This window comes from Phoenix dactylifera, chromosome 15 (genome assembly GCF_009389715.1).
Source record: "Phoenix dactylifera cultivar Barhee BC4 chromosome 15, palm_55x_up_171113_PBpolish2nd_filt_p, whole genome shotgun sequence".
Classification (NCBI taxonomy): domain Eukaryota; kingdom Viridiplantae; phylum Streptophyta; class Magnoliopsida; order Arecales; family Arecaceae; genus Phoenix; species Phoenix dactylifera.
The window spans coordinates 1-72,089 of record NC_052406.1 but is presented as its reverse complement, the minus strand read 5'-3'; the positions used below and the strand labels follow the sequence as shown (position 1 = coordinate 72,089).

The window sequence follows — 72,089 nt, the reverse complement described above, 5'->3', positions numbered from 1 at the left end:
ATATTCTCGGTGAGTCCGAGATCGAATCCATAGGAATTTGACAGTGAACAAAAACTAAAGGCTAAATAATATTCAGATTGACAAAAATATAACTAAGGCATCAAGATTCAGCCTAGCATTTCATCATGCTTTTCTTAAAATCACCTATTAATCATAGTAAAATAGATTTAGTTTTATGGGCAGCATTACAGTAATTCAATTTTAAACTACAGGGATTTCTAAGCATCTGTTATACCCGGAGGAAATAACAAATCAAAAAAAATATATAAGTTTGAAATAATTTCTATAAATTTACTGCACCGTAAATCAAATCAAAAACATTAAAATCCCATTGATGATTAAATGAAATACATGAAGAAAATGCTAGGCTTTTCCCTAGCCTTAGCTAGATAAGATTTAGCTACTCATATGAAATAGAAGCATTTTTGTAAAAAGGGATTAGCAAAGAAAAAGAATAAAACATAAACTCTTTCTCCCTTTTTATTTAGAAACAGAGCACTCTGTTTCTTTTCTTTTCCACGCTCCCCATCTCCACCGGATGGCTTCTTTCCTTCGTGGACTCCGTGGGAGATGTAGTCGATTCCCAAAAATGGAAGGCCTCCCCCTGGTTCCTCCTCCTTCTTTGCTCAGTCCTCCCTTCCTGATCCGTCTCCACCGTGGTCTCCTCTCCCTTGCTCCGTGTCCTCCTGTCTCCACCGGATGTAAGATCAATCTCCCCACCTCTTCTTCACCTGGGTCCTTTTATAGGCTGCGGTTGCTTGGGACAGTTTTGAATGCTGATGAGATGCGGCTTGGAGATGGGAAGTTGCTGGGAAACCACGGGTGTTGGGAAGACTCCTCAGATGGCTGGAATTTATTCACTGGGAAGGGAGTGGAGGACTCGGCTGGATGAAACGATCGAATGCCACGACGCTTGGAATGCTCTTCATGGCCGGGACGGTTCTCTGTTGCTTGGAAGCCAAAAGAGCTTGGGGAGTTGCTTCACTGATGAAAGAAAGAGCCGGTTTGGCTTTGGATTTCCCTCACTGCCGTTGGGAATTTGAAGATGAAACGATTGTTGTGACGCTTCTGCTGCTGGAAAAGAAGTGGAGGACTCGGCTTGGGACTCTTCTCCTCCCGATGGCTGCTGGCCTCCTCCTCTTCCGTCGCACGCTCCATGCTTGGATGAGCTGGGAAGAAACAGGGGAGACAGAAGGACGCTGATGAGATGCTGCTTGGAATGACGAGCCGGTTTGGCTTAGGTCCCTTGGGTTTGGTTTAGGTCCCTTGGATGAGATGTCATGATGCTTGGAGAGCCACACGGACGGTTGAAGATGCTAAGAATTTATTGAGCTCGGAACGCCAAGCATTGGGCTCAAACCCAGCGTTATTGGGTCTTTTGAATTACTTGTACTCAGACACAAATAAAACATTAATTAATTAATTTTATTAATAAAGATTAGCTATAATACTAATTAAGATAATACAAAAATTTCACTTTTGTACTCTCATCACACCCCCCAACTAGCTTATTGCTAGTCTCTAGCAATTTAGTGTGAAAATGATAAAATGAGGGTGCAAAAGTATTGTTTATTTTATTAATATATATCAATATGTATGAATTAAAATAAATACTCAGTTTCGTAGAGCATTACGATTGCACTTAGCATGTGCAACAAGCCGTTAAACCCCTAGGTTACCCTAGTGGACGAGTGTTGTCTCGTGAGGGTTTGCAGTGATGTTACCTACAAACATCATTTTTAAGTTAAAAGATACTTTAAATCATAGCAACCCTTAAGGCAAATGTAAATGTGACGTCTCAGAATACCTATAACTCCACCACAATTGGGTACCCCTTGAGTTCTAGGTGCACTACTCAAATTCACAAGTGTTAACTACCATTTGTTAGCTTCCGACCCACTAAATTTTCCGAATATCACATGTTATTTGTCCAGAATGGTTCGCATATAAAAATGAAGCTATCAATCCCAACTAGACATCCCAGGTACACAGAGTTCTAAAACAATGGAGTCAAACCAGTCATCCACATGTCACTTAGTTTAAGTTTAACTAACTCACTCATGTTTAAATTTATTTATTATTATTTTTTTTAATGCACAGTGACTACAACAGTCCAACTCCATTAGGCTCTAGTAAGGTCCATGTAACGAGCTTTGGGTCAATGACTCTTGATCCAGTTGGCTCAAGACATTAGGTGAAACACCCCTCGGACTTAATTACTCGAACCAGACTACGCCACGAGGCCAGACTAGTCACTTATTTCAGTCATTTTCACCTTTTTACGCGAACACTCGCTGCTTTGTATGCAAGAGGCCCGGTTACTCAGTGAAGACAAACTGTATTATTTCTCTCTCTCTTTTTTTTTAAATATATATACATATGTAACGTGACTGTATTGTGACTATAGGTCAACCAAGGTCAGAACATAAAGCACCCAGGTAATCTAGCCGGGAATTTCAAACTCTATCTTTATGTGAAAACCAAATCATGAACTTTAGGACAAGGACACTCGTACTTCTCTTGCTAATAAAGTCAACAAATAAATAGGTAACACAAGTGAACTCCTGAGGCCTTCCTATTGTCATTGAATACTTATGTGGGGATCTAGTAATAGGTCTCTGATAAGTCATAATGCGCTCCTTGCCTTAATAGCTACACATATTTAATTCTTTGAAAAAAATTAAAGTGGTAATTAAATGAAACAAAATATATGTTTGTTATTATTATTACTATTATTATTATATATATATTATTATTATTATTTTTATTTTTATTTTTATTTTATTTTATTTTTTTTTTGAAAGATATGACAATTGGTATGATATATAGAAAAATACAGTAATCTCTCCCCCCCAACTTAATTTCAACATTGTCCCCAATGTTGCAACATGAATGCATAAAATATGGCATTAATGATTGTATGAAGGATAATAAGGCTGAAGGTTAGAATTTACCTGATAGAATGACCGCACACTGTTGTTGCTCACCAATTGTCATATCAATAGAAAATGAAAGAAAGAAAAATTATGTACAAACAGAGAATCTCTAGCAGATATAGAGATCAATCCTGATAAACAGGATCTCCCAGATTAGTCGATTCAACCTCTGGGATAAACTTGTCTAAAAATAACTTCAAATGTTGGCCATTTACTTTAAAAATATTACCGGTGTTTGGATTCTCTATCTCAACAGTTCCATACGGATAAACAGTTTTAACTATAAACGGGCCGGTCCACCTAGATCTCAATTTTTCTGGAAATAAATGAAGTCTTGAATTATACAATAGAACTTTCTGGGAAGGCTCAAATGTTTTTCTTATAATATTTCTATCATGAAAGACTTTCATTTTGTTCTTATAAATTCGAGCATTCTCACATGCTTCATTCCTGATTTCTTCTAGTTCATTAAGTTGAAGTTTGCGTAGTGAACTAGCCTTATCCATATCAAAATTAAATCTTTTAATAGCCCAGTAGGCCCTATGCTCCAATTCCACAGGCAAGTGACAAGGTTTGCCAAAAATAAGACGGTACGGAGACATACCAATCGGGCTTTTAAAAGCAGTACGATAAGCCCAAAGTGCATCAGTTAAACGCAAAGACCAGTCTTTGCGATTTGGGTTAACTGTTTTTTCCAAAATATTCTTAATTGATCGATTGGAGACTTCAACTTGTCCACTTGTTTGTGGATGATAAGGGGTGGCGATTTTATGGGTGATTCCATATTTTCGCATTAAAGCCTCAAAAGGCTTATTACAGAAGTGTGAACCCCCATCACTGATGATGGCTCGAGGCGTTCCAAATCTGGAAAGAATGTTTTCTTTTAAAAATTTTAAAACAGTTTTATGGTCATTATGTTTGCAAGGAATTGTCTCAATCCATTTGGAGACATAATCTACAGCTACTAATATGTACAAATTTCCGAATGAAGGAGGAAATGGACCCATAAAATCTATTCTCCAACAATCAAATATTTCGATAATTAAAATTGGGTTGAGGGGCATCATATTCCTACGAGTTATCCCACCTAACTTTTGACAATGCTCACAAGCTTTGCAAAAGTTATGGGAATCTTTGAACAAGGTGGGCCAATAAAAACCGCACTGTAAAATTTTTGCAGTCGTTTTCTTAGCAGAGAAATGACCACCGCAAGCTTCAGAATGACAAAAGGAAATGACATTAATAAATTCATCATTAGGTACACATCTCCTAATAATTTGGTCTGGGCAGTATTTGAAAAGATAAGGATCATCCCAGAAGAAATTTTTTATTTCGGTCTGAAATTTTCGTTTGTCCTGTTTATTCCAATGAATCGGGAGTTCACCCGTGACAAGAAAATTTGCAATGTCTGCAAACCAGGGTGACGACTGGATCTCAAAGAGTTGCTCATCAGGAAAAGTGTCTCTTATGGGTGAATTGTCTATGGAATCTAGAAGAGTGAGACGGGACAAGTGATCAGCTACTACGTTCTCTACCCCCTTTTTATCTCTTATTTTCAGAAAAAATTCTTGGAGCAGAAGGATCCACCTAAGCAAACGTGCCTTAGCATCCTTTTTTGAAAGAAGGTACTTAAGGGCAGCGTGGTCAGTGTAGATAATGATTTTGGATCCAATCAAGTAAGACCTAAATTTGTCTAGTGCAAATACTATGGCAAGTAGTTCCTTTTCCATAGTGGTGTAATTCTTTTGTGCACTATTTAAAGTCTTACTTGCATAGTAGATAACATAAGGCTTCCTTTCTTTTCTTTGCCCTAGAACTACCCCAACTGCATATTCACTAGCATCACACATAATTTCAAAAGGAAGCGACCAGTCAGGTGGTTGCATGATGGGAGCAGAGGTCAGCAAGCTTTTAAGTTTATCAAAAACTCTTTGACATTCTTCAGACCACACAAATTGGGTTTCCTTTTGAAGGAGATTACATAAGGGTTTAGATATTGAGCTAAAATCTTTTATGAATCTCCTATAAAATCCTGCATGACCCAAAAATGAGCGTATATCTTTGATAGTTTTTGGGTTGGGTAAATTAGCAATTAAGTCAATTTTAGCCTCGTCTACTTTAATTCCTTCAGATGAAATGACATGCCCGAGAACAATTCCCCTAGTTACCATGAAATGGCACTTTTTCCAATTTAAGATTAGATTCTTCTCCTCACATCGAATTAAGACTAGCCTTAAATGGTTCACACAGTTTTCAAAAGAGGAGCCGAAAACCGAAAAATCATCCATGAAGACTTCCAAAAAATGCTCAACCATGTCAGAGAAAATACTGAGCATGCATCTTTGGAAGGTTGCAGGAGCATTACATAATCCAAAAGGCATTCTCTTGTAAGCAAATGTGCCGAAAGGACATGTAAAAGTGGTCTTTTCCTGATCTTCAGGATCAATTGCAATTTGGTTGTAACCTGAATAGCCATCTAGGAAGCAATAAAATTTGTGGCCTGCCAACCTTTCTAAGATTTGATCAATAAAAGGTAAAGGAAAGTGATCCTTCCTAGTGACAGAATTAAGTTTTCTATAGTCAATGCATACACGCCAACTAGTGGGGACCCTAGTTGGAACTAATTCATTGTTGGCATTTTTGACTACAGTAACACCAGATTTTTTAGGGACCACCTGGGTTGGACTTACCCATTTACTATCTGAAATTGGGTAGATCATACCCGCATCCAGAAGTTTCAGAACTTCTGTCCTAACTACATCCTTCATATTTGGGTTCAATCGACGTTGAGGTTGACAAGAAGGTTTGGCATCAGCTTCTAAGTGGATTCTATGAGTGCAAATTGAGGGACTAATTCCCTTGATATCAGCAATTGTCCACCCTATTGCTCCCTTATGCTCTTTGAGAATTTCTAATAATTTTAGTTCTTGACTTTGCTCGAGTTGGGATGATATGATCACAGGAAAAGTCTCTTCTTGACCAAGGTATGCGTACTTGAGCTCAGATGGCAAAGGCTTTAACTCAAGTTTAGGGGCTTGAACACTAGATGGTAAAGGACTATTGTTGCGTGTGGGCAATTCTTCAAAACGAGATTTCTACCTATCCGTATCCAATAAAGGAGCTGAATCTAATATAGCACTGATTTCTCTAAAGTTTTGGTTGATATCTGTATTTCCGAAATGAGTTAGGCATGTTTCTAAAGGATCAGAAGAAAGAGATGGGACAAGAGCATCTTCTACAATGGAGTCGATCAGATTAACTCCATGAATCTCATCATTTTCGTTGTCATTATCGGGTTGTTTGCAAATGTTAAATATATTAAAATCTATAGTCATATTCCCGAATGACATTTTTATTATTCCATTTCGACAGTTGATCAAAGCATTGGAAGTAGCTAGAAATGGGCGGCCTAAGATAACAGGTATTGGAGTGGTACAATTTATGACAGGCTGGGTATCTAATACTAACCATACAGGATGGGGTACTGGTCCTAGTGGGTTGCAGATAATCACGAAGCGTTCTAATAGGTAAGTCATCTTGAAATTCATTGTCTCCTTGATTACTACCATTATCTTCCATTTGATTATTTGAATTTTGAACAATTAAATTTTTATCTCTTGATTCAACTCGAAATAATCTATTCGTTTTATCTCTCTCCCACAACAGCATATACTGAAATTTTATTTTATTTTATATATTTTATTATTTATTTATTTATTCATTATTATTATTTTTTTATTTTTTTGGATTGGTACAAGTACCACCTAAAGAGATCTAAACAAACACACGAACAAAAAGTTAAAAAAAAATATGCATTAAAACATCACCCAACAATTTCTAATATTTTTCTAAAAATTCTAGACAGCTCCTAACTGGTTTGAAGAGGACACCTAAGCCTCCAATCCGGTCTAGTAACCTTAGTCGACCAGGTAAGCTCCCAGGTAAGTGGAGGGTTCACGATGCGTATAGCAAAAGTCCCACTTAAAACCCACTTTCCTCGAACAGAAACTGTCTCCCTTCAATCACTTAGAGGGACAAAGCTTGCCTAAACATCGACCGAGCCACAGAGCGAAATTGGTGCAACTTTCAGTGGTCTTCGTCCTATTGAGCTCGAATATCCTTAGGGGCCAACGTCTAGTTGATTTTAATTAGGCTTAGGATATTTATGCACTGAGATGATTTTTGGGCTAAGGACGAGTGATGAAATTCCGACCTTATCTTTTTAATGGGTTCAGCCCTTAGATTATTTTATGCAAATACTTTATACTATATGCAACAATCAAGAAGATTTTTAACATTTTATGTCATGACATTAAATTGCAATTGAATAGTTGATCAAGCAAACTAGCTAAATTTTTTTTCTTTTTATTTATTTATTATTTTATTATTTTAATTAATATTTTTTTTAATATTTTTTTTTAAACAAGAGTAAAATTCTAATGTAGGAAAAATAGGACTAGTATGAACAAAACAGGAAAATTAATTTAAATACTCACGGCCCGAGTTCGTTCACTCCGGGAATCCAAAAATTTGATCTTGATCTTCCTCGTTACTGGTCCCGCTTTTTGTCGTCCTTGAATCTGTAAAGATTTGAAATTTCGGCTGTGTTAAAAATAAAAAAAAATTGAAGAAACAGAAAGTAAAAATTGAAATTTGCAGCCTTGTTCTCGTTCGCACGTTGCAAATCCCCGGCAATGGCGCCAAAAACTTGGTACGATTTTAATCTTGCTCTTTTAAAAAGGGAAATTAAATGTAGAATACCCCAAGTATAGGGTGTAGCAAAGTAATATTCTCGGTGAGTCCGAGATCGAATCCACAGGGATTTGACAGTGAACAAAAACTAAAGGCTAAATAATATTCAGATTGACAAAAATATAACTAAGGCATCAAGATTCAGCCTAGCATTTCATCATGCTTTTCTTAAAATCACCTATTAATCATAGTAAAATAGATTTAGTTTTATGGGCAGCATTACAGTAATTCAATTTTAAACTACAGGGATTTCTAAGCATCTGTTATATCCGGGGGAAATAACAAATCAAAGAAAATATATAAGTTTGAAATAATTTCTATAAATTTACTGCACCGTAAATCAAATCAAAAATATTAAAATCCCATTGATGATTAAATGAAATACATGAAGAAAATGCTAGGCTTTTTCCTAGCCTTAGCTAGATAAGATTTAGCTACTCATATGAAATAGAAGCATTTTTGTAAAAAGGGATTAGCAAAGAAAAAAATAAAACATAAACTCTTTCTCCCTTTTTATTTAGAAACAGAGCACTCTGTTTCTTTTCTTTTCCACGCTCCCCATCTCCACCGGATGGCTTCTTTCCATCGTGGACTCCGTGGGAGATGTAGTCGGTTCCCAAAAATGGAAGGCCTCCCCCTGGTTCCTCCTCCTTCTTTGCTCCGTCCTCCCTTCCTGATCCGTCTCCACCGTGGTCTCCTCTCCCTTGCTCCGTGTCCTCCTGTCTCCACCGGATGTAAGATCAATCTCCCCACCTCTTCTTCACCTGGGTCCTTTTATAGGCTGCGGTTGCTTGGGACGGTTTTGAACGCTGATGAGATGCGGCTTGGAGATGGGAAGTTGCTGGGAAACCACGGGTGTTGGGAAGACTCCTCAGATGGCTGGAATTTATTCGCTGGGAAGGGAGTGGAGGACTCGGCTGGATGAAACGATCGAATGCCACGACGCTTGGGATGCTCTTCATGGCTGGGACGATTCTCTGTTGCTTGGAAGCCAAAAGAGCTTGGGGAGTTGCTTCACGGATGAAAGAAAGAGCCGGTTTGGCTTTGGATTTCCCTCGCTGCCGTTGGGAATTTGAAGATGAAACGATTGTTGTGACGCTTCTGCTGCTGGAAAAGAAGTGGAGGACTCGGCTTGGGACTCTTCTCCTCCCGATGGCTGCTGGCCTCCTCCTCTTCCGTCGCACGCTCCACGCTTGGATGAGCTGGGAAGAAACAGGGGAGACGGAAGACGCTGATGAGATGCCGCTTGGAATGACGAGCCGGTTTGGCTTAGGTCCCTTGGGTTTGGTTTAGGTCCCTTGGATGAGATGTCATGATGCTTGGAGAGCCACACGGACGGTTGAAGATGCTAAGAATTTATTGAGCTCGGAACGCCAAGCATTGGGCTCAAACCCAGCGTTATTGGGTCTTTTGAATTACTTGTACTCAGACACAAATAAAATATTAATTAATTAATTTTATTAATAAAGATTAGCTATAATACTAATTAAGATAATACAAAAATTTCACTTTTGTACTCTCATCAATCAAGGCACAAGTGTTAGCAGATTTCTTGGTGTAATGCACCATTGCTGATAAAGATCCTGTTAAGCTCCCCAAAAAGAGGACCACAAAGCAGCCATAGATCCTGCACGTAGATGGGTCGTCAGGCCTAGGGGCAATGGGGCTGGACTCATACTCACCAGATGGAGTAATCACGGAGTATGCTATGCGATTCAAATTCTCGACCTCATATAATAAGGCTGAACATGAGCGCTCACCATCGGGCTCAAGCTTTCCAAGGAGCTCATGATCCAATAGCTGAAGGTCTATAGCAACTCATAACCAGTCGTTGGCCAGGTTCAAGAAGAGTTCGAGGCTCGAAGGCCATCGATGGTCAAATATCTAGAAAAGGTAAAGGACATCACCTCAATCTTTCATAGCTTCGACATACAACAGATCCTTCGAATTGAGAACGCAAAAGCAACCTGCTATCAAAGTTGGCCACCTTGAAAATTGCCGACCTAACCAAAGCTACATATCTCAAGTCCTAAAAATGCCAAGCATCGATGAGCTTGAGGTTGTGATGAATGATGCTATCGAGCCAAGCTGGATAAACCCTCTCGTTGACTTCTTTAAAGATGGAAGATTGCTCGTAGATCGAGCTAGGGCCCGCCGAATAAACCAACAAGCCTTCCACTACATCCTCCTCGATGACAAGTTATATCGGAGGTCATTTTTGTTGCATCTCCTCAGGTGCCTCCATCCAACCGAGGCAGATTATGCACTTCGAAAGATACATGAGGGCATCTGTGGTAATCTCCTTGGGGGCAGATCTTTAGCTTACAAGGTCCTACTATAGGGATGCTACTGGCCGACCTTGCAAAAGGATGCAACTAACCTTGTCAAGAAGTGCGACCAATGTCAACAATATACAACCATCCAACGATGACCGGTTATGCTATTGACACCGATCAGCGCCTCTTGGCCATTTGCATAGTGGAAAATCAACATCCTTAAACCTTTTCTACTGACAGCGGGGCAGTGCAAGTTCCTCTTTATGGTAGTGGACTACTTTACCAGGTGGGCAGAAGCCGAGCTAGTGGCCCAAATTATCGAGGTGAAAGCTTGAGACTATGTTTGGAAGGCCACAGTTGTTACGTCTTTAATTTTGCTCTTTTAAAAGAGAAATTAAATGTAGAATACCCCAAGTATAGGGTGTAGCAAAGTAATATTCTCGGTGAGTCCGAGATCAAATTCACAGAAATTTGACAGTGAACAAAAACTAAACGCTAAATAATATTCGGATTGATAAAAATATAACTAAGGCATCAGGATTCAGCCTAGCATTTCATCATGCTTTTCTTATAATCATCTATTATCTCAGTTAGATCTGAGCGAAGACCTAACCGGAAAGTGGAGGGGTGAAAATACCAATTAATCGTAATAAAATAGATTTAGTTCTATGGGCAGCACTGCAGTAATTATATTTTAAACTACAGAGATTTCTAAGTATCTGTTATACCTAGAGAAAATAACAAATCAAAAAATATATATAAGTTTGAAATAATTTCTATAAATCTACTGCACCATAAATCAAATCACTAACATTGAAATCCCATTGATGATTAAAGAAAATACATAGAGAAGATGCTTGGCTTTTCCCTAGCCTTAGCTAAAAGAGGTTTAGCTACTCATATGAGATGGAAGCATTTTTATAAAAAGGATTAGCAAAGAATAACTAAAATAAAACATAAATCCTTTTTCTTTCTTCCTATTCAGAAGACAGAGTGCTATGTTTTCTTTCCGAATGGCTTCCTCTCTTTCCTCCACCGCTGCTCTTCCTCCCCCGGATCCTCTACCGGATGGATGATGAATCGTGGCTCCTTCCTTCGTCGCCTCTCCCCCTTGCTTCGTGTCCTCCTTCCTCCCCCATATCCTCCCTCCTCCTTTTGCCCCAGTCCCTTTTATAGACACCTTCAGCGTGTTGAAGGTGTGGCTGGGAAGACGGAAGGACGCTGGTAGATCGCGGATGATTCAGTTGCTTAAGACGTGGGATGAATGAAGCCTGGATGCCACGAATCGTTTGGGACTCTTCGGCTGCTGGGATGCTTCCGCTGGAACGCGTGGATGCATGGAATACGCGGGGGCGACGTGGATGAGCTGGGATCCCCATGATGCGGGCACTTGTGCTGGCTGAAATAGGGACGGCCGAGATGAGAAGTCGTTGGGATGCTTTGGATCTGCGGACATTACAGAAGATGAGATTGGAGGGAGTTGGATCGGCTGAATGGGAAGAAAACGTGAACCGTTGGGAAATCACAAACGAAATGCTGCCGTTGGGAATTCGTTTTGATGTTGAGAAGACTCCTCAGATGGATGACGGGGAGACTGGAACGCGGCTTGGGGATGATCCGATTGGGAAGCTGATGATTGGAAGATGCTGGGAAGAAACGCTCGGAGATGATGAATGCTGGGAAGCTCCTCACGGACGCGTGCTCTGTTTATTGGGGGGTTGCTTCACGGATGAAAGAAAGAGCCGGTTTGGGAGACAGGAAGCCAAACGGCTGTTGGGGAGCTTCGGAAAACCCGGACGCGTTGGGAAATCACTTGCTTCAGCCCGTTGACATGGATGCGTGGGAATTTTAGGTTAGGAACCGTTGGATCGCCTCATCACGGATGCTGGGGAATTTGTTGAGCTTGGGCTGCCGGTCATTGGGCTCAAACCCAAAGTTATTGGGTCTCTTGGATTACTTGCACTTAAACACAAATAAAACATTAATTAATAAATTTTATCAATAATGATTAGCTATAATATTAATTAAGATGGTATGAAGATTGTACTTTTGTGCTCTCATCACACACCCCCCACTAGCTTATTGCTAGTCTTTAGAAATTTAGTATGAAAATGATAAAATGAGGGTGCAAAAGTATTATTTATTTTTATTAATATATCAATATGCATGAATTAAAATAAATACTCACTTTCGTAGAGCATTACGACTGCATTTATCTTATGCAATAAGGCTTTAAACCCCTAGGTGGCCCTAGTGGACAAGTTTTGTCTCGTGAGGATTTCCGACGCAGATACCCACAAACTGCTGCCTCTACCCAAAGAATTCTTTTTTTTTCCTTTATTATTATTATTCTTATTATTATTATTATTTTTCATAAAATCTAATTTCAAATGCATAAGTGTCAAGAATTTCAAAAATACAAAGTTTTAATTACTAAGTCAGCCCAAATTCTAAGTCAATATGCAATTTAAGTTGCAGTCATTAAGTTTCCGTTAGAGAGTTGTAAAGCTTATTTATACTTGAGTGCTCAGTGAAATCTGGACCATACACAAGCTAAGGCTTTGGATCTCCAAAATATTGCTAACGCTAATAGTTTCCAAGAATTGGTCGGCTAGGACCTAATCACTGATTCAAAATCTTCCTATCTTGCAGGATTTCGAGAATTAGGGATATTTACTTTAATACCTCATGAGCTTTATCTGTAATATTCCAATTTACTTGAGTTTTTACAACGACGGCTTTCACATTATCATCTTTATCAAGGTCAATATAAACATTATTATATATTGATATGTATACTTTCATTTTATTTTATACTTACTTTTTATTTATTTATTTATTTGTTTATTTTATTTTTGCACTTTTACTCTTGGTGAGTTCCCCATGTAGCGAGCATTCAGTCAACAACTCCTATACTAGTTGGCATAAGGTGTTGGGTATCAAGATTCTCCTACGAACCTATGCTCGAGTTCCTCATCCAAGCCCGCTGACCTTTGACAATAGGTAGCCCTTTTTGATGTACCTGACTAAATCCTTTCTCTCTCTTTTTTTCTTTTTCTTTTTTTTAAGGATATTAGATAGGCATGATTCATCAGGACTTAAGATTACTATGAGAGTTAACAGCACAATGTTGAACCTAACCCTTAGAAGTGCAGGTCATGTGTGTTGTGATTTTTAAAAGTAAAATTATCGTACAACTCACTAAAAGAACTTTTAATAACGAGAATTCAAATTGTCTTACTCCTGACTATTTTTTTTTAAAAAAATATAACAATTGGTATGATATATAGAAAAGAATACATCAGTAATCTCTCCCCCCAACTTAAATTCAACATTGTCCCCAATGTTGTAACAAGAATGCATGAAATATGGCATTGATGATTGCATAAAGGATAATAAGGCTGAAGGTTAGAATTTACCTGATAGAATGACTGCACACTGTTGTTGCTCACCAATTGTCAGATCAACAGAAAAAGAAAGACAAATTATGATACAGAGGATCTCTAGCAGATATAGAGATCAATCCTGATAAATAGGATCTTCCAGATTGGTCGATTCAATCTCTGGGATAAAGTTGTCCAAAAATAACTTCAAACGTTGGCCATTTACTTTAAAAATATTACCGTTGTTTGGATTCTCTATCTCAACGGTTCCATAAGGAAAAATAGTTTTAACTATAAACGGGTCGGTCCACCTAGATCTCAATTTTTCTGGAAATAAATGAAGTCTTGAATTATATAATAGAACTTTCTGAGAAGGCTCAAATGTTTTCCTTATAATATTTCTATCATGAAAGACTTCCATTTTGTTCTTATAAATTCTAGTATTCTCATATGCTTCATTCCTGATTTTCTCTAGTTCATTAAGTTGAAGTTTGCGTGGTGAACTAGCCTTATCCATATCAAAATTAAATCTCTTAATAGCCCAGTAGGCTCTATGCTCCAATTCCACAGGCAAGTGACAAGGTTTGCCAAAAATAAGATGGTACGGAGACATACCAATCAGGCTTTTAAAAGCAGTATGATAAGCCCAAAGTGTATCAGTCAAACGCACAGACCAGTCTTTGCGATTTGGGTTAACCATTTTTTTCAGAATATTCTTAATTGATCGATTGGATACTTCAACTTGTCCACTTGTTTGTGGATGATAAGGGATGGCGACTTTATATGTGATCCCATATTTTCGCATTAAAGCCTCAAAAGACTTATTACAGAAGTGTGAACCCCCATCACTGATGATGGCTCGAGGCGTTACAAATCTGGAGAGAATGTTTTCTTTTAAAAATTTTAAAACAATTTTATGGTCATTATTCTTGCAAGGAATTGCCTCTATCCATTTGGAGACATAATCTACAGCTATTAAGATGTACAAATTTTCAAATGAAGGAGGAAATGGACCCATAAAATCTATTCTCCAACAATCAAATATTTCAATAATTAAAATTGGATTGAGGGGCATCATATTCCTACGAGTTATCCACCTAACTTTTGACAACGCTCACAAGCTTTGCAAAAATTATGAGAATCTTTGAACAAGGTGGGCCAATAGAAATCGCACTGTAAAATTTTTGCAGCCGTTTTCTTAGTAGAGAAATGACCACCGTAAGCTTCAGAATGACAAAAGGAAATGACACTAATAAATTCGTCATTGGGTACACATCTCCTAATAATTTGGTCTGGGCAGTATTTGAAAAGATAAAGATTATCCCAGAAGAAATTTTTTATTTCAGTCAGAAATTTTCTTTTGTCCTGTTTATTCCAATGAATTGGAAGTTTACCCGTGACAAGAAAATTTGCAATGTCTACAAACCAGGGTGACGACATGATCTCAAAGAGTTGCTCATTAGGAAAAGTGTCTCTTATGAATGAATTGTCTATGGAATCTGGAAGAGTGAGACGGGACAAGTGATCAGCTACTACATTCTCTACCCTCTTTTTATCTCTTATTTCTAGAAAAAATTCTTGGAGTAGAAGGATCCATCTAAGCAAACGCGCCTTAGCATCCTTTTTTGAAAGAAGGTACTTAAGGGCAGCGTGGTCTGTGTAGATAATGATTTTGGATCCAATCAAGTAAGACCTAAATTTGTTTAGTGCAAATACTATGGCGAGTAGTTTCTTTTCCGTAGTGGTGTAATTCATTTGTGCACTATTTAAAGTCTTACTTGCATAGAGATAACATAAGGCTTCCTTTCCTTTCTTTGCCCTAAAACTACCCCAACTGCATATTCACTAGCATCACACATAATTTCAAAAGGAAGTGACCAGTCGGGTGGTTGCATGATGGGAGCAGAGGTCAGCAAGCTTTTAAGTTTATCAAAAGCTTTTTGACATTCTTCAGACCACGCAAATTGCGTTTCTTTTTGAAGGAGATTACATAAGGGTTTAGATATTGAGATAAAATCTTTAATGAATCTCCCATAAAATCCTGCATGATCCAAAAATGTGCGTATATCTTTGATAGTTTTTGGATTGGGTAAGTTAGCAATTAAGTCAATTTTAGCCTTGTCTACTTCAATCCCTTCAAATGAAATGACATGCCCGAGAGCAATTTCCCTGTTACCATGAAATGGCACTTTTTTCAGTTTAAGATTAGATTCTTCTTCTCACACCGAATTAAGACTAGCCTTAAATGGTCCACACAGTTTTCAAAAGAGGAGCAGAAAACCGAAAAATCATCCATGAAGACTTCCAAAAAGTGCTCAACCATATCAGAGAAAATACTGAGCATGCATCTTTGGAAGGTTGCAGGAGCATTACATAACCCAAATGGCATTCTGTTGTAAGCAAATGTGCCAAAAGAACATGTAAAAGTGATCTTTTCCTGATCTTCAAGATCAATTGCAATTTGGTTGTAACCGGAATAGCCATCTAGGAAGCAATAAAATTTATGACCTGCCAACCTTTCTAAGATTTGATCAATAAAAGGTAGAGAAAAGTGATCCTTCGTAGTGACAGAATTAAGTTTCCTATAGTCAATGCATACACGCCAACTAGTGGGGACCCTAGTTGGAACTAATTCATTGTTGGCATTTTTAACTATAGTAACACCAGATTTTTTCGGGACCACTTGGGTTGGACTTACCCATAAACTATCTGAAATTAGGTAGATCATACCCACATCCAGAAGTTTCAGAACTTCTGCCCTAACCACATCCTTCATGTTTGGGTTCAATCGACGTTGAGGTTGACAAGAAGGTTTGGCATAAGCTTCTAAGTGGATTCTATGAGTGTAAATTGAGGGACTAATTCCCTTGATATCAGCAATTGTCCACCCTATTGCTCCCTTATGTTTCTTGAGAATTTCTAACAATTTTAATTCTTAACTTTGTTCGAGTTGGGATGATATGATCACAGGAAAAAGTCTCTTCTTGACCAAGGTATGCGTACTTGAGCTCAGATGGCAAAGGTTTTAGCTCAAGTTTAGGTGCTTGAATACTAGATGGTAGAGGACTATTGTTGCGTTGGGGCAATTCTTCGAAATGAGATTTCCACCTATCCGTATCCAACAAAGGAGCTGAATATAATATAGCACTGATTTCTCTAAGATTTTAGTTTATATCTATATTTCCGAAATGAGTTAGGTATGGTTCTAAAGGATTAGAAGAAAGAGATGGGACAAGAGCATCTTCTACAATGGAGTCGATCAGATTAACTCCATGAATTTCATCGTTTTCGTCGTCATTATCGGGTTGTTTGCAAACGTTAAATATATTAAAATCTATAGTCATATTCTCGAATGACATTTTCATTATTCCATTTCGACAGTTGATCAAAGCATTGGAAGTAGCTAGAAATGGGCGGCCTAAGATGACAGGTATTGGAGTGGTACAATTCATGACAGGTTGGGTATCTAATACTATGAAGTTGACTGAAAAATAGAATTTATCAATTTGGACAAATATATCCTCGACTACTCCTTTTGGTATCTTTATAGATCGATCGGCAACTTGGAGAGTAATCTTGGTGGATTTTAGTTCACGAAATCCTAACTGTTCATAAACTGAATACGGCAGTAAGTTAATACTTGCACCTAAATCAAGAAGGGCTCGTTGTATCCTGAAGTTTCCTATGATGCAAGATATGGTAGGACAACCAGGATCTTTATACTTAGGTGGGGTGCTGTGTTTGAGAATAGCACTCACCTGTTCAGTTAGAAAAGCTTTCTTTTGTACGTAAAGCTTTCGCTTTATGGTACAAAGATCTTTTAAAAATTTGGCATAAGATGGGATCTGCTTAATGGCATCTAATAAAGGAATGTTAATCTTTACTTGATTAAAGATATCCAAAATTTCTTGGTCAGGTATTCTCTTTTTAGCTACAAGCAAGCACTGAGGGAATGGAGCAACTATCTTGTGATGGGGTATTGGATCATCTTGTTCATTATCATTTTCATCCTTTTTTTTCAATAGATTTTTCATGTTTGTCATCCTTCGTCGGAATTTCTTTGTTAATTATTTTTCCGCTACGAAGGGTCGTGATAGACTTAACTTGTTCAAATTTAGGTTGGAATGAACTTGCTTCATGGACCTCATATTGACCCTTTGGGTTAGATTGAGGTTGGGCTGGAAATATCCCTTTTTCCCTAACATTGAGTTGAGCCTCAATTCTACCTATATAATTTTTTAAGTTATTGGAGTGATTGCATTGTATTCTGATTTATTTGAGTCTGCCCTTGCATGAAGGTTTGCAAAGTATCTTTAAGGGATTTCCTATGTGGTGGCACATAAGGAGTAGGAATAGAATTTTCTTGAGATTCATTGGCAGTGGGTCCATGTCTCCAACTAAAGTTAGGATGGTTTCGCCAATTAGGATTATATGTTTCTGGAAATGGTCTTTTATAAGTATTGGTGAAATTTGCTTGATCATGCAACACTGCTTGAAAAGTAGGGATTGTAGGACAATCCTTGGTCACATGTGCATTACTCTCGCAAATTCCACATATACTTTCAACAATAGTTTGTGCTTTTCCTATATTGGCCTTGCTTAATTCCATGGCTTCAACCTTTCTAGTCAGTTTAGCAATTTTTAAATTGACATCATTATCATCTTTAATAAGATATATTCCTCCTTTTGCATTAGGTGCTATTTTAGATTTTTCATTTTAATCTATTGTATCCCAAGCTTGTGCATTTTCTGCTAAAAGATCAAAATAATCCCAGGCTTCATTTGGTTCCTTACTCATGAATTCACCGTTACATATCATTTCTACAAATTGTCTCATATTGGAGGACAAACCATCATAAAAGAAACTAATGACCCTCCAAATTTCATATCCATGATGTGGGCAAGCAAGCAGAAGGTCCTTAAATCTTTCCCAACACTGAAAAAATGTTTCTCCATCTTTTTGTACGAAGTTCATGATATTTCTTCTAAGTATGTTTGTTTTATATGTTGGGAAGAATTTCTTTAAAAATTCTCTTGTCATTTCTTGCCAGGTAGCTATGGTCCTAGGCTTTAAGGAGTGTAACAATGACTTAGCTTTTTTCCTTTAAAGAAAAATGAAATAACTTAAGCTTAACTACCTCTTTAGTGACATCATTAAAATGAAATGTTGAACACACTTCATCAAATTCGTTCAGGTGGAAATAGGGACTTTCAGAGTCAAGTCCGTAAAACTTTGGGAGTAATTGGATTATTCCTGGTTTCATGTCAAAAGCTCCCACAGCAGTAGGAATAACCATACAGGATGGGGTACTAGTCCTAGTGGGTTGTAGATAATCACGAAGTGTTCTAATAGGTAAGTCATCTTGAAATTCATTATCTCCTTGATTACTATTATTATCTTCCATTTGATTATTTGAATTTTGAACAATTAAATTTTATCTTTTGATTCAACTCGAAATAATCTACTCGTTTTATCTCTCTCCCATACAGCATATACTGAAATATATATATATAATATAATATATATATATATATTGGTACAAGTACTACCTAAAGAGATCTAAACAAACACCTTAACAAAAATTTAATTAAAATTAAACGTGCATTAAAACATCACCCAACAATTTCTAATGTTTTCCTAAAAATTCTAGACAGCTCCTAACTAGTTTGAAGAGGACACCTAAGCCTCCAATCCGGTCTAGTGACCTTAGTCGACCAGGTAACCTCCCAGGTAAGTGGAGGGGTCACGATGCGTGTAGCAAAAGTCCCATTTAAGACCCACTTTCCTCGAACAGAAACTATCTTCCTTCAATCACTTAGAGGGACAAAGCTTGTCTAGACATCGATCGGGCCACAGAGCGAAATTGGTGCAACTTTCGGTGGTCTTCGTCCTATTGAGCTCGAATATCCATAAGGGCCAATGTCAAGTTGATTTTAATTAGGCTTAGGATATTTATATACTGGGATGATTTTTGGATTAAGGATGAATGATGAAATTCCGACCTTATCTTTTTAATAGGTTTAGCCCTTAGATTATTTTATGCAAATGCTTTTTACTATATGCAACAATCAAGAAGATTTTTAACATTTTATGTCATGACATTAAATTGCATTTGAATAGTTGATCAAGCAAACTAGCTAATTATTTTTATTTTTATTTATTTTATTATTATTTTAATTAATGATTTTTTTAGCAAGAGTAAAATTCTAATTTAGGAATTATTAAAATAGGACTAGTATGAACAAAATAGGAAAAATAATTTAAATACTCATGGCCGGAGTTCGTTCATTATGGAAATCCAAAAATTTGATCTTGATTTTCCTCGTTACTAGTCCCGCTTTGAGTCATCCTTGAATCTGAAAAGATTTGAGATTTCAGCCGTGTTAAAAATAAAGAAAGATTGAAGAACTAGAAATTAAAAATTGAAATTTGCAGCCTTGTTCTCGTTCGCACATTGTAAATTCCTAGCAACGGCGCCAAAAACTTGCTATATCTTTAATCTTGCCCTTTTAAAAGAGAAATTAAATGTAGAATACCTCAAGTATAGGGTGTAGCAAAGTAATATTCTCAGTGAGTCTGAGATCGAATCCATAGGGATTTGACAGTGAACAAAAACTAAAGGCTAAATAATATTCGGATTGATAAAAATATAACTAAGGCATCAGGATTCAGCCTAGCACTTCATCATGCTTTTCTTATAATCATCTATTATCTCAGTTAGAACTGAGCGAAGACCTAACCAAAAAGTGGAGCGGTGAAAATACCAATTAATCATAATAAAATAGATTTAGTTTTATGGATAGCACTGCAGTAATTCTATTTTAAACTACAGGAATTTCTAAGTATCTGTTATACCCAGGGGAAATAACAAATCAAAAAAAATATATAAGTTTGAAATAATTTCTATAAATCTACTGCACCATAAATCAAATCCCTAACATTGAAATTTCATTGATGATTAAAGAAAATATATAGAGAAGATGCTAGGCTTTTCCCTAGCCTTAGCTAAAAGAGGTTTAGCTACTCATATGAAATGGAAGTATTTTTATAAAAAGGATTAGCAAAGAATAACTAAAATAAAACATAAATCCTTTTTTTTTCTTCCTATTCAGAAAACAGAGTGCTCTGTTTTCTTTCCGAATGGCTTCCTCTCTTTCTTCCACCGCTGCTTTTCCTCCCCCGGATCCTCTACCAGATGGATGATGAATCATGGCTCCTTCCTTCGTCGCCTCTCCCCCTTACTCCATGTCCTTCTCCTTCCTCCCCCGGATTCTCCCTCCTCCTCCTTTTTCCCCAGTCCCTTTTATAGACACCTTCAGCGTGTTGAAGGTGTGGCTGGGAAGACGGAAGGACGTTGGAAGATCGCGGATGATTCAGTTGCTTGAGACGTGGGATGAATGAAGTCTGGATGCCACGAATCGCTTGGGACTCTTCAGCTGGTGGGATGCTTCCGCTGGAACGCGTGGATGCATGGAATACACGGGGGCGACGCGGATGAGCTGGGATCTCCATGACGCGGGCTCTTATGCTGGCTGAAACAGGAACGGCCGAGACGAGAAGTCGTTGGGATGCTTTGGATCTGCGGACGTTACAGAAGATGAGATTGGAGGGAGTTGGATCGGCTGAATGGGAAGAAAATGTGAACCGCTAGGAAATCACAAATGAAATGCTGCTGTTGGGAATTCGTTTTGATGTTGAGAAGACTCCTCAGATGGATGATGGGGAGACTGGAATGCGGCTTGGGGATGATCCGGTTGGGAAGCTGACGATTGGAAGACGCTGGGAAGAAACACTCGGAGATGACGAATGCTGGGAAGCTCCTTACGGACACGTGCTCTGGTCGTTGGGGGGTTGCTTCACTAATGAAAGAAAGAGCCGGTTTGGGAGACAGGAAGCCAAACGGCTATTGGGGAGCTTCGAAAAACCCAGACGCGTTTGGAAAAAACTTGCTTCAGCCCGTTGACGTGGATGCGTGGGAATTTTAGGTTAGGAACCGTTGGATCGCCTCATCACGGATGCTGGAGAATTTGTTGAGCTTGGGCTGCCGGTCATTGGGCTCAAACCCAATGTTATTGGGTCTCTTGGATTACTTGCACTCAAACACAAATAAAACATTAATTAATCAATTTTATCAATAATGATTAACTATAATACTAATTAAGATGGTATGAAGATTGTACTTTTGTGCTCTCATCAATAGTCTACCCTCGGGTGATCATCGCGGATAATGGGCTGCAATTCGACAGTGCCCAATTTAAGAAGTTTTGTACCAAGCTCGAGATCGACCACCGGTTCATCTTGGTAGCACCCCCAGACCAATGAAGAAGCCATGGTGACCAACTGGACTATCCTGCACGGACTAAAGGCAAGGTTGGATTGAGTAAAAAGATTATGGGCTGAAGAGATGCGCAACATTGTGGGGGCATATCGAACGACACACTGGATTCCCACCAGAGAGACGCCCATTAACATTGTGGAGTGATTGATCATAACCCTATTTGATTTTGATGAGCTCAAAGCATCTGAGTATATCTCTTGTTTACTAATGAATTCAATTGAGTGTTTCAGTGAAAATCTTGTCTAAAGTGTTTCTAGACTTGGTTCATAATATTTTGGATAAGTTAAGAAGTCAGTTTGAACCAAAGTCTGAGACTCGAGTCGACTCCAGAGTATTACGAGTCGACTCCAAGCGTATCAGAATCACTGGCACGGGCTCGAGTCGACTCCGGATCATTACGAGTCGACTCCGACTGAGAACAGACAGACGAGCAGAAAGCATCAACTCAAAACCTGTCAGCGAGTCGACTCCTGAAGTACGCGAGTCGACTCCGATGTTTACCGAGTCGACTCCGGAGTAGTATGAGTCGACTCCAAGGAGTTACAGACAGAAAAGTCAGAGAGCGAATTTCGACCCTGAGATTCGAGTCGACTCCTGTGGAACGCGAGTCGACTCCGATGGTTGGTAGGTCGACTCCAAAGAAAGCGAGAGTCGACTCTCAGTGGTTCACAAGGCAAAAGTCAGAGAGCAGTTTTCGGACTCTGAGATTCGAGTCGACTCCCGCAATGCGCGAGTTGACTCCGAGACAGCGCGATCCCAAAAAGACAGAAGACCGAATTATTGTCTCTGAGAGCCGAGTCGACTCCCAGACAGCTCGAGTCGACCCAAAGGCAGCGCTACACCAAAAAGGCAGAAGGCCATGTTTCGAAAACTGAGAGCCGAGTCGACTCCAGAACAGTCCGAGTCGACTCCAAGACTGGACGAGCCAAATGACAGAAGATCGAGAGTTTGGGCTCTGAGCGCCGAGTCGACTTCCAGGATTGTCGAGTCGACTCGAGTGGGCCAGGTTGAAAATTGGCTCCGTGGACTTCATGGGATGAGCCGACTCCGAAAATGCCAAGTCAGCTCCAGAAGTTGGCGAGTCGACTCCGGGTCAAGTCGAGTCGACTCCCAGTCGAAGAGGCCACTTTAATTCAAATCCGGAACAGTTGCCGAGTCGACTCCAGAAAAGCATGAGTCGACTCCCGCTACAGCCGAGTCGACTCCTGATCGCGCGAGTCGACTCCGACCCCCAACGGACATATTGTCAGGTTGTGCAGAGTGTGCAGAACGGGCAGAAAAAGGTGTCTAACGGCTAGTTTCCGTGGGGGATGGCTTAAATAGCCACAGAGGACTGTAGCAAGGCAGAGAAGCACCATTCCATTCAAAGAAATCAAGCATTCATTCTCTGCATACTTGTCTTCAACGAAAAGAAGGAAGAGCGCCATTAACTCCATCCAACTTCCTCTTCCCAGCATTTTAAAGAAGCCTCCTCCTGCATTCAAGTCGACCAGACATTCCAGAGGAGACTCAAAGTTCAAGAAGCCCTACTCTACTCCAACTCAAAAGTGTTTGAGGGCTCTTAACTTCTCTCTAGTTTATATTGTAGCAAATCTGCTTTTTAAGAAGCTCAGTTTTTCTGTTTGTTTCTTATTCTTTCCATATTATCTTTGCTTGGTTCAATCGGAGGATTGAATCAAAGGTGTAGAGGTTGGTTGGTGAGCCGAGTGTAAAACCAACGTGTAAAGGTTCGATTGTGATCCCGGAAAAACAATCGGGGTGGTTCTAGTCGGTGAGCCAGGGAAAACTGACCGAGTTCGTTGTGAGCTCGTAAAACAACAAGTTTGGTTGTGAGCTTGTAAAACAACCGGCTGTAATCCAAGGGGTTATAGTGAATTCCCAAGTGAGACTTGAGGAGTGGACGTAGGAGCAAGGGTTAGCTCCGAACCACTATAAAAGCCTTGTGTTTGTGATTGTTTGTCTCTTTCTTTTACTCTCATTTCATTCACAGCACATAGCAATTAATTAACCATCTTGGTAAAGCATTAATTAGTCATCCACAACGTTTTAATTGCAAAATTATTTTAAAACCCAATTCACCCCCCCTCTTGGGTTGTCTATCTGGGCAACAAGTGGTATCAGAGCCTAAACTCTTCTACCCTAAGAGTCAAAGATCAAAATGACAACCCCATTTGGATCTTCCCACATCGAGGGTCAGTCCACCCAAAGACCCCCATTCTTTAATGGATCCGATTACTCATATTGGAAGGCTAGGATGAGGATATTTATCCAAGCCCAAGATTATGAGATGTGGACCATCATAGTGAATGGACCATACATCCCATCCATCTATGTAGAGGGTGTCAATGTACCCAAACTAGAAAAGGATTGGGATGACCATGACTTTAGGAAAGCACAACTCAATGCCAAAGCAATGAATGTGCTTTACTGTGCATTAGATAGGAATGAATTCAATAGGGTCTCTACTTGCAATTCTGCAAAAGAGATTTGGGATAGACTTGAAGTGACCCATGAGGGCACGAATCAAGTCAAAGAATCCAAAATAAATATATTGGTTCATAAGTATGAACTATTTAAAATGGATCCTAATGAAACAATCACTTGCATGTTCACTAGATTCACTGACATTGTCAATGGCCTAAAAAGGCTTAGCAAAAACTATACTAACAGTGATCTTGTCAGGAAAATTCTTCGCTGCTTACCAAGGTCATGGGAAGCCAAGGTGACGGCAATCCAAGAAGCTAAGGACTTGAACAAACTTCCACTTGAAGAGCTTCTTGGATCCCTAATGACGCACGAGCTGACAATGAAGCAGCACAGCGAAGAAGAGTCCTCCCATAAGAAAAAGGTAATAGCTCTTAAATCTACATCATCTAACAAGGACTTGTCTTGCAGTAGCAGCAGTGAAGAAGAGAATCATGAGGGAGACGATGATGAGGCTCTTCTCGTGCGCAAATTCAGAAGATTCATCAATCAAAAGAAGACCTTTCATCAGAGGAGAGGCCCCTCAAATTCCTATCGGAAGGATAAAGGTAAGGAAAGAAAAAATGAGGGGATTGGATGCTATGAGTGCAAGAAGCCGGGACACATCAGAGCTGAGTGTCCTCTACTAAAGAAGGGGAGCAAGTACAAGAAGAAGAAAGCCCTTGTCACCACCCTATCGTACTCCGACACATCATCATCCTCATCGGATGAGGAACAAGTAGAAAAGGCCAACTTCTGCTTCATGGCCAATGAAAATGAGGTAACATCCGCACCACATTTAGATTTTACTTTCGATGAACTGTATGATGCTTTCAATGAATTAATGGATGAATACAAAATGATAAACGTTGAAAACAAAGAACTAAAAGTAACTAACCAAACTCATCTCCGTAAGTATGATTCATTAGTTAAGGATAAAGATGTTCTTATCAAAGAAAATGCAGAACTTAAAACAAGCAACCAAATCTTGATACAAAAGAATAATACCTTAACTAAAGAAAATGAAAGGCTGAACAAAGAAACATTAGAACCCAAAAACTATAAACATATAAATGAGAGTATCACAAAAGAACTAAATGATCTAAAAGCAGAAAAACAGACACTAACTAAAGAACTTGAGAAATACAAACCCTTGGTTGAAAAATTTACATATAGTTCTGAAAAATTAAATATGATACTTAATAGTCAACGAGCTGTATTCAATAGAGCAGGTCTAGGATACAAACCTAAAAACAAGCAAAAACTTCTTAGTAACTTCTTTGTTAAAGCAGGAGAAAGTAAAATTAAGAAAATAACATGTTTTTGTTGTGGAACTGTAGGACATAAAGCAAATGTATGTGACTATAGGAAAGAAAAAACTAAAAGAAAAATCAAAAGGGTATGGGTTCCAAAAGGAACCAACATGACTAACCATGAAGGACCCAAGAAAACTTGGGTACCTAAAATTATGTGATCTGCTTGTGTAGGAGTGTCTTGCAGCCAAGGTCAACAAAAATTGCTGGTACTTGGATAGTGGCTGTTCAAGACACATGACGGGTGACAAGGATCAATTCTTCACCCTTGAAGCTAAGAAGGGAGGTGCTGTGACTTTTGGAGATAACAACCAAGGTCACATCATTGGTATAGGTAAAGTACAAATTACCCCTTCTACTTTTATTGATAATGTTAGATATGTTGACGGTCTTAAGCATAATTTATTAAGCACTAGTCAATTATGTGATAAAGGTTATGATGTTATGTTTAAACCATCACTAGGCATCGTAACAAACCCAAATGACAATAGTTTAGTTTTTAAAGGAATAAGACGTGGAAATGTGTATGTTGTGACCTTGAGGATCTTGCCAAACACAACCCATGCTTAGTTGTTAATGAAACTAAGGACAATGATGCTAGTTGGTTATGGCACCGTAAGTTAGGTCATGCAAGCATGGACACGATATCTAAACTAGTTAAAAGAGATTCGGTGATAGGTTTGCCAAAATTAAAGTTTGAAAAGAATAAAATATGTGAAGCATGTCAATTTGGCAAACAATCAAAGAACTCCTTTAAATCTATAAATTGTGTCTCAACCTCTAGACCTCTAGAACTACTACACATGGACCTATTCGGACCAACTAGAACCACAAGCCTAGGTGGAAATAAATATGGTCTAGTTATTGTAGATGATTATTCTAGATACACTTGGGTCATGTTCTTAGCTCATAAGGATCAAGCTTTTTCAGTTTTCAAGAAATTTCATAAAGAAGTAACCAATGCTAGAGATACTTCAGTAATAGCTATTAGAAGTGACCATGGTACCGAATTCGAAAATCATTTATTTGATGAGTTTTGTAGTAAAAAGGGGATAACACACAATTTTTCTGCACCTAGGACACCACAACAAAATGGAGTTGTGGAGAGGAAAAACAGAACTCTAGAGGAAATGGCTAGAACTATGTTATGTGAAAGTAACCTCCCTAAGTACTTTTGGGGAGAAGCCATTAATACTTCTTGTCATATATTAAATAGAGTTTTATTGAGACCTATTATAAAGAAAACACCTTATGAACTTTGGAAAAACAGAAAACCAAAGGTAAACTATTTTCATATCTTTGGATGTAGGTGTTTTGTTCATAATAATGGGAAAGATAATCTAGGAAAATTTGATTCTAAATCTGATGAGGGCATATTCTTAGGGTACTCTACAACTAGTAAAGCATATAGAGTCTTTAATAAAAGAACCCTAGTTATAGAAGAATCCATACATGTTGTCTTCGATGATTCTAGTGATATCACTTCTAGTAAGAGAGTTAATTTTGATGATGATACGGAAATTCTTGAAGAAAAGATTGACGAGATGACATTACAAGATAACAGTCAAAAATTAATTGAAGATGCATCATCAAGCCAAGAGACTATAGTAGATCATGGGCTAACTAAAGCTTGGAGGTATGCTCACGGGCATCCTAAGGAATTAATTCTAGATGATCCGTCTCAACCTATTAGGACTAGAGCATCCCTTAGGAACTTAAACAATCATCTAGCTTTCGTTTCACATTTTGAGCCTAAACGCATAGAAGAAGCTGAAAAAGATGTAAATTGGATAAATGCAATGCAAGAAGAATTAAACCAATTTACTAGAAACAAAGTATGGAATCTAGTTGAAAGACCTTCTGAATATCCAATTATAGGTACCAAATGGATTTATAAAAATAAACTTGATGAAAATGGAATTGTCATAAGGAATAAGGCTAGACTAGTAGCAAAGGGCTATAATCAAGAAGAAGGTATAGATTTTGATGAAACCTTTGCTCCTGTAGCTAGACTTGAGGCTATTAGATTATTATTAGCATATGCATGCTCTAAGGACTTCAAACTATTTCAAATGGATGTAAAAAGTGTATTTTTAAATGGGTATATTAATGAGGAGGTATATGTAGAACAACCTCCTAGTTTTGAAAATCATCAATACCCTAATCATGTATATAAATTGAACAAAGCACTTTATGGTTTGAAACAAGTACCTAGAGCATGGTATGAGAGGCTTAGCAAATTCCTATTAGAACATGAGTTCTCTAGGGGTAATGTAGATACAACACTATTTCTGAAAAAGCAAAACAAAGATATGTTATTAGTGCAGATTTACGGTGATGATATTATTTTCGGTGCTACTAACAATCGCCTCTGCGAAGAATTTGCTGATTTGATGCAGAGTGAATTTGAGATGAGCATGATGGGAGAGCTGAACTACTTCCTCGGGCTTCAAATCAAACAGTCTGAAGGAGGCATCTTCATCAATCAAGCCAAATATATCAAGGAGATGCTTAAAAAGTTTGATATGGAGGGGAACAAGTCAATCAGCACCCCCATGAGCTCATCATGCAAATTAGACCAAGATGAATCAGGTAAATCTGTAGATCAGAAACTATATAGAGGTATGATAGGATCTTTATTGTATCTTACTGCAAGTAGACCTGATATCATGTTTAGTGTTTGCATGTGTGCTAGATATCAGTCTAATCCTAAGAAATCACATCTAATTACAGTTAAGAGAATCTTTAAATACCTAATAGGAACTAAGAATATAGGTTTATGGTATTCTAAAGAATCTAGCCTAAAATTAATAGGATACACAGATTCAGACTTTGCTGGATGTAAACTTGATAGAAAAAGTACCAGCGGGTCTTGTCAATTTCTAGGAGAAAACTTAATCTCATGGTTTAGCAAGAAACAAAACTCGGTTGCATTATCTACTGCTGAAGCTGAATATGTTGCAGCCGGGAGTTGTTGTGCTCAAATCTTATGGATCAAACAACAATTAGAAGATTATGGCATTAAACAAGATAAAATACCCATTAATTGTGATAATACAAGTGCCATTAATCTAACTAAGAATCCAATTCAGCATTCAAGAACTAAACATATTGAGATAAGACATCACTTCATAAGAGATCATGTACTGAATGGTAATGTGACACTACAATTTGTTTGTACTGATGATCAATTAGCTGACATTTTTACAAAACCCCTAAGTGAAGAGAGATTTAGTGTGCTTAGGAGAAAATTAGGAGTGATTGATCCATGCTAGTGGTGTTTTCCACTAGTTCATTGATTTTGATGATTAGATTGTGGTTAATTTAGAGTTTCTTTACAATGATCATCAAATCAGATCATAACTTAGTGATTTTTCCTCATTCGGCACGAACATAGCATGATTTTTAGGTGCGTGCCAGAGTTCGAGACGACTCGAGTAAGTTTCAGAGTCGGCTCGTAAGAGGGAGTCGACTCGCACATTTACGGGAGTCGACTCGAAAACAATGGCAGCAGAGGGGGAGTCGACTCGCATACAGTAAGGAGTCGACTCGAGGTCAACAGGCGCCTAAGGAGAGTCGACTCGCGCATATTTTGGAGTCGACTCGAGGTCGAGTCGACTCGCGGTCGGGATCCGACTTTTTAACCCTAACTCCATCGTTTAGAAAACACTTATTTTCACCGCCGCCACTGTTCAAAACCCTAGAGCCGACTCCTAGAACGTCTCCGGCCGCCCCTAGGTCCTTTTTCCGTTGATCCTTCATCGTCCATTAGGATTTCATACCATTCTAGGTCAACCATGCCTCGCAAAGCCACTGTCCCAAGCCGGAAGAGGCCCCATTCCGCGACCGGTGCCGAGCGGCGTTCCAAGGCTCGGAACGACCCCGTGAGGCCACAACCTCCGGCTCGTTCCCCGCCGAGGGCCGTTCCCTCGAGGCCGTGTGCCGGGAAGGCGGTCTCCACCGGGAGATACGTCGATTTTGACTATCTCTCCCGGGAGGGCTTCACTATAGGAGATAGACTTAGGGCCCAGGGTTTAGAGTACTTTTGTTCCCTAGACCTCCCCACATACCCTGGCCTAATTAGAGAGTTCTATGGTACTGTCCATAGGGGGAATGGGGGAATAGAGGGAACCGTAGCCGGTGTCCCATTGTTTATTTCCGAGGATTTCATAGCCCAAATCCTCCACCTTCCACAGTTAGGGGTGGCTCCCACACACCCCGAAGATAGGACTGAGGCCCTTACGGCCATTCTAGGGCATCCACCCCAGTCCCCTTTAGATGAGGTGTCCGCCAGCTCACTTTCAGTTGAGATGCGGCTCCTCTTGAGCATCATTTCTCGGTCTTTGTTCCCAAAGACCGGACGGTTCGATTTTGTGTCTGAGAGGGACCTAGCCCTCATGTACTACATTCTTCAGGATACCCCCATAAACTTTTCCAAGATGATATATAGATACCTATGTGAGCCACTAGATAGACCTAGGCTCACCCTCCCCTATGGCATGATGTTCACCCTTATCTTTAGGGAGGCCGAGATCCCTATTCCTGAGGGGGAACCCTCTCGCGCATTGCGATGGACAGATCGCATGCGTCCGGGGACCCTACACAGGATGGGGTTTCGGAAGGTAGAGGGGACCTGGGTTAGGAAGTCTTCCACCTCCACACATACCACCAGACATTCCCCTAGTCCTGAGCCAGACTCAGATTATCCTGACTTTCCCTCCACTTCTGCTCCTACCACCTCAGCCGGACCCTCCTCCTCAGCTCCTCAGCCCATGGAGGTCCGGATCGCTCCTGAGCAGCTCCGGGAGTTGCGCCAGGAGATAGTTAGAGACCTGCGGGATGATCTACTTCGGGAGCTCCGGGGTTCAGTGCCTGCTCCCTCTCCTGCACCATCTTCAGCGTTGGTCCCTTCCTTGACAGCCGTGACTGAGATGACGGCCCATGTGCGGGAAGAGATCGACAATGTACGGTTCCTGGTCCAAGCCCAGTTCCATAGCATGAGCGAAGTCTCGAGCACCACTCGGAAGATGCGCGATAACGTCCGACAGGATATGGGCACCACTACCCAGGGGGCCGAGCGCTTGGCGAATGTGCTCATCGACAAGCTGGACACACTTCAGAAGTCGGTGACCGAGCTCGATACGACACATAGCAGGGCCACCTCGGCCATTATCCGACAGCTCGAGCACGTCACCAATGCAGTCACACTACTTGCAGAGCGCATGCCCCGGGGACCCGCATCCTCCTCGAGGAAGCCTTAGATCATTTTGTGTTATTTTGACATGTACTTTTTTGCTTTACTTATTGTATTCTAAAATGTATTTACATACACATCAATACAATGAGTAGACATATTCTCTTCAATTGTGTGCAATTTGATCTCTAAGTGATTGTTTGTTCTGCTTACCTCCTTTTTGATATGATGACAAAAAGGGAAAGAAATATTTAGTAGATATGTAAATGGAATCAACATAAAAGAACTCAAAATGAGAATCAAAAATTAAAACATAATTTGTTCTTAGTGGATTTGGTACCTCGAGGCTCATTATCTCTCTGTTGGGGCTCCTAATGGAGTAATCTCCAGAATCTATTCAAGAGATATTCGGAGATTAGCTGAATCCTACTCAAGAACAAATTGACAGATTTTCCCTCTAAAAACCAAAAATTTCAGTTCAAAAACTGCAATGCATTAAAAGGAAATTCAGAGAATCAAAACAAAGTTGAATGCATATGTTGAGGGGGAGAATCTGAATTTTTAAGAAAGCTAAATCATTAAATATATATAAGCCAAACAATTGATTGCATGATATGAAGGCTTATATAATTCCAAATGAAAGGGGGAGCTTTAATTCCAAAATTTATTGTTTCACACCTTTCAAGCTTGGATAAATTATATAATCAGACACTTGAATTCATTTATGGATTTTATTTCCTTGTTTATTGAGCAATTCACTTTACATATACTCAATGTTTTGTCATCATCAAAAAGGGGGAGATTGTGGAGTGATTGATCATAACCCTATTTGATTTTGATGAGCTCAAAGCATCTGAGTATATCTCTTGTTTACTAATGAATTCAATTGAGTGTTTCAGTGAAAATCTTGTCTAAAGTGTTTCTAGACTTGGTTCATAATATTTTGGATAAGTTAAGAAGTCAGTTTGAACCAAAGTCTGAGACTCGAGTCGACTCCAGAGTATTACGAGTCGACTCCAAGCGTATCAGAATTACTGGCACGGGCTCGAGTCGATTCCGGATCATTACGAGTCGACTCCGACTGAGAACAGACAGACGAGCAGAAAGCATCAACTCAAAACCTGTCAGCGAGTCGACTCCTGAAGTGCGCGAGTCGACTCCGATGTTTACCGAGTCGACTCCGGAGTAGTATGAGTCGACTCCAAGGAGTTACAGACAGAAAAGTCAGAGAGCGAATTTCGACCCTGAGATTCGAGTCGACTCCGATGGTTGGTAGGTCGACTCCAAAGAAAGCGAGAGTCGACTCTCAGTGGTTCACAAGGCAAAAGTCAGAGAGCAGTTTTCGGACTCTGAGATTCGAGTCGACTCCCGCAATGCGCGAGTCGACTCCGAGACAGCGCGACCCCAAAAAGACAGAAGACCGAATTATTGTCTCTGAGAGCCGAGTCGACTCCCAGACAGCTCGAGTCGACCCCAAGGCAGCGCTACACCAAAAAGGCAGAAGGCCATGTTTCGGAAACTGAGAGCCGAGTCGACTCCAGAACAGTCCGAGTCGACTCCAAGACTGGACGAGCCAAAAGACAGAAGATCGGGAGTTCGGGCTCTGAGCGCCGAGTCGACTTCCAGGATTGTCGAGTCGACTTGAGTGGGCCAGGTTGAAAATTGGCTCCGTGGACTTCATGGGATGAGCCGACTCCGAAAATGCCAAGTCAGCTCCAGAAGTTGGCGAGTCGACTCCGGGTCAAGTCGAGTCGACTCCCAGTCGAAGAGGCCACTTTAATTCAAATCCGGAACAGTTGCCGAGTCGACTCCAGAAAAGCATGAGTCGACTCCCGCTACAGCCGAGTCGACTCCTGATCGCGCGAGTCGACTCCGACCCCCAACGAACATATTGTCAGGTTGTGCAGAGTGTGCAGAACGGGCAGAAAAAGGTGTCTAACGGCTAGTTTCCGTGGGGGATGGATTAAATAGCCACAGAGGACTGTAGCAAGGCAGAGAAGCACCATTCCATTCAAAGAAATCAAGCATTCATTCTCTGCATACTTGTCTTCAACGAAAAGAAGGAAGAGCGCCATTAACTCCATCCAACTTCCTCTTCCCAGCATTTTAAAGAAGCCTCCTCCTGCATTCAAGTCGACCAGACATTCCATAGGAGACTCAAAGTTCAAGAAGCCCTACTCTACTCCAACTCAAAAGTGTTTGAGGGCTCTTAACTTCTCTCTAGTTTATATTGTAGCAAATCTGCTTTTTAAGAAGCTCAGTTTTTCTGTTTGTTTCTTATTCTTTCCATATTATCTTTGCTTGGTTCAATCGGAGGATTGAATCAAAGGTGTAGAGGTTGGTTGGTGAGCCGAGTGTAAAACCAACGTGTAAAGGTTCGATTGTGATCCCGGAAAAACAATCGGGGTGGTTCTAGTCGGTGAGCCAGGGAAAACCGACCGAGTTCGTTGTGAGCTCGTAAAACAACAAGTTTGGTTGTGAGCTTGTAAAACAACCGGCTGTAATCCAAGGGGTTATAGTGAATTCCCAAGTGAGACTTGAGGAGTGGACGTAGGAGCAAGGGTTAGCTCCGAACCACTATAAAAGCCTTGTGTTTGTGATTGTTTGTCTCTTTCTTTTACTCTCATTTCATTCACAGCACATAGCAATAAATTAACCATCTTGGTAAAGCATTAATTAGTCATCCACAACGTTTTAATTGCAAAATTATTTTAAAACCCAATTCACCCCCCCTCTTGGGTTGTCTATCTGGGCAACAAACATCACTTTTGAAATGGAAGCGGTGCTCCCACTGGAGGTCGGACTTCCATCGCTCTAATTAGAAAACTTTCACAACCAGACGAACTTGGATCGGCTTCGAGCTAACCTCGATCTGCTGAAAGAAACCAAAAAGTAAGCTCAAATATGCCTGGTGATGTACAAAAAAAAAGTAGTGTGATACTAGAACTCCAGGATTAAAGTCAAGCTCTTCTGACCTGGCGACCTCATCTTGAGAAAGACTGAAGCGTCACAACCAAGAAACTCAGAAAAATTAGCCTGAATTGAGAAGTTTTGTATCAAGTGACTGAAGCAGTGCGGCCAAGGACATACAGACTAGGTCACCTCGACGGTGCTCTGATCCCACAAACATAGAACTCTGACTACCTCCGCCTCTATTATCAGTAAGATTCATTGTAGTCCAAGCTTATTTCCAATAAAAATTTTCTTGTTGTGTTTGTCTTTTAGATCGGACGATTATGAAAGTGTATTTTCGACATGGGACACCTCGGGGATGCCTGTGGTCTCCTTAAGACCGAGCCCACTCGAAATTTCTCTGGAATCATAGTCCTGAGAAGATCAATAACTAAGAAGAGACCTTGGCCAACTCGGGACCTCCTTCAGCCGAGGCTACTCGAAATTCCTCTAGGACTATAGTACACAAAAGACCAACAACTAAGGAGACAGCCCGGATAGACCTGGGACCTCCTTCAGCTGAGTCCACTCAAAATTTCTTTGGGACCATAGTATAGAGATGGACAACTAAGGGGCACTTCGGGCCGACTTAGAACCTCCTTCAACCGAGCCCACTCAAAATTTCTCTAGGACCATAGTTTAGAGATGAACAACTAAGAAGACCTTTGGATGATCTAGGACCTCCTTCAACCAAGCCTACTCGAAATTTTTCTAGGACTATAGTATAGAAAAGATCAACAACTAAAGGGACATCTCGGGCCTACCTAGAACCTCCTTTACCCAGCCCACTCAAAATTTTTCTAGGACCATAGTATAAAGATAGACCACTAAGGAGACACCCCGAGCTGACCTGAGACCTTCTTCAATCGAGCCCACTTGAAATTCTTTGTTGCCCAAGGAGACAACCCAAGAGGGAGGGTGAGTTGGGTTTTTAATTAATTATTGACAATTAAAACTTAATGAGTAATTAATTAAATCTATTGCAAGCAGGTTAAATAGATTACTAGATATAGTGAATGGAAGAGTGGAAGAGACAATTAATCAATACAAACATAAGAGACTTTATAGTGGTTCGGAGCCAACTCTTGCTCCTACGTCCACTCCCCAAGCCGCACTTGAAATTTTACTATAATTCCTAGGATTACAGCCGGTAGTTTTACAAGTTCACAACCCAACCTGTTGTTTTCGCGAGATCACAACGAACTCGGTCGGTTTTCACAGGCTCACCGACTAGAACCACCCGATTATTTTTCTGGAATCACAATCAAACCCTTACACTGTTGGTTTTAACTTTGGCTCACCAACAACCTTACCACCCTTGATTCAATCCCCTGATTGAATCGAGTAAGAAAAAATAATTTGGAAAAGTCACAAGGAAAGCTTCTAAAAAGCAAATGTGAACAATATTAATAGAGAAAGTTTAGAAGCCCTCAAACAGATTTCGGAAGGAAAAGTAGGGGTTTCTCGATTTCTGAGTCTTCTCTTGAATGCACAGAAGGTTGAATGACAGTAGTAGAGCCTTGATTGCGAAGGAAGTACTTCTTGGGTTGAGCTGAATGCATTTCTTCCTTCTTTTGCTTGTATTTTTCTCTCTAGAGGATCTTGGTAGTTGAAAAGCTTTAATGCACACAATGGAATCGCTTAATCCTTGTCTACTACTGTTAACTCTAGCTATTTAAACTGTTCCCTATGGAAAATAGCCATTAGATACTGATTTGTAGCCGTTCTGTATAGTCTGCACATACTGACAATGTATCCGTTGGGGTCAGAGTCGACTTGCTCGATCTGGAGTCGACTCGGCTGTTGTTGGAGTCAACTCATGCTTCACTGATACGACTCGCCCACTATTCAGGATTTGAATTAAAGTATTGTCCGTCCTGGAGTCGACTCGGACCAAACCTGGAGTCGACTCGCCAATATCTGGAGATGACTCGGCACTATGAAGACCGCTCGTTCTCAGGATTCCAAAAATTCATTTCTCTGTTTTCTCTCTCGAGTCGACTCGGGTTCTCTTGGAGTCGACTTGGCTCTCAGAGTTCGAAAAGCCGATCCTCTGTCTGTTGATCTGAACTGCCTCGGAGTCGACTCGCACTTTGTTGGAGTCGACTTGGCTGACTTGGGGGTCGACTCTGAAATTATTGGAGTCGACTCGTTCACAGGGTTACTGAGTTTGGTTCTCTGCCTTTCAGTCTGCTTTCCTCTGAGAGTCGACTCGGGCATAATTAGGAGTCGACTCGTCAAACATCGAAGTCGACTCGCATCCTTCTGAAGTCGACTCGGTAACAGGGTCTAAAATCCATCGCTCTGTCTTTCTGTCTGTTACTCCTTGGAGTCGACTCGGAACTATCGGGAGTCGACTCGGCAAGCATCGGAGTCGACTCTAAGCCTTCTGGAGTCGACTCGCTGACAAGGTCTGAAATCATCTTTCTGTCCTTCTCTCTGTTCTCAGTCGGAGTCGACTCGTAGTGTACCAGAGTCGACTCGAGCTTGTGCCAGAACCTCTAAAACACTTAGAGTCGACTCGCAATCTTCCGGAGTCGACTCGAGCTTCAGACTATGGTTTAATTGAGTTCAATACTTAGCCAAATTACTTTGAACCAAGGCTCGATGCACTTAAACATAAATTCACATATATTTGCCTGAAATACTAGATTGAATTCATTAGTACAACATGAAATATACTCAAATGCTTTTGAGCTCATCAAAATCAAATAGGGGTATCATCAATCACTCCACATTCTTCTAGGACCATAGTCTATAGATGAACAACCAAGGAGACACCCTGGGCTAATCTGAGACCTCCTTCAGTTGAACCTACTTAGAATTCCTCTAGGACCATAGTCCAGAGAAGATCGATAACTAAGGAACATCCCGGGTTAACCCAGGACCTCCTTCAATCGAGCCCACTTGAAATTCCTCTAGAATCAGAGTCTAGAGATGAACAACTAAAACGAAACTCCAGGCCGACTAGGACCTCCTTCAACCGAGCTCACTTGGAATCTCTCTGTAGCAGGACTCTAGAGAAGATCAACAACTAAAGAGACACCCTGGGCCGACCCGGAACCTCCTTCAGTAGAGCTCACTTGGAGTTCCTTTGGATCCGAACTCCAAAAAGATCAATCGAGGAGCCCGAGTTAGGTTGAAGCTCCTCACCACCCCTTCCTAGATAGAATAAATACAAGGAGAAGAGTTCGATGCAACGACCCAAACTCAAACAAAGAAATGAGCAACAAGTAAAGTCCAAAATCAAGTACTTTGAAAATTTTCTTCACTTTTATTACTTTTAGTGTATACGTTGAACCCATCAGGGGCCGAGCAAAAAGAAATATAAGAAAGGTCGAAGCTTGGAGCGACGACCTAAACTCAAACAAAACAAACAACAAGAGCAAAAACTGAAGTCAAGTACTTTGAGAAATCCTTTACTTTCATTAGCTATGAACTTTTACACTGACCTTAGCAGAAGCTGAACAAAAAGAGAGTACATCAAGCTTGACCAATCCGAACAAAAACAAGAAAGAACAAAAAAGACAGAAAGGTGGGACTGCATTCCTAGCCTTCGCTGCCTTCGTCACTATCGAGGTCACCTGTAGCCGACCTCGCCCTTCTCGCGGTCATCGCCTTCTCTACCTCCATCACCATTGTTGCCACTGGCCTCACATTCCTCACCGGCTCTTCAGGCCTTGCCTTTTTTGTCGTCTTCGCCACTAAAATCAAGCTGAAGATTGGAGAAGTTCATCCCCAGAAAGAGATGCTAGGACCGAGCTCGGCAGTCCTTGAGGCTTTAAGAAGGCATCGGTCGCCTTTTCCTCGTACTCATCTCGAAATTGGTCTGACGAGCGGTATTCCTTGACCGCTCACCTAGTCATTGGGACCATCAAGCTTGAAAACAAACTCAGAAGAAATGAAGTGTTGAGCTCAGACGAGGTCCGTCTCTTTCTTGTGTGAGGATGGATACCTCGTAGTCCAGGCCCGATCGGGCCTCAGGCTTAGCTAGAGTTGACCACTGTCAAGCCTGAGGAGAGTGGTCTGACGACCAACTCTCCTTTGAGGCATTGGCCTCAACTTCACTTATGGTGTAAATCATAGAGAAACAAAGAAATAAAGGAGGAAGATGAAGAAAAGGACAAAGACGAGGAGGAAGACAAGGAGAAGGGGCTAAGCATCCAAGGAATGGACACCCACTGAAAAAGGACAAGAGAAGGAGACGCCATAGCTAGAAATGACAAACTTCGTCAAAGTGCCACTTAGGAGTCTAGACGCATGAGCACTTGGGCGGAGAAGCAAATGAACCAAGATATATGAACTAAAGGAAGGGGCCACCCTTATATATAGGTGAGGACAATCCTGGTCGAAGCACCAGTTCGGCTACCTGGGCAAATCGAGCCACATGTTAGCTCGAAAAACGATGCGAGCGATCCGCCAGATTGCTACATTAATGGCATCTTGGAGTCACCCCACAATAATGAATCTGTGGGATAGCCTTACAATGATGATGACTCAAGATGGTCCGGATCTAGCGACGCTTCGAAAAGACCAATCAACATATTTATTGCCCCCAAACAACAGCTTTGTAGTTGATTGAGGTGACGACTCGACTTTCGTCGCCCGAACTGGAATGCAGTTTGGTCTCGAAACTGAGGAGCAAGTGATGGAAGAAATATTGGACATCTCGACCTTGGACAAGACTGACCTCTCCGTGACCTCGACATAAATCAACCTCGGATAACTTCAGCTCCAGCCGAGGAGCCGACCAACCGAAGTGAGCAAACTTGTCTCCAACTGAGGGGTCTGATGAAGAAAATATTGGACATCTCAATCTCGGACAAGACTAACCTCTCCTTGACCTTGGTATAAACCGACCTGAAACAACTTCGGATCTAACCGAGAAGCCGACCAACCGAAGTGAGCAAACTCGCCTCCGTCCGAGGGTTCTTCCAACACATACGTACCGACAAAGACTGACAGTCCTAACAATCGACCGTCATGACACCGACTGGCCGTTGTGGCAGCTGTATATTCGGTATGTGGTCAGTGCCATACACCATCCATGCGGACCAACGCTCACACCATGGCCGTACAACTGGCTGCTGCCTGGCAACTGGTGTATGTCATACCGACCCAGGTAATGACAAATCTAACTTTTCTATATAAAGGGGTGGTCTGGGAGCCTTAGTTATGCACTATGATATACCTTATGCAATACTACCCACAAAGAACCCTACTTTGCTGAAATTTTCTTCCTTCTATACTGCTGCCAGCATCAAAGGTCCTCCGCTGAAAACTCTCCGGCAGGCGGACCTCTTACAGGCCGTCTCTGGAGGAGATCAGCAACCCCACCTTGGTCAGCCGGTTCAGCTCGGTTCCAATCAACCTCAGGGTCGTCCGAGCTACACTTCGACCTTAACCTGAATTTTGTGGCAATACATCCCACCTCTATTTTATAAAATGATCAAAAAAAAATCTTAAATTAATGACAAGTAAGTGTAGAGTTGGGGACAATTTTACCTTTTCATCCCAACCTAATCCCATGCTGGCAGCTCTACTGACCAAATCATAGTATGGGGATAACGCTGGTCAATTGAAACAATACAATGCCCTTATCTCACCTTATCCTGCCTTCATCTAAAACAAAATATACATAATAAAGATGGCCATGACTGATCCCCTTGCCTGTCCCATTTCTTAACTAAGCCGGGGGCTTTGTCCTGTTTCTGTACATGGACAACTTAGATAACCAAACTACTATCTTGCTGCCTTGGTGCTTCGTTAACTTGACAAGAAAAAGAGGCGAAATAAAGTAGGTGAGCTTTGAAGAAAGAGCATTTGAGTGGCTCGCCTCCTTTTGGTGTGATGTGAGAGGGAGGAGCCGTTAGCCCCAAAGGGATGGGGTGATAGTGTGATTGGAGGACAGGCTCTGACAGATTTGGGCACACGACGAAACGACACGTGGGAACATAGGACCTACCGTCCCCTCCTCGGGATTCCTTGGCTTGGCGACGCGTGTTAGAACCTCTGAGTGCGCCCCATGTGCCCATCTCCCTCCCTGCAAGTTATCCGTTTTTTTTTTCTGTCCCTCCCTCCCTACCAACTCCGCCACAGCTTGGCTAGTGGCTAACAATGTAGGTTTTCAATTTTGAGAGTTAGTATCTAATCATCACCTTAGATGATAATTACACCTCTGATAATGAAATCTTTGGATGGCAATTGAAAGTAAAGTTTGGGTTATTATTAGTAATTTTTGTTTGCCATCTTTATTCAGATGTAATAAGTTGATGTAATTAGCAAGCTAGTCTAAAATTCTCTATTGTATTTCACCATACACGGTAATATGCTTGGTTTCAAGCGATCCAATTTTGTCAATTAGCTAGATAACATAAATGAAAATGACATCACATCATTATTGTTACGTTGTTGCGTGCTACTTCAAAACCAAAATCTATGGAGCATGATATTAAGGTTAATAAAAAATGTATTCTTTATGATTAGTGCCCAATGGGTGAATTTTGTTTATTATGTATGACCTATCACAGCCCATCAATTAAACCCAATTATTGCATAATAAAGTGAGGTTCAGAAAACACCTAACAAATTTTCATGAGCAAATCCTGCATTTTAGACAGAATTCTTTGGCAATATTACTATATTTTTGCCTACTGTACATCAAATGTTTTACTTTTGAGAGAAAAAAGAAAAAGGATACTAGTTGACGGACCATAGTTCCAATGACTTAGTTGTATGAGCACCAAAGAACATGGATTCGTAACTAGAGAGAATGCTACCACAATATGTGATTATAAGACTAGAAGACAACTCATTATTCGATGTATAAATTAAACCAGGAAAAGATCGAGTGCTTTGAATTCCACTATATATTTTCTATAGTCATATCCATATTGAAACAACGTTTTTCCTTTAACATAAACATAGTTAATATGGTATTCACATAATAACAAATAGTCGTTATACCCCTATAAATAATGCATTAACATTTTATGGTGCCATTGTATATATTTCTACTTAACTCACAATGATCAATTATTACCCTATATATAAGAAGCTCATATATATGATAGAAGAGGCCTCAGCATTTTGAAATGCTAGATGCTACATTCAAAGGAGGTGAAGGATGGCCATTCTCTTAGTCTCGCATGAATGCATGCATCGCATGTGTATACTTCAATAAGCACAATATATAAGCTTGTTCGGCTAAATACCAAAAGATGACTTAAAACATGCACAAACTAAAACCAAGCCATATTCACTTGGGTCAACCAACTACGGAGCTGAGAGAAGACTAGAAGAGGAGCCGAGCCGGGAGCCCTCCAAAGGGAGAAAAAGGAATCCTCCCTGTCACGAGGATGAACAGGAGAAAAGACTTCTATCCGTACGACGTCGTCTTAGGTGGCCAGACTTCGGATCCGGGCCCATTCTGGGGAAAAAAATATTATCGCGAATAAACCAAACCCTTTTCTCTCTCTCTCTCTCACTGTCTAACTCCCATGAAAACAAGAAAATGGTGGCTTACAGCTTTAGCATGCAGGATTGCCGTTGCTTAGCCTCGCTTCATTTTCCCACAATGCCCTACACTTCCAAAAATATCCCCTCTCCCACAAGCCTACGTGTCCCCAAGGGTGACGTCAATTTGGATTGCTGTTACTTTTAACGAGGAGTTGAAGGAATGGAGATGTTCTCTCTCCTTGTAGCAATGGCACCACCATGGTTTTAGCCACCCTTGAGGGGCACTGGTGTCCACTTGCGTCCTATAAATAATGCCTCGAGACCTTCACCACACTATTACACCTAAGGAGCCTCCCTCTGATCTCTCTAGACTCGACTCTCCCCCAAAGTACTCCTCCTTGCAACCCAAAGAAGAGGAAGGGAAAGGTTTCTTTCTTGGTCTAAAGGTGTTAGTATATAGTACCATTGGCTAGGGTTGAAGAGAAGACTACTAAAGTCCAAAAGCGAGCAGAACGGAAGGGAGTTTTGAAGCTTTCCTGCAGAGAATATGATCAAGGCAGTCCCGAGCCAAGTGGAAGTAGAACTCTCCTCTCTCATGAGCTTTGGTGTGCACTCCCAAAAGATTGAAGGTCGGTCTATTTTTAATTTCCATTATTGAGCTTTGTTTTTAGTTTTACATTTCAGAGCATGCAATGAGTCATTTGAATGCAAGGAGTAAAATATGTTATTCATCATCAGCAGTCAAATGACACGATTTTAAATTTAGAAAAGATTGCGAAAACATCTTGTTTTTTACTATGATAAATTTAATTCCAAATGGAATTATAAATGATGCAAGTGTAGTAGACTTTTCTAACCAAATGTGAAAGAAAAGTTTTAGCTCATAGTTTTGTTCAGTTTTGAAAGTGGAAGTCTTGGTTGTTAACAGAGAGTCCTTGATGATGTTATAGGATTGTCTTTTTTTTCTTTTTTGAGTTGCTTTCCTGTAGAGATAGATCCTGTTGTTCTGGTAATTGCTGTTAATATTTCTGACTTAAGAGTTTTGAGCTGGCTGGGTAATTTGTTGTGCGCGCTGCTGAACATCCATTTCGGTGTTCTTTTTTTTTTTTGCTGTTCAGCTTCTCCTAGCTGCCCTTACTCCTTCCCCTCCACCTTCCCTTCCTTTTTATATTTCTTTAGTACTTCTTTCCCGTTTCATGGATCAGTAAGATGTATGGTGGATTTCCATGTTGAGAGCGAGCAAGCGAGGTTGTGGCTTAAATGCTTGGAAGATATAAATGAAGATCCACGTGATACAACTATAGAGGCTTTACTTTAATCGTATTAGCTTTGAGTGCAGGAGAAGGTCCATCAGAGTTTAGTGTTAGTCCATTAGCTTTTAGTGTCAAGATGTAAGAATATTTAGTGTTTCGAGCTTGGGCTGGCTTTTCTTGAGCTAAACATTTTATTTCTTGCTATGTGCAGGGGAGACAAGGACACGTCGGAAGAGGAGGAAGGCAAAGGTGGATGGTGCAGGGGGAGAGGCAAAGAAGAGGAGGCTCAGTGATCAGCAAGTCAAATTCTTGGAGATGAGCTTCGTGAAGGAGAAAAAATTGGAGTCAGGGAGGAAGGTGCACCTCGCCGGCGAGCTCGGCCTAGACCCGAAGCAGGTTGCGGTTTGGTTTCAGAACCGAAGGGCGAGGTACAAGAACAAGCATCTGGAGGAGGAGTATCTCAAGCTCAAGTCGGCCCACGACACCGTCGTCGTCGAGAAATGCCACCTTGAGAATGAGGTCTGCTTCTCTCTTCCAAGTTACTATAGATGTGGTTTAGTATTCAAGAACTGCATCATATAAAGATGCTCCATAGTTATTGAGGCTCATCGGAGAAGATAACCAAGTATTTTGTTTGGCATGCAGCTTCTGAAACTAAAGGAGAAACTTGCAGAGGCCGAAGTGTCCATGAGGAAGCTCTCCCAAGCAGTGAATGGAGCTTCTGGCTACAACGTCGGCGGCGGCGAGGGTGAGGGCAGCCCTACCTCGTCCTTCTCAACAGTTACTTACCATCCTCTAGTTGGAGAATTTGGGGTGGATGGAGAAGCTGACCTCATGTACATACCAGAGTATAATTTTAGTAACTACATGATGGAGTGGGGTAATCTCTTTGGAATGTAAGAAACAAGTATCAGTACTGTCATAATTTCGTGATTAATCCGTGTAAATTATGTCATTTTCGCTATTTGAAGTATTTTGACTGATAGAATCCTTCTCTAGTCATTGAACTTGTAAGTACACTTGAAGTAGGTTCTAATTTGTTGTAATTGTTTGCTCTTAATGTAATTCTAGCTGCAGTAGCTTCCAAAGTTTTATGAGAAAAAGAAGTATAGTTGTATATCTCTTCTTTTTATTTTTGTAAATTCAAAGCTGGCAGCTTATAAGAACAAAGCTCTGGGTACCCTCCACTGACCATGTTTTAAATCCTTAAGAACAAGTAGGTTACTTTTCTGGTAAACGTTTTGCTTCCAATGAGAAATTAAAAAAAAGAAAGCACTGCGTTCTACATTTTTGTAGTTATTCTTTCTTTTTTTTAAAGTCAAGCTGGCAGCTCATATTAACAAAGTTCTTTTAAACCATATTCTCCCGGCAATGCTCTAACTTTCAGTCCAAACTGCAGTATCCCAATTAGCCATTTACCATGTTGCTAACATGGGTATCTTTAAGTTTTAATATATCCATCTCCTTCTTTCAATCTTAGTTTGATGATGCCCTGATTTGACCTGTTGAGAGACCAAGAAGTTGCTTCAAATCACTATGAAATGCCATGAATTTCCAAGGGAAGAGATTGAAAGAGACAAAGGTAAAATCAAAAGTTTGCTGATGGATGTCCTTTTCTTCCAGCAAATAACAACCCACAAGTCACGGTGTCCATGAAGGATGTGACATGTGTCATCATAACTCTCTTTTGTTTTTTTCCTGGCCATCCTCCCAAGTGTTTTTCTTTCCTGTTCTCCTACCCCACAAAATACCACTTCCCCCGTTCCTTTTTCCTCAAGTGCAGACTTACGAATGAGGGGCCCCAAGATTTGCCCCGTATTGTGGACAGTGTAGGCTCGCTTCCTTTCTTCCCTTTGAAGGAACAAGGGATTTTAAAGCCCACTCTTATTCAAAACCCCTTCAGAAGGCATCAGGGACTACTAAATTCACCATATCCAACCCCCTCTTTGGGCAAGACAGCTCACATCACTGTGCTTTGTTTGCCCCCATTTTCTCTCTCACAAGTCAAGTGCATGCACAATGCATAAACACAATTTGGCATGCAGCACCTGAAAGGCCACCTAAAAAAGGAACCACTAACAATATATGGCAATGCTTGGGAGTACACTAACTCCACAACCAAGTGCAACTGCCTTGTTTTATTTTTAAACTATTCTTCTGGAAGGATTGAGACCCATGCCTCTTTCTGCTTCTAGGGAAAACTCTCTGCCCATTCATACCACCTCTCATGTGGCTCACCCTGATCGAGCTCTGCCCAATATAATAAGCTCAAACGAGAAATCTTTAACTTACTCCCTAGAGATAAAACCAAGTTAAAATCTCGAGCAAAGTTTACCGTCCTGATACCGGAGATCCCGTAACAATACCATCCTATTACCATATCAGTATACAGTACAATACAAAACAACGAGATATATCAAACATCAATTTAGTTCAAAACTATATACTGATTTGGTACTCGCATGGGTATCATACCTCTAGTACGTTATAGTACTGACCGATACGACAAACCTTAATCATGACATGAATGTGTTCACTGTCAGCAAGGATGCATGGATTGTGATTACAAAGTCATCAAACAACAGAATCCCAAAAAAAAGTTGTGAACGGTAGTTCTTACCATACAGTTGGATCCTATCCCTGATATGCACCTACATAGAGGTTCTCAAAGAGCCAAATAGATAAATAGAACACAGAGCTACAGAAGTACAACACAAGAAAGCTCATCAAGCATTAGTATTTCAAGGAAATGAGAACAGCAGTCATTTCGACATGGGATACCATCACTGCCATGACAAAATGACAGCATTGCTAGAGTTTAAAATCATCAGACAGATACAGAGCCACATAAGACAGTCACCACTTAGTATGCCAGCCTAAACAAAACCATACAAAGACTTATACACTTTCCCTTCACTTAGCATCAAACAACATTTTGCCATGCTTTTCCCTGTGGCAATTTTTCCTGAAAAGCTTGTATCTTGTTTTACATTGCCATCATTTCATACCAGAGCTCAAAAACTGATCAAATGCTTTCCTGGTGGAAAAAGATCTCTGATAAATCAGCTGGTTCTTTTGGAATGTAATCAACAACACATAACATCTGTTACCTCTCCTTCAACAGGATGGCACCAGACCTTTTTAACTCCCATGGTGGAAGGCACCCTTTTAGGGGAGAGGGCAAGAAAAGAGAGGATGCTGACAACTGCCTCTGACGCATAGAGATTGAAGATAGGCAACTGAAGGCACTTCTCAACCTCCTTTTCTCGCCATCCTCAGCTTGGGAATCTGGATCATGATGAACAGCAGAAATCTTAAGGGTCTCAGGCAATAAGCAGTTGCAGAGGGCTCCTGCAGAAAAAAAAATCATAACTATATTGATATGTTAAGGAACTTTATAAATGAATGAAAGGGACCAAGATCAATAGAAATGCTAATAAAAACATTGTGGAGACATGATTGATATGCTCCTTAGTGGTCACGCATCACAAGCAGTAGAAAACTAAGACTATGCAAGAAAAGCTGTGGTTGCACACTTTGATTATTTATCAACTTATAGGCAGAAATTACATGATTAAAGTTCCTAGATTAGTCTGAGCAAGATGCAGCCAATTGTTATTCATATGCTTTACAACCATGAATCCTGTTATTGAGAAAAGCTACTTAGACAAAGTGAAAAGATGACTAGGGTAATGTGTAATCACCACGTCTTTGAAGCTATAGCAAAGCTCCTTATCCAATATGATAACTGAAAGTCTATTTAGAACCAAAGGGCATTATGAAACCCACAAATCCAGGTGGAAATTTTTGGCAAATTCTGGAGACTTGACAAAGAGATTGCATAAGATTAAGCACACATCCTATCTCCATCATTTCAATCATCTCTAAGAAGCCTGTTGACCCATATCTAATCTTTGGATTATGATTATATCTAGAACAAGATGTGTTACATTGATTGGTCTGTCCAGCTCACACACTACCAGTGCAATAGGTATTCTTCCTTGATTAAACAATTAAAGCAACACGTTGTAAGTTCTCCAAAAATGACCAAGGAAATATGTCAAATATCTACATAACGTGTCTGAATTTTAAGGATATCCAAGAAATCATATCTTGATCAATGACTTGAAGTTGCTGAGAATGCTTTCCCAGATACTTCATTTTGCAAGTCATACAAGAAGATTCTTATGCAGTGGATGATGTCAGAAAGAATCCAACTTTTGAGAGATTTTCAGATCCAGAATCTTTAGGCCACAAACAAAGCTAGATCCAAATGCATGTTCCAATGTTTAACCTGTGAATAGAGTCTTGAAGACCATAGATATTTGTCCTTAACCTATCAGAGGAAGCCGAAAGGGTATTATGATTAAAAGATTTCAGTGAAGGATACAGGAGAAGAGAGGAGGAAAATTTGCAGATGTCAGCTGGATTCATTGGGCAAATTCTCCTCTTTATATCTAATTACAAAATACCTTAGTAGTTATTGAAAGAATATCCTTAGTAGATGCAGCCAAGCTTTAGCAAATGTTACTTTATACAAAGAATGGATCACAGTCTATATAAGGGTAAAGTTCAGTGTTTGTGCATGTATTAATCTAAATCAATAACACATGATCAAAATAGTAAGCCTTCAATGCTGCTTCCAAGAATAGAGCAGGAATGTATCCATGACTAGCTTGGTAACACTGATATGCAAACCAATCAATCAGGTACCTTGGCAAAGATAATTTTTTGATTTATTTTCAAATTTTGCATATGGTGGGTGTTAGAAAAAGAAAGAAGATTTTGTTAGATATATTAATATGATTAAAGACGTATAATAGAACAGCTATTTGACGGAGGACATCCGATAAGAGATCTAAGCACACTACTGTTAGGTGCTAATATCGAAATTAGAGAATTTTATTTTTATGAGGAATTCTATTTTTATTAGGACTAGAGTTTTGTAAGGACTTCAATATTTTTTATTTCTATACTTATTAGGATTTCTATTCAGACTTTTGTTAATATTTTGGATCTATAATTACCCACTGATGTGTAATTGAGAATCCAAGTTCTGCATTATTGAGATTTGAAAATATTGAGTTGCCTCTTCCTCTGATTCTTCCTCTCCTTCCCCTCTCTTCTTCTCCTTCTTCCACTATTTCCTTCCCTCTTCTTTTTCCTGTCTTGCGTTAGTTTGGTATTATACCCTCGATCCACCAACGTTGTCATAGCATCATTGCTGCTCCATCAGCATCACCTCAAGATTCGTGCTTGTTCACCACACCATCACCAAGAAAAGAAAAAAAGAAATTGCCCAAATCCTTGTTCATCCATTTGCAACCACCGCACCCATCCAAAGCACCAATCTCCATCCTTCAGCCGCTCCTATTCCCCAGGCTTGACTCCGCCCTTCGGCGGAAGTTCTCATCATTGGCTCCCCCATTCCCGGATTTTCGGAACCCACCCCTTTGCTCCTCCATATTTCTCAAGTCTGCCATCATCCACCTGCACTGGCTATTGCTGCCTCCAACTCCTTTGCCTTGGCATTGGATCTCCTTCTCCGTCGCTTCAGCGGATGAGATCATTTGTAAGGAGGCTTCCTGCCACAAGTCAACCTCGTTCATGGCATCTCCAACGCGATCCACCCACCTCCTCGACTCCATCGCACCGCCGTGGCTGAGTCGCCATCGGCCTTCGCCCGTTTTCTCACCTCTCGACCTCCCTCGTGGAAGGTCAGATTCCACCACCGCCACGGCCAAGTCGCCATCGGCCTTCACCCATTTTCTCGCCTCTCGACCTCCCTCGTCGGAAGGTCAGATTCCAGTGCCGCCCCACGATTAGGGTTGCAGGCTTGAAGCCCTCGCGAGGAAGAAAGCCCATGCGGATCTGGATCTAAATCAAGATCCGACCTATTTAATAGCTCCAGGCGGATCCAAGTATGATTTACATCCGACCCACCAACTCGATTTATTTTTGCCACATCACTTTTGCCGCATCATCGCTTCTACCACATCATCAACCAATCAACAATATACGTCAGCACCCAATCAACCAAACTTGATACATCATCATAGCCATGTAGCCTATTGATGTCATCAGCCGCATCAGCGTCACATCAGCGGTTTCGCCACATCACCTGCCACACTAGCATCAAGAACCTGTCCTGGCTAATTTCGACATGTTGATTCCGTTTTTGATGTATGTTTTTGCTAAAGTCCCAGGATTGTCAACTCTTCACCTTCTCATTAGGAATTGGAATCCTGACTCTACAATAAGTCTTCTTCACCAGAAGGTGAAGTAGTGGTTTAAAGTACTCTTAGCGACGTAACATCTTTCCCCTTGAAAGCTTGATTGATATTTATATAATTAGATAACTAGTAAATTGTCGTAATCCATGTTTGATTTTATCCCTTTCTTCCATAAAAAAAAACTATATTCTTGCATCTAGCCTTTCTTCTTGTTGCATCCATCCTAGTTCTGAACTTTGGCATATCATCTGTATTAGGCTTATTAGATTTACGTGTGTGCATTGTAGTAGTTTAGGAATCCTAATTACTTATTAGAATTTTTAGTCTTTGTATACTTTCATTGCCCTATATACTTGAGTGCATCGAACTATGACCAGGAACAAACAGAATGACCACCTATCCACAATCTACCAAACTACTACAAATCCCGTTCCCTCCTCTTCTACACCACCATTTGACCCTCAAGCATTTATAAGTCAACAATATGAGCAATTGAGTCAACAGGCAGCTCAAGCCATATATGCTCCAAGACATGCTCGAGTTTTACCTAGGGATCCTTGTTACAATATGGAGTCTAGGGTGTACATGAGGATGAGTTTATAGAGGAACAACAGATTCCTAGGCATCAGCTAAGACAAGATCATAGGCAACCAACTCATGGTCATCCAAGTGAAGTTCGTCATAGGCTAGTTGATCAGCATGATAGATATCCTTATAGGATCAACAGGCATTCTCCTCCACCTCATAGATATGATCAAGATGACACTAATGTCAGGTTGGTTAAGGTAGATGTGTAATCTTATGATGGTAAATTAGACCCTGACATCATCTTAGATTGGTTGAATGAGCTTGAGAATTACTTTAATTGGTATGATATGACTGATAGAGTGAGTTCATTTTGCTATGATAAAGTTAGCAGGAACTACAAGGAAATATTGGCAAGGTGTCCAGCAAAATCTTCAACATCTAGGTGAACCGCTTATCACCCAATGGGCAGTCATGTGACAAAAGTTAATGGAGAAGTACCTACCTTCTTACTATAGGAATCAGTTGTTTGATCAATTTTTGAACCACACGCAAACCTCAACTGTGTCCAAGTATGTGAAGAGATTGATGAGCTTATGCTTAGGACTAAGATATAGGAAGATCCATTCCATACAATTAGGGCTTAGGGGAGATATAAAAAGAGAAGTAGAGTTGTATGCACATGGTTCTTCGGAGTAGGCATTTCAAAAAGCTGTCGCAATAGAGAGATATTTTAAGACTCCTTACTGTAGGTTCTCTTCTCAGGTGAATGACTCTCATTAGTCTAATCCTATTTTCCAGTTGAGAACTGCTACCTAGTCTAGACCTGTCTCCCAAACAGCTTATACAGATAGTACTGCTAGGAATTGAAAACCTCGGTCTATTACTCATCCTAATGGTTCTGTCATTGATCCTCATCAGTATCCGCCGAGCTGACCGGTGGGCTCCGGTACCGGTTCGGTACCAGTTCAGTATTGGTTGGAACCGGTGCCGAATCGGAACCAAAAAAAAGGGTGCCGCGTGGGCTCGCTACCCCGCACGAGTCCCCTTGCACGGGCGCGGGGAAACCGTGCGAGCGCGGGGGAACCGCACGGGATCGAGATTCCTGCGCGTGGAATCGCGCGCGGGACGAGCGATTCCCTGCTCGCGGGCGTGCGGCCGCGCGCGCGGAAATATTTTTTTCTTTTCTTTTTTATTTCCTTCCCATATTCCTCCTTTCCGAACCCTTTCCTCTTCTTTCTTCCCCTCTCTCCTCTCTTCTCTCTTTCCCCCCTTCTCCCGCAAGCAAGGAAGGAACCGTTGGGAGGGCCGCGCGCGCGTCGGGGTGCTCGGGAGGGGGTCGGCCCGAGGTACATCGAACCGTCTTCTTCTTCTCCTCTTTCTCTTCTTCGTCTTCTTATTTCTTCCTCTTCCCCTCTTTCTCTTCTTTCTTCTTCCCTGCTCGGTTCCGGCCCTGAACCGTTTTATGTGGCTGTACTGTACCGGTGGGGGTCGGTACCGGTACGATACATGCTGAATCGGACGGTATGGGCCGGTTCAACAGACCATGATCCTCATTTTAGTGATACTTCGGTGCAGTGTCATCACTGTCATATAGGGGTCACATAATTGCACATTGTTCTCAGCGAGCTTTAACCTTTGAGCAAGAGTCTAAGGATTCGCAAAAGATTAAGGACAAAGTAGTGGATCCTGTAGAATATTTTAGAGATAAGAAAGAGTTTAAGGATAATTTAGAGGTAATTGACCACTATTATGATGTTGTGAGGTGTGTTTTGCCTACTGTTGAGTTCGCTTATAATAACTCTGTTCATAGGTCTATGGGTAAGAGCCTATTTGAGTGTCCATGGATATCAACCCTGTAGTCCTGTTGATCATGTCCTTTGCCACCCAATACCATGTTTCTAAACTTGCAAGACATTTGCCCAACACATGCATGATTTGTATACAAAGATTAGGTCAAAATTGCAATGAGTAATGCAGATTATAAACTTGCTACTGATGTACATCATAAGGCTAAGGAGTTTAAGGCGGGGGTAATGTCACAGTTTGCATTCGTCCATAACGATTGCATAAAAATTCCTTCAAGAAACTATATGCTTGAGCGATTGATCCATTCCCCATTATTAGAAAACTTGGAAATAATGCATATCTGCTTGATTTGCTGATCATATGAATATTAGTCCTATTTTCATTGTAGAGGATTTATTACCTTATAGAAGCGCCTTTGAGCTTCCTGTCATCTAGTGAACCTACAGGTACTACTCCAATTCCTAAGATGTCATATTTTCCTCAACAAAGAGATGAGACTAAAGCGGCCTTGGATGATGAGATTGTTACTTCTTCTGATGGTGGCTTCTATTGTTAGCTTGTTCAATGGAAAGATGTCCTTCATTTGATGCTTCTTGAATTACAGAGGATGAATTTCGCGCCTTAGATTTAGAGCCTTTCAAGTAGTACTTGCAGTCAAATTCGCCAAAGTCGAGTTCTTTCCCACCGAGGGAGTATGACAAAAAAATCGTTTGATAAGAGATCTAAGTGCACTACTGTTAGGTGCAAATATAGAAATTAGAAAACTTTATTTTTATTAGGAATTCTATTTTTATTAGGATTAGAGTTTTGTGAGGAATTCAGTACTTTTTATTTCTATATATATTATGATTTCTATTCGGCCTCTTATTAGGATTTTAGGTCCATAAATACCCACTGATATGTAATTAAGAACCCTAGTTCTGCATTATTGAGATTTGAGAATATTGAGTTGCCTCTCTCTCTCTCTCTAATTCCTCCTCTCCCTCTCTTCTTCTCCTCCTTTTGTTACCTTCCCTCCTCTTCATCTTCCTCTTTTTCCCTCTCCTTCCCCCTCAGTCCTGTGTCACTATTAGTGTGAGAACTATTGATCATAATACTAATGAATTTCCAATCACAATAGATTGCATCAAGGATTTGCTCTAAATCCTTACCTTTTTGTGCTAGTTATAGATGAGCTTGCTAAGCGTATTCAAAACGGTATTCCTTAGTGCATGCTATTTATAGATGATAAAGTCTTAGAGAATGAAATTAAAGTCAAGGTTAATTGTAACTTAGAATTATAAAGAAATGCATTAGAATCCAAAATTTTAGGTTAAATACAACTAAGATGGTATACATGAATGAAGTTTTAGCAAGTGCAAAAATAGATATGAAGGTAGAGTGAAAAATGAGGACTATGAAATTTCTAAGAGTGATTGTTTTTTATATTTAGAATCGATCATTCATACAAAAAGAAAATGGAAGTCGATGTTATCTATAGGATTAAAACTAGATGGATCAAATGAAAAAGTGCACCTAGGATATTATGTAATCATAGATACCTAGTAAGTTGAAGGAAATGAAAATATTAAAAAATAAGAAAGCACAAGTTTAAGACTAATCGAGAGAATGACGACTTATATAGTCTAGGCATATAGAATGTAGGCTGAGGAATCGATGCATCAGTATGAAGAAGTGATTTAATAAATGTCGAAGGAATGAAGAGGGGTAAAGGAAGACTGAAAATTATATGCGGTAAAGTAGTAAGAAAGGACATGATATCTCAATATATTTCAGAAATTATGGCCTTAAACTGAACGGAATGGATGGACTGACATAGTCAACCCTAATTAGTTTAGGATTAAGACTTAGTTGAGTTGAGTTGATATACTCTTCTTATGTAATATAACATTGTGAATTAAATGACAATCAACTTCCATGTCCATCCAATTATCAAAGAATTACTTGATATAATAATTGCTACTTGATAATCGAAAACATTTTTATTCTTTCCTCCCTATAAAAGCCCTAGTAATGTATGAATGTCTCAGCCACTTCAGCTTGCACATAGTCCTCTATTCTACTTCAGTATGTGATCTTGTTTGATATTTCTAGAAGTGACAAGGGTTCCGTATATGTCTATTTGTGGGCGAACTAACCTAGCTTGCATCAAAACATCTCACAATTTTATGGTGACAATTTCTCTTCAACATGAAACAGATGCCTAGACTACTTTTGACGAACCTCATAACACAACTTCCATGGAGGTTCCTAGAAGCATTTTAGAACAGATCACTATATTCATATCAATGGTAAAATTGGGATGAATAACGATAAAATAGATAAATTTTCTTATCAGCCTCTGTGATTTAGGAGGATCACCAAACTCAATATGGTCCACTTTGGCCACTACCGAATAGTACTGGATAGATCCACTACATTGGAAAACTGAATTGCGAGCTAAACTTTCGGAAGCTATAACTTGGTTACATGACACTCAATTGAAATGATCTTTTTTTTTTCAAATTGCGTAACATTTCGAGCTTAATGGCGTGGCGCCACCATGTAAAGCGTACAATGTAGCTAGCAATCAAGCCCAAGTTATATCGTTTAGGCCCCAAAATGGGCCTATCAAATCAAAAATTCTTTTCAGAAAAGATTTTGATCATATGTATCTTCTAAGCCAGGAAGAATAAGGTAGAGCGACTAAAAGCAGAGTTGATGTAGAAGTCAAGATCTACTTCTTGTAGGATTTTAGCTTTCTCGTAGTCCACTAGTCATATCTATTTTAGGAAACATAGTTCTGTTCGAATTAGAAGAGGAATTTGATTTAAATAGTGCAAGGGCAGACTTCACTAACAAAGATAGAAGCTATGTACCCAAGGTCTGCTGAACCGGTCCGTACCGATCGGTTCAGCATATACCGTACCGGTACCGACCCGCACCGGTACGGTACAGCTACATAAAATGGTTCAGGGCCGGAACCGAGCGGAGAAGAAGAAAGAAGAGAGAGGAGAAGAGGAAGAAAGAGGAAGAAAGAAGAGGAAGAGGAGAAGAAGAGAAGAAGGTGGTTCGACGTACCTCAGGCCGACCCCCTCCCGAGCACCCCGACGCGCACGCGGCCCTCCCAACGATTCCTTCCTTGCTCGCAGGAGAAGGGGGAAATAGAGAAAAAGAGAGGAGGAGAGAGGGGAAGAAAGAAGAGGAAGAAGGGAAGGAATAAAAAAAAAAAAAAAATCTTTCTGCACGCAGGGCTGCACGCCCGCGTGCTTGCGAGTGGGGAATCACTGGCCCGCGCGCGATTCCGAATCTCGATCCCACGCGATTCCACGCACAGGAATTGCTCACCCGCGTGCGGGGACTCGCACAAAGCAGCGAGCCCATGCGGCACCGCACGTGAGCGCGAACCCACGCGAGGCCGTGTGGGGCATTTAATGCCACAATGGCTAAAATGTGGGCATGCACGCGCGTCGCCATTTTTTTTTTTGGGTTCCAGTTCGGCACCGGTTCCAACCGGTACCGAATCGATACCAGAGCCCACCGGTACACCAGTTTGGTCGGCTCGGCGGACACTATATGTACCTTAATTTTGATTCATCAATAAATAAAAAAAGAACCTAGACCCTACTTTCTCCATCGTTCTACCTTTTTCTAAATCTTTTTGAGTGGTTCTAGTTAAGGACATTCTTCCTTCTCTCTAATTGGACCAAGTTGGTATTAGAACTCGGTCCTCTACATCTGTGGAGGGCCATAATTTATAGTCCATACATGCGAGCAATATAAGTAAACAGGAGAAGAGCTATCAGTACTTGAAATACATCGAAGGACAAACAAATTTGATTGCTAGTTCTACCCCGATAGATGACAAGATGAAGGAATGTCTCATATAATTGAAGAAGATTGCCCAACTTATCGAGATCATATCTCAATTGATGATAACTTCAACACAAACACTAAAAACTCCTGCAGCAAAACTATCTTTCGCATCTAGAGACAAGGATCGACCATCTGATAAGGAGGAGAGCAACCTATTGGCTCTCAGAATCCCCCTCTTTAGCTTTTCAAAGTTGAAGCTCGAGTCTAGATTCTTATATACGATGGGAATGTCAATGCAGAGAGGATAGATAATTGGGACCCACTTCACATTTATGAATATGGAAGTGTCCAAAAGGTAACTTTCACCGGTGTCAATCTTTCCATCCATGTTCTTACCTTATGAAATTTATATAACAAAAACATCTCTAATTTGATGTGGAGCAAATTCAAGGGCCTAATCAAGAAATAATTCTACCCAATTAGCCACAAGAAGGATTAGTGATCAAGTAGCAGAACCTATGACAAAAATATGGTCAACCTATCTAGGGCAACGCCATCAATTTCCAAGCAAGCCATCTTACTTGAATCTCCATCAATGATCATATGGTCCTCATGAAGTATGTTGAAGGTCTCCACGAGAGTATCCGAAAGGAGCTAAAACTCTTCAAAGTTGAAGACATCAATGAAGCTAGCATAAAGACCATGGGGATCGAGAAGAATCAGCCTAGGAAAGGCAAGAAAGGCGAGAAGTTCAAGAAAATTTGCAGAAAATTAGGTCAAGAAAGGGAGCAAACCAAGAAGCGAGTCAATACAACTTGGAAAAATTATTGCAACCATTATAGGATTGTTGGACACACCAAGAAGTGTTGGAAGCTCCGCTTGAGTTGCAGCCAAGGAAAAAAACGAAGGATGAGGATCCTAAGAAAAAAGGGAAAGCAGTCCTTAATATAACTGAGGTTAAGTTGCTCAAGTTTGAGCAAGCATATTCAAAACTGAGCTTAATGGCGAGAAAACCGAGATAGCAACTGAGGCAGACTTGGAGGCTTGAGAGGTACTCTTCCACTTGAAGATTCAAGTGAAGCAAAGAATCAAGGCGACTGTAGATCCTAAAAGCCAAAAGAACCTCATCTCCGGAAGTTTGGTTCAGAAGCTAGAATTACAGACCAAGCCTTATCCATATCCCTATCCTCTTGGTTGGATTCAAATAGGCATCGAGTTGAAGATTGCTAAGCAGCGTACCTTCAAATTCGCAATAACTAAAAATACATTGACATACTAACATGTGAAGTAGTTCCTCTGGATATTTGCCATATCATCCTTGGGAACCCATACCCTTAAGATCGAGATGCTATATTCTACAAGCAGCAGAGAAAGTATCAATTTGTAAATAACAGAAAGAAATTTATAATCACTGCTTCTAGAATACAAGAAAACATAGACATTGCAACTATTGCCCAAGCAAAGCAACTTGCTAACGCTTGCAATAATTTTAGGATGATAATACGAGAAGTCGATACCCCTCATGAGAGGCCAAGCTCTCGTCCCTTGGGTCCACCAATCGATCAACCAAGATCGAGAAGGTGAGAGAGTTGCTATTGTCGTTGTAAACAAGGATGGAAAGGAGTAGCCCAACCATGGAGTCCAATTGCAGAAGTGGGACAAGTGGTTCGCGAAGGCCCGAAAGCAAAATAGATCGAGGTTAGAAAAGGCGACCGGACTATATCATTGAGAAGAAAACAAGACACGGAAGGATTGAGTCTTGTCGAATTGACTAGAAGAGCCAGCCTCCAAGCAAGACTAAATGGTTCGGCCATGAGGTTGAGCCTTTGAAGCTATGTACCAATATCAGCTACAACTTATGTAAGGTTGAAAATGCTGGACATTTAGACTTAAAAACCAGATCTCCCTTCCCACCATATGAAAATATTTGCCATCTTCAAAGTACCAGCAAAATATGATCTCAAAAGCTTGAAAATGTTTTGTGTTATCTAGAGAAGTTAGATATATAATGCTATCATTCACAAGCTGATCTTCAAAGACCTTCAGTTTTAGCCTAGCTGATAAGAACTGAAATCCAGCCCAAACATATATTCTGCACAAAAAATAGCTTTATATTTTGGTAATTTCTGGAAGCCATTTTAACAGTATAAACATGCAATAACTGTTGCACCTAGAAGGTTGGTTGGCTGTGGTAAGGTGAACAGCAGATTTACAGATGGATAGCCATTTTGTTTTATGAAAAATTAACAACTATATCTAGTAAGTCAGCTGCATGGGGTTCTTATGAGTTACTTAGTACTAAGTAGATAAGCAAGTCATAAGTCCTAAACAAAGACTCCACAAAACAGCGAAGCTGTTTGGGCAAAACTGAAACAAGGACCTCAGTATCTTCTCTAATGAACTTGGACAATAAACATTTATCAAAATCTTCCCTTCTCAGCCAAACAAGTGAAGAAGAATTAAAAGATAAGGTGACTAATCATCCACAGATCTTTTATATGAGAAGATTAAGAACTTGGATGAGTGCTTGATCTCCTGAAGGAAGGCAGGCAGTTGGCTGTTATATTAGTAAGGTTCTTGAGAAAAGACTTTGTATGTGTTTTAAAAGTTCAGTAATACCGAATGATGAGGGAGACCAATATCGTTGCACCCCACCACCCCCTACAGAAAAAAAAAGAAAGAAAAACACCATTAACAGTGAACACTCATAGCAAGCTGTAGGTTAAACAATGAACAATAAGCCCTGCAACAACATTCCATTAACAGGAATTGAGTGTACAAGACAAATGCATTGATAAGGGCTGTACAAATATATCCATAAGGTAGCTCTGTTCTTCGAGAGAGTGGCATCACTAGATAGTCATGAAGCAACCAACAATAATTCCAGATAGACAAGAGGCATATCTGACATGTAGAACTACTAATACTAAATGTAGCTCATGATTTATCAGAACATATTCATAATTATCCTAAACTATATAGTGCATGATGTAAATAAATAGAATCATACCTATCCTGGCAAGTCTGTTCACCCATTTTGGAATTCTGTTACCAGTCAGCTTATAACAAATATCCTTGCAAAAATGGTTGCAGTTCTTCACAATCAAATGATATGTATTTCCATTGTAGTTTACAGAATGAAGCTCCATAAACTCTCTAACCTGCATTGGGTCTAAGCAGGTTGTACCCATGAATATCGATTTTCTAAACCTGAAGCCTGGACATTGCCGAGGCTCAACCTCAAAGACCCCACTTGTTGGATAGTCATGTGCCCCAAATGCATATTCCACACCATGAACTGCAAGCATGAAGATAAAGCATTAAAAAAGTAGAATATTCATTGCCTGATAAAAATGAAGTTAATCATATTGTTAGGCACAAATTTCTAAGATATGAATATATTACATTAATGAATTTTAAGTAATATACGCAACCACCTTTTTTCAGATTATCATGATTTTCGTTATTTAATCCAATTAGTATTAAAGTGCAATCATAACAGAAGATCAAAGTCATGAAATACATCCATCTTTTGTATGTAAAATGTTGAAAGAATTTACAACATTTCTGCATTCATGATTTATTTTAATATCAAGACAAGATTCCAAGAGATTAGCATTTAATTTGTCCCATATATATTTTTTGCTTCGTCTGCTAAAAATCACATGTTTGCTTGAAACCAACTTCTATTACAATAAGAATCCAAGGGCTAAGCATTTTGGACTATTTCCAAGAAACCTATATCTATTAATTCCTGCTGACATTGAAACAAACAGACCCTAGATGTATTCAACATATCTGAAGCATATGATGGAATGGATCACATGTTTGCTTGCTGTGCATCTGTCTTGCCCTTCACTAGTGGGGCAGTAGGCCATCCTTGTTTGGAAATCAAGGACAGAGTTTATCTGCTATTTTTTTTCAGTTTTAGAATTCTTTTATATAATGGTTACTTCCCATTTGCGATTATTTCCTTGGGTATTCATGTTGCTTTTGTTGCAGCTGCTATTTTCTCTTTTGATATAGTGAAAAAAGAAATATGTCTAAATCTATGTATTCAGAAATGTCACACAGGCACTTACATGCAGTCCGTACTTTACAATCTGTTGAAGGCTGAATCATCTGCCAATATGAACTTTCATATAAATGAAAAATTACTATAAGAATTGGGAAGAAGTCCACTCTAAAAACATAAAGCTTCTGTCTTTTTTTACTTGCTTATAATAATTTCAGTTGTGTGATCCGTTTTTTATACAAAAAAGGTAATAAACTTTCCAACGCGCGTACCAGTGCGAACCGGTCGGATTTGCATCGGTACAATACGGTACCAGATTCGTACCGGTGCGAATGGTTCGCACCGGTATGCGACCGTACCGATCGGTTCCGGCCTCTCTTGGCCCGAACAGTTTTTCACGCTTGAACCGGACCTGTCTGATACATGCTGAACCGGCCGGTACGGGCCGGTTCAGCACCATGCTCTAAAGGTTTACCAAAACTAACCTTAGCACTTGGTACAATATAAATCCCAATTAACACCAAACTCTTGCAAGAATTCCTCATAGAACTTTACATTAAAGAAAATAAATTGAACTTGACAACTTAAAGAGAACTCCTTGTCAACTCACAACTACTAAAAAAAATTCAGTCAGCTTCAAAGACCATCTTAAAAGAAATCCTGATAATATTTCAAATTCAAAATTATCCTCTACATAAACAGGACTCCAAAATTTTATAGATACAATGATATTGGGTCAATTGTAAAAACAACAGAATAACTATCAATTATGAAAACAACGTAATAATTAAATAACTTATTGGATCATACGAAAGCCCTACGCTTTGTCCTCCCAGCAAAAGGCACACCTTGCTAGTTGGCTGGCCCATGCACTTCAACTGATGGGAGAGAATGGCTGTAGAGCTCCTGAAAGCTATACAGACCTAGAATCCCCAATTAGTTGCAAATAGTAATTCATTCAAGCTTCCATCTTCTAACCTCTATAATATCTTGTTTTGGTACTTTGAATAGATGTCTCATATGACTGCAATACCCTAAACTTAAAAAGGTGCCAAGTCCAACCCGAAGTCGAGACCCACCCACCCACCCCCGGCGGCGGCCCTCATGTAACCTCTGCGCCCCTTCGCCTTTCTCACCCTATGTAACCTCGGTGCCACCTCCTCCTCTCCTTCCTCATGTAATAACTACACACCCTCTTCTCTCTTCCTCTTACTCTATACCCCTATCCCTTTAGCACCTTTCTCTCTCTCTGTATCTCACCAAGACCTTAACCTTGGACTCCACCAATCCCAAGGACACACGCCTCTCTCTTCTCATTCCCATCTCCTCTAGCATCTCTTTCTATCATGTTTTCTCACCCTCTCACTTCCTTCTGCATGCCACCCCTCTCTTGCCTCTCTCACTCCTACACATGACCTCACTCTCTCTCTCTCATTTTTTCTCTCTCTCACTCTCTCCCCCTCTCATGCTGCTCTGTTCTCACTAATCTCTTCCCCTTTGTTGCATCTTCTCTAAGGTAAGTTCTCCACTATGCTCTCTCTCTTTCCTTTCGCCTTGTTTATCTGATCTCTATTCTCTTGTTCTTATGGATTGGAGGCAAGGGCTTAGGATAAAAGGCTTGAATCATCGGGTGACCATGTTTAATACCTAACTCTGCACTTTTAGGATTTCGTATGCTTAAATAGAGAAATCTCGTATGCACGTGGCATAGGGCATAAGTATGTTAGAAATTCTTTAGGGATAGATCCAAGACGTTTCAATTTCATATCTATTGCAGTTATTACTTCAGAAATATCATAATTGAAATTGTTTTACTATTCAAATATATTTAGGGGTTTCCCTTGTGTCTAATGCAAAGATAGCTAAACTAGTACCAAGTGTCCGGTTCGCCCTTGTATCGGAACCGTTTTTTGTGCCCGAACCGACCCGGTCAGAGACCGGACCGGTTTGATATGGGTTGAACCAGCCAGTATGGGCCAGTTCAGCATTTTAGTCTAATAGGAGTTTTAGCAAGATTTAGATTTCAGCCTAGGCTACCATTTTCCATCACCTAGGCCGCCATTTGGTGATTGCTCTTGTGAATTTGATCCCTAGGTTGTAGTAAGCTTCTAAATTATATAGGAATTATGGTTTAGACATGAAAGAAAGGTTAATGCATTCTTTAGTAGGGGAAATTTAGGTTTTAGACCTAAGTTCAAGCTTTTGAGTTGCCCCATGACTCTAAATGAATATTGTGTCATGTTTCTGGGGTTATGATAGAGTGTACACTTTGCACCTTGTTCGGAAGGATCTACATAAGTGGTCCACTAATTTTGTAAGTTACCTCTACACTACCAGCAGGTTGAAAATGGTGTTCGAAGGTTTGACGGATACATTACATTGAAAACAAGGCATTATGTGCTAGTGCTTAAAAATTGTGTTGAGAAACTACACTAGTTGTATTTTCTTGAAAAGTTTATTTTTAAGGTTATGCATTGAAAATCTACATTATGAAAATAAATGGTTTATATTTTGCACAAATATAATACTTTCATAACTTGGATGAAGCATGAAAAATAAACAAGCTCGTGTCACTTTTTTTTTTTTTGGTACACCGGCTCCTCACACCAAACGTATATGAGTATAGCCAAGAAAATCAGAAGACAGAAGCAAACTAAGCAAGAAGGAAAATCTACCTGGTTCACCCAAAAAAAAAAAAAATTCGAGTGATGCGCCGCGTAGGAGACCACCCAGTCAGCAGCTGAGTTGGCCTCCCGGTACACATGCATGGCCCTGACGGGCTTATTCGTGAGATAGCCTCCATGGACTTACGCATGGGATAGCCTCCATGGGCTTATGTGTGGGATAGCCTCCATGGACTTATGCGTGGGATAGCGTCCATGAGCTTATACATGGGATAGCCTCCATGAGCTTACGCGTGGGATAGCCTCCACGGGCTTATGCGTAAAATTTTGTCAGTCTTGGACTAGGTCATGATCTTGGTTAGTCCAAAGCCCGAAAAATATTGCTATAAAATCTGAAAATCAAGTTAATAAGAAATGGATGACATGACACAAAAAACTGTTATTTGAACAATTGGTTAAATTTGATATATATATATATATATATATATATATATATATATATATATATATATGTATGTATGTATGTATGTATGTATATATATGCTTCTTTGATAAGATGATAATGAGGGCTTTTGTGCATGTTATTTGTATGAGCTTTCCGAGTATTGATATGGTATATATTTTATCGGGTATTGTTCATTTGATTATTTTTCTATTACTTATGGTGTAGCGATTTGCGATTCTAACTGGGCTGGAAAAGCTCATTTTCTTATATGAAATTTTTTTCGAAGTTGTAGGTTGTGTAGTACTTGGCTATGGTTGAGATCATCTGTAGAAGGGATAAATAGATAGAGCATCCTTGTTTCCGATTGGATGAATGAAACTGATAATTTTGTACAAGTTTGTTACTTGTTATGAAACGAGATCATTTTTGTTCATGGATATTGCGGATGTAATAAGTTTTACAGGCCTGGCATATTCTCTAGGGCTCTACCTTAGGGAGTAGGCAGCCGTATCACGAGGCCAACCCAGGTGGCGGGTTCGAGGCATGACACAAAGTTTTGCAATGAGCCAGAGTTGTTACATTATTGGGACTATAAGGTGCAAGGGTTTCTAAAGGTTTCTGAGCTCTATTGTAGGTTGTGGGGAGTATAGTTGGCTGAGAAGGCCCTACAAGCATTACTATTCATTGTTCTGGGCTTTATTTGACACAAAATTTAATAAAAAAAGTCCTTAAAGCTTTTAATTTATATATATGGGCTTCATATGGCTCACAAGTTCTTAGGGCTGTGTGATAATTGGTAGGCTATTATGAGCCTTACAGGAACCAAAATTCATCATTAGGAGTCAAGGGACATTTGTTTCCTATTCATGGGACCCATGCCCTCAATATGAGCTGAAATGTATTGATGGCCCCAAATACCAGCACAAACCCTCAAGTTGATAATACTTGACATGTCCACATGATTTCTGTGGGTGGTTCAAATTTACACTCAAATTCTAACTTGAGGCAAAAATATGGATCATCTATGATGAGACAGAAGCATGCTCACAACCATTTATGAATACAAAATGGACCTAAGAATGTTAGCATTCAATGAAGCCTAACCCAGGTTAAAATGACTTACCTATCCAACCAAATAATATAGACAAATAATTTTCAGTATTGTACAAACAGTGATTTACTTTTATCGATTAACTCTACAGTCCTTCATACAGCAAGAAACCCCAACCAATGTAAATGTAAGTTTTCTCAGTCATGTCAATGTGTCCCAAGCCATTCAGGATTGTGCAAGATAAATCATGTTTTGTTTATGACTGGTCTTCAAGAGATTTCAGCAAGGGATATCGGTCTACCAGCTCAGGATAAAAAAAATGAGAGTTAAGTAAGTTAACAAAATTTCAGAACTTGCTGGGTTTACTAATACTAGATAAGCTACACAAGATTATGCAGCTTCTCAAGTCAAGACCCCAGAAGGAAGCTCTTTGTTCCTCTACACCTTAACTAAAATTTAGCATTGACCTCTCCAAACTTATCATCTTTTGCGAGAAAATGACAAGCAACAAGATTCTTACAAATTACCATACATAAGAACAGTGTGCCTTGCTAGCACATGCTCCCACTCAAGGTACGGCAAACCAGTTTCGATCGGCGTACCGGTGGCGATCTGGACTAAGTCAGTACCGGTTCGAGTGTACCAAACTGGTACCGATCCGGTCTGCCACAGAAGCGCGCGCCCGTGCAGTTCCCAGCGCCAGCAGGGAGCTATTCCGTGCAGGACGTACTTCCACGTGCTTCCACGGGCGAGGCCGCATGCACGGGAGTGCTTCGCCGCACGTTTCCCCTCACACACTGCCCAAAGTGAGGGGTGTGCTGCCCAAAGCGCGGGGCGCGCTGCCCAGCACTCGGGGGCGCTTCCCTGCACGATGCCTCACACGCATGCGCGCTTCCCTACACGTTTCGCCATGCGCGGGCGAGTTTTTCCGCACGCTGCCGCCTTCCTTTTTCTTTTCTTTTTCTTTTTCTTCTCTTCTTCCTTCTTCTTCTCGAAGCTTCTCCTTTCTTCTCCTCTCTCCTCTCTTCTCCTCTCCTTCCCCCTTCTTCCACGAGCAAGGAAGAGCGAACAGAGCTCTTGGGAGGGGGGTGATCCTCGTCGGGGTGCTCGGGAGGGGGTAGGCCCGAGGCCCAGCCTCCCTTCTTCTCATCTTTCTCTTCTTCTTTTTCTTTCCTTTTCTTCCTCTTCTTCCCCACGTGCTTGCGCGCTGCCACGCGCGTACCGGTGCGAACCGGTCCAATTGGCACCGATACAATGCGGTACCGGTCCGGTTCACCCTAGTACGCTGCGTGAAAAGGGCCGGAACCATTTTTACAGGCTAATTCAGCATACCATGCTCCCACTTTTATAATTGCTTGGTGATAATGGATCATATCAACGTCGGCGGAACTGATACCAAGCACCGGGCAGGACAAATCGGTACGGGCCTACGCCATACCGGATCGGCCCCGTACCGACACAGTAGAAGAGACGAGGGAGAGGGAGAATGAGAAAGAAAAAGAGAGAGAACGGGAAAGGGAGGGAGAGGAAGAGGAAGGAAGAGAGAGGCCGGCTGGAGCCGAGGAGATGCAGAGGCGGGGCTCCGCCTCTAGTCCCCTGTTTTTTTCGAAATAGAGGCCCGAAGGAGACCTTTTTTATTTTTGCATTTTTTAAGTTGAAGTCCCCCCGCCTCTGCATCTCCCCAACCTCCGCCTCCTCCGCACGGAGCCTCCCCGGCCTCCGTCAGCCGGCCTCTCTTCCTTCCCCTCCCTCTCCCTCCCTTCCCCACTCTCTCTCTTCCTCTTTTTTCTTCTCCTCCTCCCCCTCCGACAACGGCGTCTCGGTTTTAATGTCGAAACCATCCCGGTGCGCCGCTGGTATGGCCCGAGACACCCCGAACCGGACGGTTCAAAACGGTTCCACAGACCTTGGATCATATTGTTACTTATCTTTTTGTATCTGAGATACAAACTACAGTCTTTCAAATCCTTGTTATCAACTACAGGTCATTATCCATCAAGCACTGTGTTTTTGCTGATGGGTTGTTTCCCTTCCTCCAAATACAATGATATTCCTTAGCTTAGTGAATGAATTTCTGTTGATGATTGAAAGATTTCTTATGGGGCGTCCAATATTATTCTCTCATCCATTGCTATACATAAGTGATGAATAAAAAAAGTGTTTGATGTTTGTCTCAACGAATAGTCTTGAAGTATCATAACATAATTCATGAATATGACTAAGAAGTGTCATCCATAATCCCTGAATCATGAAATATAGATCAAAGTTCCTTTGATGTACATGACATTTCAACAAAGTCCACAGCCATGCATAACCATGTAATGGCAAACAAAAATTTTCACATGATAATATTATAATATAAATACATCTGGTTAATAAACAGATTTCTAGCATTAAGAATTTCTTGGTACTAATGGCACGTTTTGCAAGGTGACAACATAGCTGCAGTTTTATGTCAAGGACTAGGTTGTTATATCTAATGGACTTATCAATTATGATACACCTATAAACACCTTTATTTTATAATTTTCCATGACTTACTTGTTTGAATAACTAATCACTAATTTTCTTTGCCCATTTTCCATAGTTAATATTTTTTTTCTGTGCTCACCATGGCTTTCCTGTAACCAAGAATAGATTTCCTACTGATCAAAGGAAAAAAATAGTCTTAGAAGTTAGAAGAGTCTGATAAATCTAACTTGTGGCTGCACAAAATTATGTCAGCTTACATGAAGAAAGTTAATGGCATCAATTAAAAAGCTTAAACACTTAATCAGAATAAAAGTATTGCTGCTAAGCATCTGTCATAATTTAGATTCAAGGTTTATATACAGTAGGCTGACAAAACATTTTAAGCAGACGCACGTAATGTACAATATGGTTGAACAAAGTCATAAAGCTTTTGTCTCATTTGAAAATCTTCACCAAACAACTCACTCAAAGAGAAAGCTATTTATATATTTATACTACGCATAAATCTTCGACATAAGAGGTTAAGCCAATTATACCTTCAACGCCAGTGTGATAAATCCCAAGGCCTGCCCAATAAACATAGCCATTCATGGGCGTCAAATCATACACATTCAGATAAACCGGTGCATTTCCTGGTGTTTGGCTGGCAGAGCGGACCTTGGGAAACATACAGAAACGGGTAGCAGATTTCCTATGCAGGCGAAGAGGCATAAGGGTTTTCCACCCCTTCTTTGAGCCGAACTTCATGGTCCTTGAAGTGAAGAACAAAAATAATCAATGTGCAACACCCTTTCAGCATACACAACTAAGCTAACAAAATCACTTTGAGGGACAGCAGAGGAAGACAGACAAGAAATTTAGGAGTGAAAGAAGATATGATATCGCATCAGATCCTTAATTTCCAAAAAGAACAAGTGAGCGAGCTCACAATTTCTCAACTAAACCATCTTTTATCTGTGAACATATAATTTTAACAAGAAATTTTGGGAATATTTCCCATTAGAATGCATAGAGTAATATTTAGATGAATGAGCATGATGATGATAAACAGCATTAAAAACAAAACAAATCCACCACAGAACAGCAGAAAAAAACATAAGAAACAGCACCAATGTGAGATCCATGAAAGCCTGATATTGAAATAGCTGGCAACATCAAACGTGCCAAAATAAATATGAAAAATAACATGCTAGACCAATTGAAGGTACTTCAATCATATTTCTCAGTCTTAAATGCATCCATAAACCCATCATGAGATTGCAATTACACACATTAATCAAACTAATGCCAATTTGAGAATTGTTGAACTTGACTCATAATGAAAAGTATCTGGCGACCAGTCATCACCCGAAGATATTACAAACGAAGCATATCCAGAGGGGTAAAAATAAACAAAAAGCAGTTTTTTTTTTTATTGTTTTGGAACGCCCACAGGCTAGAGCAATTAAAAAAGTCAAAACCCACATCTCAGAAGTGGGTAATCGAAGTACATTTTCAAGAAAAAGGGCAGACCAATTCTTAGAAAAAAACAAAGCAAAAGAAAAAAACCAAATCAAAGAAAAACAAATCTGTGAAGAAGAAATTTATGTACATTTTTGTAGAATTAGAGAAAGATCTCACTTTCTGCTATTTCCCCACAATAATTCGAGGAATGTCGACAAATCAAGATGACAAACAAAAAAAACAAAAATATAACCAAAAAGTTAAGCTCGATTTGAACCCTATACCTGTCAATAAATTTATTCCCACATTTAGAACATTCCGGGCGGGCCAAAAAGAAGCAAAACAAATAAACGAAAAAAATCCAAAAAGAAAACGAAAATCTGAAAAAGAGAGAGCCATCAAATGAGGACAAAGGAACCACTTACCCGCTTGGGAAGAAATCCAACTCAGCGTCTCAGAATCCGACCTCCACCCCCATGCAGAGCCGCCATTCCAGCACCAGCGAGCACCACCACCAACCCTTTTCTCCCAACTCCAATTATTAATCTAGCAGCAACATAAAAGAGAAAAGAAGAAAAGAATGCGAGGAAAGAGAGGTGGGCAGAGAGATCTCTGTGAAAGATTTGGGGCAGGGAGAAGAAGAAATCTCTCCCTCTCTCTCTCTTAATCAATCAGAGAGTTTGGCCCTCTCTCTCTCTCCAGTAAAAGAACAGACAGGCTTTCTCAGAGGGCGCGCTTTTTATTTTATTTTTTTCAATGATTTCCAGGTGGGGTGCGTTAAACAAGTACTTCTGATATCATTAGTCTCGGCTAGGTAACGGCCGTTTTTTTTGCACAAAGGTAACGGCCCAAAAAATTTAATTAGTTTTGTTTATAAATAGAAGTCAAATAATGACTATATCATTTTCTTATGATTATTATGACAGGATGATATAAATTTTGCAAAAAAAATCACTTAATTATCAATTTTGCAAGAAATATTGAATTATTTACTTTAAGTTTATTACTGGATGTAAATATAAGATAGATAATAATCTAAAAAAATTTGTACGAAATATAAAATATATATATATATATATTCATTGTAAAAGAAATTTAAAATATATATTATCTGTAAAAATTAATTTGATTTTTTTCTGCGAACTAATTGCTGATGTGCTTTTCTGCAAAAATGACAACGATGACAGCTGTTATGTGTATTATAATTTGTAACAGCTGTTGAGGTATTTCGGCCGTTATTTTAAACCGTCGGCACGCCCTTCAGTTTCCGAGTCCGTGACTCTCTTTATCTTGGCTCCATCTGGCCGCAACCGCTTTGCAACAATAGATAGATAACCATCATTATTTTGTTAGAGCCGTATCTTCCTAAGAGCCAATATTTTAATTTACTCCTTCGCTTGCACTCCGGACCCCATCCATGAAGTGAGCCCGCGCAGTGGGTGGGCACTGCCAGGAGTGAGTACGGATAATTGTTGACTGTTTGGTTTGGAGTTTGGACCATCAAAATATGAGAGGCAATTATAAATCTTAGAACTGTAGCACGGATAGCAAATACTCATGACGAGTTACTTCTCATTAGAGTACATGATAGACACTCTTTTGTTTTTTTTTTTTTTTTGAAGGTATGCTCCTACCTATCATGCATGTAGGCAGGGTTATTTGAAAAATTCTTTTAGATATCTATATTTTGCATAAAGTGCGAATATGCTCAATACATAATCCATATTTTGAATAAAATATAAATAGAATATAAAGAGCATTATTTAGCTGCAGGGCAAGACTATGGTAGGACAATGATGATGGAACTTCAAGTGAACATCTTAATGATAACTAAGATCGAAAAAGCAAGCATCCTATAAGAGAGTTGACTGAGTCAGCTTGAAGGTGCCTTTGTATGGGACGTTATTTCATAAATCGAGTAAGGAGAGTAACGGCTAAGGCGAATTGTTACGAGCAAACCGAATATTTTTCTATGTTGTATAATCTTTGAAAAATAATATCTATTTAAAGAATATAAGTTTATTATTAGGAATATATATATTGAAGGAATAATAAAAAATAGATTTTTTTTTTGTTTTGGTGACGATACTGATCAAGTTAAGGTGCAGAAATCTCGCTCTCTTTTGAGGAGATTCAAGTCTTCTGTAATAGGGCAGCAAATGGGTTGGGCTAGACTGGGTCACGCTTCTACCAGAGCTAGAAACATTTTTTTTTGTTTTTAGTAGACTTCGGGCTAGGCCTACGTGAGGATGATAGTGGTACTTTGATGATTAATACAATGATTAATAATGAGATAAAATTTGCGATAGGAAAGGGATAGTGAATTCTAAATTCTAATTCGGCAAAGTTTCAAGTGAAACGTACTCTTAAGTGGACAATAGTAATTTTCATTGTTTAGTAGACTTCGGGCTAGGCCTATGTGAGGATGATAGTGGTATTTTGATGATTAATACAATGATTAATAATGAGATAAAATTTGCGATAGGAAAGGGATAGTGAATTCTAAATTCTAATTCGGCAAAGTTTCAAGTGAAACGTACTCTTAAGTGGACAATAGTAATTTTCATTGTTTAGAGTATGTAGCACCACCATGACATATATTCAAAATTGTTTAAAGTTTATTTTATTGATTATATGAATAAATCTAACCTTAAGTTGTAGCAAAGTATAGATTGAGTCGACCCCAAGATTGATTGAGTCGACCCCGGCACATCAAGGAAACATCTGGCACACTTCTGCAAAAATGGCACGGATGAACAGTACTTGGGTCGACCCAAGTGAAAGTTGAGTCGACCCCATCTTCAAGCTTCAAGAAAACAAGTCTCTGGAATCCCTGAAAGGGTCGACCCAAATGGAACTTGAGTCGACCCCAACAGAACATGAGTCGACCCAAACGCTATGTCATTCAAAAATCAGTTCTCTGGAATCTCTCAGAGGGTCGACCTGTCACGCCCCGGTCCCGGATCCGTGACACGGCCGTGCTATTGCCGACTATCGCCAGTCAGTAGCACGCAGCCTCATACATGGGTAACAGGTAGCCAAAAGGATTCAAACTTTCATATATTAAAGTATTTGCAGTACAACCTTGAAGTTTGATACCAAAAATACAGAACTTCTATGCTATTCAAATGTACAAAATATATAAGCTTCTCAAAAAATAACGAAGCTCTGTAACAAAATAAAAATATATCTGATGGCGATCACTGGTTAGGATCTGAAAGAAAATGAAACATAAACAGACGTGAGCTACACGGCTCAGTAAGTAATCCTGCATAATCTTACCGGATCAACTAGTAGGCTAAACATGTATAACAGGGTTTGAGAAGCTGACATGCATATTTATCTGATAATCATCATGGCATAATATGTATGCAAATTAAACAAAGCAGTATTGCAAGTTACAAAAATTTTCATAAAACATGCATATAAAACCGTGCCCTCGGCATGCCGTGGTCCATTCTCTCGGATGCTACTGCGAAGTCCATTCGGCCACTGGCGGGGCCAGCTAGTCATTCTCGGCCACTAGCAAGGCCAGCGAAGTTATTCTCGGCCATTAGCAAGGCCAGTTCAGTTGCATTCGATCAGTAGCATCTTTGAGCCCATTATAGTGCCTCTTGGCTAGCTAAGACTTTATAAACTTACATGCATGATTAAAATATCAGCATCATCATGTTGCATACATAGCCATAGCTTCTGAGATCAGGCAAGTTACTTATGCATTGTAACATATCATGCATGAAACATATATACTTAAAAAAATGCTTAGGAAACATTAATAACATGACATGATCCATAACAGGATTAGAACAGGTTACTTACAATAAGTTGTTATCAATCCTTTGAGTCCGGACGACGAGTCTTTAATTCCTAGGACCATATTATAAGACTCACATTATCCTCTATTTATCATAAATTTTAACCCAATTAAAGTAAATTTGAGTCTACCAGGCCTAATTGGGCCTCTAAGGGAAAAGTTGGGTCTGATTTGTGGTTAAGTCCATTTTTCCTAGCCAATTTGGCCTTCTGCCAGTTTAATTGGGCCTGGTCTGGGCCTGATTTAGGGCTAATTGGGTCTGCTGGGGCCCACCTGTTATGAACATGGTTCGGACCCAGTTTAATTGGGTTCAAATTTGGCCCAATTTGCTTAATTTGGGTTCATTCAGGCTTGGTCGGGTTCAGACCCAACATCAATTAGGCTTAGTTGATCCGTTTAATTCAATTGGGCTTGGACCAACCCTACATTGGGCTCACCCAAACCGATTGAATCATTTGGGCCTAACGGATTTCGGATCGGGACTTGGATCCGACCCGCTAGCCCGTTAAGGCCCCTCCTCTCTTTCTTTCTTTTTTTTTTTTCCTTCTTCTGGGAGCTTCCAGAGGCTTCGGCCTCTCTCTCCCGTTCACCCTTCTCCCTCTTCGTCTCCTCGCTTTCCTACGAAACCCTTCCCCGGCCTTCCCCCACTCCGGTCCCCATCCTCCCTTCTCGCCACCTTCCGGCTTCTCCCCTTCCTCTTGCCGGCGACCGGGAAGGCGGGGCTCCCCCGATCTACCGGCCGAGACGGGATTTCTCTCTTCGGGGCGGTGGCGGAAGGCCGGCCCCCTTTCCCTTCTCCGAAGTGATACCGGAGAAGAGGGGAGGAGCCGGGAGGTGGGATCGAGGCCGGGTCTCCTCCGGGAGGCCCTCTCCGGCTCCGACCACGGCTAGGTAAGGCCGTGGTCTGAGGTAAGCACCGATCCTCTCCCCCTTTTTTTTTTGTTCTTCTTCCTCTTCCGTTTTCTTCTTCTCCCTTTTTCCTCCTTTTTCTTGTGGAAGTCACGCCCCGGCCGAGAGGTGGGGCTGAGGCTGGCGGCCTTGAGGCCGCTTTGGTCGCCGGCACGGCAGACCCGGCGGCCCTTGGCTGCCCCTCTGCCCTAGGGCAGCCACAGCCGGGGCCTGTCACCCGCAGGCCGAGTCCGGCTGGGCTCGGCCTGGGTGGTGTTGGGCTCAGGCTTGGGCCGTTCTCAGGCCGGCCCGCAGCCTGTGGGCCCGGCCCGAAGTCCTCCTCTTATTTCTCCCGTGCCGGTCTTCTCTGTGCCGGTCTCCTCTATGCCGGTCTCCTCCCCTCTGCTTCATGGGTGAAGCAAAGGGGAAAACACCCCACAGAGGGGTTTCTCTCCCCCCATTTTCCTACCTAAACCCTACTTACAGGGCCCTTACCTTGATTCGGTTGACTGGAGTTGGGCAGTATCTCCTTCTCGGCAAACTCCCTCCTTCCTCTCCTAGGGCTGCAGGGTCCCTTCCGCCTCCAGCTCCAAGGCTTGGCTCTCTGGTGCAGTAGATCCAGAGGGTTAGAGGTTTAGGGAGGGTACATCAAATTC

The 72,089-nt window shown here is 40.4% G+C and overlaps 2 protein-coding genes and 1 non-coding gene across 5 annotated transcripts; 2 read left to right on the top strand and 1 right to left on the bottom strand.

Moving 5' to 3' along the window:
* The first annotated feature begins 18,233 nt into the window (after positions 1-18,233).
* On the top strand, positions 18,234-18,340 carry LOC120113367. Its single transcript, XR_005515279.1, has one exon. It is a non-coding gene; the product is annotated as a small nucleolar RNA R71 (small nucleolar RNA).
* Positions 18,341-41,290: 22,950 nt separating this feature from the next.
* LOC120113222 (homeobox-leucine zipper protein HOX12-like) lies at positions 41,291-43,436 on the top strand. Its single transcript, XM_039134008.1, has 3 exons — positions 41,291-41,695; positions 42,531-42,838; positions 42,965-43,436. Exons 1-3 carry the CDS (start codon positions 41,614-41,616, stop codon positions 43,217-43,219), a joined length of 645 nt encoding a protein of 214 aa, XP_038989936.1. The 5' UTR covers positions 41,291-41,613; the 3' UTR covers positions 43,220-43,436.
* A 1,586-nt stretch (positions 43,437-45,022) lies between these two features.
* Positions 45,023-67,471, bottom strand: LOC120113221 (deSI-like protein At4g17486). Of its 3 annotated transcripts, XM_039134005.1 has the most exons (6): positions 67,157-67,471; positions 65,825-66,039; positions 57,692-57,979; positions 57,301-57,342; positions 45,430-45,670; positions 45,023-45,356 (listed from the first exon to the last, which is right to left on the bottom strand). In XM_039134005.1, the coding sequence occupies exons 2-6, from the start codon at positions 66,033-66,035 to the stop codon at positions 45,317-45,319; spliced, it is 822 nt and encodes a 273-aa protein (XP_038989933.1). In that variant the 5' UTR covers positions 66,036-66,039; positions 67,157-67,471; the 3' UTR covers positions 45,023-45,316. The 3 variants fall into 3 exon arrangements, with proteins under 3 accessions (XP_038989933.1, XP_038989934.1, XP_038989935.1); XM_039134006.1 differs by lacking the exon at positions 57,301-57,342 and having other exon boundaries at positions 67,157-67,462; XM_039134007.1 differs by lacking the exon at positions 57,301-57,342 and having other exon boundaries at positions 45,191-45,670; positions 67,157-67,458.
* Positions 67,472-72,089: the final 4,618 nt, after the last annotated feature.

What these genes read in the sequence shown, in the direction of transcription:
- LOC120113222 (XM_039134008.1), top strand. Translation starts at nt 41,614, where the DNA reads ATGATCAAGGCAGTCCCGAGCCAAGTGGAAGTAGAACTCTCCTCTCTC. An exon ending in GCACTCCCAAAAGATTGAAG is followed by an intron (nt 41,696 to 42,530) that starts GTCGGTCTATTT and finishes TGCTATGTGCAG; the next exon opens with GGGAGACAAGGACACGTCGG. An exon ending in AATGCCACCTTGAGAATGAG is followed by an intron (nt 42,839 to 42,964) that starts GTCTGCTTCTCT and finishes TTTGGCATGCAG; the next exon opens with CTTCTGAAACTAAAGGAGAA.
- LOC120113221 (XM_039134005.1), bottom strand. Translation starts at nt 66,035, where the DNA reads ATGAAGTTCGGCTCAAAGAAGGGGTGGAAAACCCTTATGCCTCTTCGC. An exon ending in TTATCACACTGGCGTTGAAG is followed by an intron (nt 57,980 to 65,824) that starts GTATAATTGGCT and finishes TCATGCTTGCAG; the next exon opens with TTCATGGTGTGGAATATGCA. An exon ending in TTGGTCTCCCTCATCATTCG is followed by an intron (nt 45,671 to 57,300) that starts GTATTACTGAAC and finishes TTTTTTCTGCAG; the next exon opens with GAGCCCTCTGCAACTGCTTA.